The sequence below is a fragment of the Pristis pectinata genome, chromosome 4 (assembly GCF_009764475.1).
Source record: "Pristis pectinata isolate sPriPec2 chromosome 4, sPriPec2.1.pri, whole genome shotgun sequence".
Taxonomy (NCBI): Eukaryota; Metazoa; Chordata; class Chondrichthyes; order Rhinopristiformes; family Pristidae; genus Pristis; species Pristis pectinata.
This window is the reverse complement of record NC_067408.1, coordinates 45,645,048-45,707,004: the sequence shown is the minus strand read 5'-3', so window position 1 is coordinate 45,707,004 and position 61,957 is coordinate 45,645,048. Positions and strand designations below refer to the sequence as shown.

General features: G+C 44.4%; 1 protein-coding gene across 1 annotated transcript; it reads left to right on the top strand.

The window, feature by feature from the left end:
• Positions 1-21,605: 21,605 nt before the first annotated feature.
• LOC127569603 (hepatitis A virus cellular receptor 1 homolog) lies at positions 21,606-55,925 on the top strand. Its single transcript, XM_052014389.1, has 8 exons — positions 21,606-21,717; positions 22,565-22,912; positions 28,946-29,029; positions 42,521-42,611; positions 49,002-49,063; positions 51,719-51,812; positions 55,789-55,813; positions 55,903-55,925. The coding sequence occupies exons 1-8, from the start codon at positions 21,666-21,668 to the stop codon at positions 55,915-55,917; spliced, it is 771 nt and encodes a 256-aa protein (XP_051870349.1). The 5' UTR covers positions 21,606-21,665; the 3' UTR covers positions 55,918-55,925.
• Positions 55,926-61,957: the final 6,032 nt, after the last annotated feature.

The window sequence follows — 61,957 nt, the reverse complement described above, 5'->3', positions numbered from 1 at the left end:
GACCTCGTCTGGGGATACCATCAAATCCCGGTACACCCCGAAGACATCCCCAAGACAGCGCTCATCACCCCATTCGGCCTGTTCAAGTTCCTCCGAATGCCATTCGGTCTGAAAAATGCCACACAGATGTTCCAGCAGCAAATGGATTCGGTGGGACGCGACCTGGACTTCGCGTTCATCTATTTGGACGACATCCTCATAGCCAGCCATGATCATCAGGAACACCTGTCCCACCTACGCCAGCTCTACTCCCGCCTGAGTGATTTTGGCCTCACCATCAACCTGGCCAAATGCCAGTTCAGACTCAACGCCATTGACTTCCTGGGCCGCAGGATTATCAAAGATGGGGCAACACCCCTGCCCGCCAAGGTAGACGCGATCTGCCACTTCGCCTAGCCCAACGCCATCAAAGGCTTGCAGGAGTTTGTTGGTATGGTCAATTTCTATCGCCGTTTCCTCCCCTCAGCAGCCAGAATCATGCGCCCTTTGTTCACCCTGATGTCGAGTAAAGGCAAGGACATTACCTGGGACGAAGAGGCTGCGGCCGCTTTCGTTAAGGCCAAGGAAGACTTGGAGACGCTGCCATGCTGGTGCACCCCAGAACGGACGTTCCAACCGCCCTCACAGTGGAAGCGTCCAACACGGCAGTCGGTGGGGTGCTGGAACAACTCATCGAGGGGCGCTAGCAACCCCTGGCATTCTTCAGCAAGCACCTGCGGCAACCTGAACTCAAGTACAGTGTTTTCGACCGGGAGCTGTTGGCATTATACCTGGCAATCTGGCATTTCAGGTACTTTTTAGAGGGCAGGCCGTTCACCGCATTCATGGACCACAAACCATTGACCTTCGCATTCACGAAGGTGTCCAATCCCTGGTCGGCCTGTCAGCAGCGACATCTGTCCTATCTCTCTGACGGACACGATGAACATCCAGCTTGTCTCGGGGAAGAACAATGTCATGGCCAACGCACTCTCCAGACCAGCTATCCAGGCCCTGTCCCAAGGTGTGGACTACGCAGCTCTAGTGGAGGCGCAGCAGGCGGACGACGAGTTTCCCAGCTACAGGACCGCAGTCTTGGGCTTGCAGCTGCAAGACTTCCTGGTAGGCCCAGGTGGGAGGACCCTCCTATGCGACATAGCTACCGGCCAACCCCGCCCCATCATCCTGGCAGCCTGGCGGTGGCGAGTTTTTGACTCCATCCACGGTTTGGCGCACCCATCCATTAGCACAACCATCCGGATGATCTCCAGCAGGTTCGTGTGGCACGGACTTCGCAAACAGGTTAGCGAGTGGGCCAAAATGTGCGTGCCGTGTCAAACAGCCAAGGTACAGCGGCACACCAAGGCCCCACACAGCAGCTTGAACCCACCCACTGGAGGTTCAACCACATTCATGTGGATATCATGGGGCCCCTGCCCGTGTCAAGAGGAGTGCGGTACCTCCTCACTATGGTGGACCGGTTAGCGAGATGGCCAGAGACGGCCCCGCTCACTGACACCAACACAGATTCCTGAGCCCGAGTGCTGATCGCGACCTGGGTAGCACGTTTCAGGGTACCGGCCCACATTACCTCCGACAGAGGCACCCAGTTCACCTCCAGCCTGTGGTCGACTGTGGCCAGCCTGTTGGGAGCACGTTTACACTACACAACCGCCTACCATCCACAGTCGAATGGGCTGGTGGAACATTTCCACCGCCACTTAAAGTCGGCTCTCATGGCCTGCCTGAAAGGGCTTAACTGGGTGGATGAGCTCCCCTGGGTCCTGCCGGGAATCCGCACTGCACCCAAAGAGGACCTGCATGCCTCGTTGGCCGAGCTGGTGTACGGCACACCCCTGGTCATCCCAGGAGAGTTCATACTAGCCCTAAGGGGGCGAGAGGAAGAACCATCGACAGTCCTAGACAGACTACATGAGCGGCTCAGCAACCTGGCACCTGTTCAGACTTCACGTCACGGATGAACCCCGACCTGCGTACCCAAAGACCTGCAGGACTGTAAGTTTGTCTTTGTTCAAAGGGACGCATACCGGACACCGCTACAGCATCCGTACGAGGGGCCGTTCAAAGTGCTGAGGAACAACGGGTCCATGTACGTTCTGGACATTGGGGGGAAAGAGGAAATTTTCACGGTGGACCAGCTCAAACCGGCCCACGTGGACTTGTCGCAGACTGTTGAGGCTCAGACTCCACGGCGCAGGGGCAGACTGCCCAAACAGCGACTGCCCCAGACCGTAGACTTTAGGGAGTGTATTGCCGGTTGTGGTGGGGCAGTCATGTGGCAACCCACCTTCAAGACAAGCGAACCGGCTCCGAAATTGGAGCGCGCGTCGGCAGGAAGGCCAGCTGCAAAATGGTGCTGGGCCTTCTTCTCCAACAGTGAGGGGAGAAAGCCCGCGCGCGGGAAGAGTTCAGTGACGCACCGCGGGCGTCACTTCTGCCCAGAGAGGGCGGGACGTTAACGGGTTTAAAAAAGCTAGCACAGGAAGTTGAAATAAATTCAGTCCCCATTTCAACCCTCCGACTGTGTGCTTTTATTCTTCGCTCAGTGTATAGCACTTTGCTTCAATTGCATACAGGCAAATACAACTAATTACATTTTAATCCACTGAATTAAATCAAGAAGGAAATTAACTTGCACTCACCATTCTCTCTGTAGCTGCTTCACCTTCACTGAAATCAATGGCCCATTGCACTTGAACCAGGTATCCCAGCCCAAGCACTGAGAAGTCTGAGCAAGTCTGCACTCTCATTGTATTTCATAAAGAGCCCAAGAGCCCAGCACAGATAACTTGAAACAGGCTCAGGAGTGCCATTTTTCCAAGTTAGATGGGTAAAAGCCATTCATTCATGGGGAATGTAGAGAATTAACTAGGAGACCAGGGTTCATAGAACAGTACAGCATAATACAGGCCCTTCGGCCCACAATGTTGTGCCAACCTTTAAACCTCGCCTAAGACTATCTAACCCCTTCCTCCCACATATCCCTCTTATTTTAAATTCTTCCATATGCTTATCTAGTAATCTCTTGAATTTGACCAATATACCTGCCTCCACCACCGCCCCAGGCAGTGCATTCCATGCCCCAACCACTCTCTGGGTAAAAAACCTTCCTCTGATATCTCCCTTGAACTTCCTACCCATTAATTTAAAGCAATACCCTCTTGTATTGAGCATAGGTGCCCTGGGAAAGAAGCGCTGGCTGTCCACTCTATCTATTCCTCTTAATATTTTGTACACCCTATCATGTCTCCTCTCATCCTCCTTCTCTCCAACGAGTAAAGCCCTAGCTCCCTTAGTCTCTCCTCATAACGCATACTGTCTAAACCAGGCAGCATCCAGGTAAATCTCCTCTGCACCCTTTCCAGTGCTTCCACATCCTTCCTACAATGAGGCGACCAGAATTGGACACAGTACTCTAAGTGTGGTCTAACCAGAGTTTTATAGAGCTGCAGCATTACCTCGCAGCTCTTAAACTTGATCCCTTGACTTATGAAAGCTAACACCCCATAAGCTTTCTTAACTACCCTATCCACCTGTGAGGCAACTTTCATTTGAAGTACATCTTCCTCTCCTTTCAGGGTAGCTTGGTGGTTAGGTTACTGGGCTAGCAAACAGACTTCTGGACAATAGATACAGAGGCATGAGTTCAAATCCCTTTGTGGCAGCTGGGGAATTTAGGTTCAATCAATGGGATAAATCCGGGCTTTTAAGGAAAAGCTTATCTCAGGAACAGAAATCATGACACTGCTGGATTGTCATAAAACCTCATCTGATTCACTATTTCCCCATTTCCTTCACTCCAGGGAAGGAAAATTGCCATCGTTCCTCAATCTGGCTCCAGGTCCACCAATGATGTTTACTCCTAGCTGCCTGCATAGATTAGCAGCAATTAGTGAGTGAATTGTATTGGTTCCAGCCTCTACTGAGATCCATTCTCTTAAACTGAAAATTTACGCAGAAGGGCTAAGTGATGAGGGAAAACAGTTCAGGAAATGTAAGATGCAAAACGCAGCAGATGTTGGAAATCTGAAGTAAAATCAGACCATGTTGGCAACGTTCAGGTTGGACAGTATCTGTGGAAAGCGACACTTCATTAATTGGGCTGCTCTGATACCAACTGGAAAGGCTGAATATCTGAAATAGTTGAATTTAGTGTTAAATTCTGCAGCTGTGATGTGCCTCATTGGAAGATGAGATGTAGTGCCCTGATCTCATGTTGGACCAATAAAAGAGGACAAAGACAGAATGTGACAGGGATTTAAAGTGACAGGCAACTGGAAGCTCACAGTCACCTTTGTGGACTGATTCTACAAAGTGGTCACTGATTCCTGGGTTTGGTTTCCCCAGTGTAGAGGAGACCACATTGTGAATGTTGAATGGAAGGGACCGAACTAGAAGAGGCGCCAATGAATCTCTGCTTCTGCTGGATGAAGTGTCTCATTTCCTGGATGTTGAGAAGGGAAGAGGTGGATGGGCAGGTGTTGTATCTCCTCCAGTTGAAGGTGCCTTGAAAGTGCCTTTTCTTATTCCATCTCTCTTGGTCTCCAGCCTAGCACAGACATTCCTTTTGTCCTTTCCATTCCTCCCCATACTCAGTAACGTTGAACTTGCTTGATTTCTAATTTTTCAATTCCAATCCCGGTGGAAGATCATTAACCAAGAACATAACTCTTTTTCTCTCTCCACAGATGCTGCCTGATCTGCTGGATATTTCCAGCATTCTCTTTTATTTCAGGTTTATAGCAACAGTATTTTTTTTGATTTTTAAGAAAAGTTTTAAAACTGTTCACGCTCAAATTAAATCTGCAATTTGGGTCACCATGTGATCTGGTTGAGCAGAAGCTGTGTTAAGATGGTTGGTTTGATACCTGAAAGCACCTAGAAGTTATTCAGCACTTACTGGCTAGAACCAGACTGACCTAATGGTTCAACAAGGGGACTGGCCAAAAATAGCGAGAAACAAAGAAAATAATCGCTAGCCCTTCTCTCTGTCTCGGTCTGATATCTGTTTGTTGTTGCAAGTTGTATTTGTGTATTGTGTAATATATTGTCAGTCTGCTCTATAAAGTTACAGACAACATGCACCTACAGAGGTCTTCAGGTAATTAATTTTAACATCTATTAGTTTATGAAACAGAGTTTGCAACATTGACTTCTCATTGTGTGAGAAGTATTCCCAAACTTTAGTCCAGTGAAAGGTAAATTAGCATACAGTCTTTCTAATTTCACTCCTGGGCACAATGTCTCTCACACTCGTATATTACATTTGACAGAAACTTTAAGGAACAGCAGTTAGACCAGCATGAGAGCAAAATTTTGAAATTTAGAAGCACTCGGTTACTAAATCCAGTGCCTTGAAGCTTCCTCAAAGAAAAAGCTGGTGACTGACTTTCTTATCTCTGTTGTGGGTTATCATGAGAGGAAGTAGCAGAGAAGAGGAAACCAACATTTTTACTTTCTGCTCATGATTTTCAGAAATGAAACAGTAAGGAAATGGGTACAAATTTGGTAAGTTAGATCAACAAATTGGTGACAAAACATTCTCCACGCAACAGATTAGACACACTGCCTGTCCAATTAGTCCTGGCATTGTTGCATCCAGGGCCTTCATTTGAAACAGGTTTCAGGCCCTTCGTGAATGCAAATCAGAGGCCTAGTAGATGTTCAACACTCCTTTATTGATCTTTACAGCCCTGAATGGTAGTAATAGTTATTTTAGTTAAGTTTGTGAATTAGGAATTGAATTATTACATGATTAATAAAAGAAAGTCTTAGGTTGCAGTATCTGAGGTGGAGCCTGTATGTGACTGAGGGAACTGGGAGGGATACAGTTGAGTTCCCGAGTGATGCTTGGCCTGATTGTGAGGACGGATGCATTCCCTCAAGCTTAAAGGGTTGAGTGGTGATCTAACAGGGTGTTTAAAGCACAGAAGGGATTTGATGGGATTGATTTGAGAGAACAGTTCTTTAGGTGGAGGATTCCACACAAGGGAGCACAAGCACAAACAGGGGGAGGTCACTCACTGGTGAAATCAGGAACATTTTTACTTACAAAGTGCAGCCAGAATGTGGAATCCTTGCCCTTAAATACTGTGGTGCAGGGTTGCTTGAAGCTTTCACAACTGAGCTGGTGAGATTTTTGTCCATTAACAGTAACAGGCAATACCGAGCAAAACATGGGTGACTAGGGATGAAGTACTGATCAGTGATGATCTGACTGGATGGGGGAACAGGCTGAAAGGGCCAAAAGACCTCTTATAGAACCAGAGGCTGGCGAAATGGTCAGTGGTGAATTCCCCCCATGGCATTTGGGGATTTTAAATGCATTTAATTAAATATAATATGGAAGAAGATGCTATGACAGGATCAGATGATGGTAAAAGAAAAACTTGCTCTCACAAATGTTGCTTAGAGAACAATATCTGGCCTCCTTGTGAAGGAGGTCACGTGCGTAATCGTTAGGCCCTCTGATGACGCCTGCATTTTTAAAACTTTATTTATTCAGCATGGTAACAGACCCTTCCGGCCCAACGAGCCCGCGCCGCCCAATTACACCCATGTTAATCTACTAACCCGTACGTTTTTGGAACGTGGGAGGAAACCAGAGCACCCGGAGGAAAGCCATGCAGTCATGGGGAGGACGTATAAACTCCTTACAGACAGCGACGGGAATTGAACCCCAATCGCTGGCACTGTAATAGCGTTACACTAACCGCTCCGCTACCATACTGCCCTTAAAGGCACATCCCAAAAATCTGTTTTTTCAGATTGAGAGGCAACACTGACACCTGAATTTAGTTTATTATTAAGGAACTTGAGAATGAAGATTTCTTCACTTCAACTTCTGCCTTTGCAAATTTCTGAAGGAAGCAGAATGCTTTCTAACTACATCTGAATCTTAATGCTGAGAATGCTCCTCTGTGATATTATACCCAATAATTTGCTTTGATCATGTACTGATCCCTCAAGTGAAATCAAATCCTTTTTCATGAGGTTTGAACACACTTTTATTCCAGCACAGTTCGCAATCGCAGCTCCTGTCTTGTTGATGATATTAATCTGTTCAATCTCTTATGGGAGTTGATGGTGTGTATCTAGAATGTGCCAAGTTCCTGTGTGTGCTTCTTCTGGATCTGAAGATTTAAAATCAATGGCTATTACAGCACGATTAATCCTACAAACAAGGCCAACTCAGCTGCAATACAACGCAGAGACCAAACACAGGCTTCTGGTCTACGAAACCACATTTGATTTCTTTAACACTTGCCTGTCCATCTTCTGTGCTTGGAGAGGTGATAAATACACACTGAGGTCCTTTGGAGGCAAATTACTATTGTTTGGGGAAATTTTATCAGCAGTCCAGAGCCAACAGGGAAGTAATCTTCTCTTCTCCTTGGGAAGTGATTTGGTTTTGCGGGGCAGAAGAAAGCAGCAGGAAATGTCTTGTTCCTTTTTCCCTTTATTTTTCAAGTTGTGACATTTATTTTTAGATCTCCTACTGTACTAGTCCTAGCAGAGCAGTTATAAGGACGTAAGAAAATAAGAATTTAGTGCAAGAATAGGCCATTAGGCCCTATGAGCCTGCTCTGCCATCTATCAAGATGTCAGTTGATCTTCAATCTCAGCTCCGTTTCCTGCCCCATCCCATATCCTCTGATTCACTTCGTCCATGACTCTCCAGAACTCTTGTCAATCTCTGCTTTGAATGAACACAATAACGGAGAGTCTCTGCGGTCCTCCAGACAGCAAATTCCAAAGATTCAGCACCTTGTGAATGAAGAAATTTCACCTCAAAACAGATCTAAATGACGTACTGAAATAAAGACAGAAAATGATGGAAACCCTCAGCAGGTCAGGCAACTTTCAGATTGAAGATCCATCAGAAATTGCCTACATCTTTTTCTGCAAATGTGACTATTGTTTCTTGACTCTTATTCAAGAAAACATCTTCCTAGAATCCACCTCGTTGAGCTTTATGTGAACTTTGTAAGTTTTATTCTTCTAAACCCCAGATAATACAGTTTTGGTCTACTCAATCGTTCCTCGTATGGCAAAACCTGTCATCCTGAGAACCAATGCTGTGAATCGTTGTTGCACCATCCTTATGAAGAAAACCAAAACCATATATAATACTCCAGTTTAGTCTTACCAAGGTCCAATATAATTGCAGTTCTCTACCACCAGCCTCCTTGTCCATTATCCATTCCATTCCAGTGCAGCCACAATGCAGGAATACACCCAAACATGGTAGAAGGTACTTCCTGTTCGCAAAATCAAAGCAGTTCCTATCCAGCCAGATACTATAATAAAGTAGCCCTAATAGTCTATCCTGTGTCATCAGTATAGTGATGGACAATGGTATCAAGTTGCATATGCTCACCAGTGCTTAGTTGTGTTTCCATCAGGACTTGACTTCAGACTTTGTTGCAGTGTTGCTTCAAAAGAACTTGAACTCCAGGGGTAAGATAAACATGAGTCCTTGACTTCAAGTCAATATTTGACCAATTGTGGCATTAAGAAGCCGTAATAAAATTGTTGTCCCTGGGAATCATGGGAATATCTGAGATGGGTGAAGTTGGCAGCTGAGCATGATGTCTGGATAAGACTGCCTTTACCCTGAATACTTTCCTGTTCTGTTTCCTGCAGATTTCCAGCTTGTGAATGTCATTACCTCTCTGTCTACCTCACCCAGAGATTCCAGTTCATCTCCACGTTCACTTGTGAGTAAGTTCCTTTTCATCCAGATGAGAGATGTTATTATTTGTGTAATTTCACTGAGGTTTCCTCCTTCTACTGAGAACTTTCCAGGTGTTGGGTATCTGAAATGAAAGCAGAACTGTGTTTGGCTTGAGGTGCAGGGAGGGGAGAATGTAAGAAGTGTGGGCTAATGTCACCTGCAGATTGTGGGTCAGAGGGGAAGTGGGAAGAATGAAAGATAATTCAGAGTGTGGATACCCTCATCAATGATTCCTTCAGTCCTACCATGGTCCAGTAAATGCAGGTTACCTGATGATGCAGGCAGCTAATTGTCAGAAAAACAAGTGTGGCATCTGCACTGCATTGAAGGGCACTCACTCTGATCCCCATAGCTGTTTATAGGGAGCATCCTATTAAACTCAGTGAATCTTTAAATGCAGAATGTCATCCCATTGTGCTGGTTCTTGTGAAGGAGCGTGACTCAATAGTCTCACTTCCTTGTTCTTTCTCCTTTGGCCTTCAAATGGTTCCTATTTAATGCTACCATTGAATTACCATGATGAGCTGAAAGGTTCTAGAGCACTGAGGTGAGATATTTGATTGTCGAGTTTATTCTTTTCTGGAAACATTTTTCCCTGATACTGCAACTGATTAGGAAGACAAATGGAATGTTGGCCTTTATTGCAAGGGGCATTGAGCATAAATGTAGGAAAGTCTTGTTATAACTGTGCAGGGCTTTGATAAGACAACATCCGTGCTGTGTACAGTTTTGGTCTTACTTAATGAGGGATACAGCAGCTTTGGAGATAGTTCAGCAAAGGTTCACCAGCTTGATTTCTGAAGAGGAACTATGGACCAGATCGGGCCTACACTCACTGGAGTTTGGAAGAATGAACGGTGATCTGAGTTGGACAAAATAGATACTCTGATGATGTTTCCAACCCCCCCCCCCCACCCCCCACCCCCAGAAAAGTCTGGGTCAAGAAGAGGAGTAATTTCTTCTCTCCGAATATTGTGCATGTTTCTTCTGTCCTTCAGTCATAATTTACCAATTACAACAGCTGCAATTTGAGAACATCTCTATTTTGTTGAGAAATTATTTCTGGGAGTTTGGACATTCTGTAAAGTCAAGACTGGGTTGCAGGGAGTTAACAGGGTAGACACTGTGTTGTTTTTTTCCCCGGTGGGTGGGAATGCCTCAAACTAGAAATCACAGTCTCAAAATAAAGGGTCGACCATTCAGGATTGATATGAGAAGGAACATCTTCACCCAATGGTAGCAAATCTTTGGAGTTCTGTTTCCAGGATGTCTGTGCATTAGATTGGATGTGATGTATAAAGTGTTTAGAAGTGGAAGTTTATGTAGACATACCACTTGTAAGGCTCTTCATGGAAGTGTCCATGAACTGACGATTTCAATGTATTAATGGGATAGATAGAGATAAGTTATAGAGACACAACTGCAGATGCTGGAATCTGGAGCAAAAAACAAACTGCTGGAGGAACTCGGCAGGTCAGGCGGCATCTGTAGAGGGAAATGGACAGTCGATGTGTCACAACAACAACCTCGCACTCAGCATCAGCAGACCAAGGAATTGATTGTGAACATCAGGAAGGAGAAGTCGGGAGAACACACACCAGTCCTCATTGAGGGGTCAGCGGTGGAAAGGGTGAGCAGCTTTAACTTCCTGGGTGTCAACATCTCGGAGGATCTATCCTGGGCCCAACACATTGATGCAATCGTGAAAGAAGCACATCAGCGGCTGTACTTCATTAGGAGTTTGAGGAGATTTGTTATGTCACCAAAGACTCTTGCAAATTTCCATAGATGTATGGTGGAGAGCATTCTGACTGGTTGCATCACAGCCTGCTATTGAGGCTCCAATGCACAGGATTGCAAGTGGATTGTAGACTCAGCTAGCTCCAACTTGGGAATTACTTCTACAAGAAGAAGATGGTGGAAATTAGGACTCTTTGTGTAGAGTCGTAGAGCAATACAGCACAGATACAGGCCCTTCGGCCCAGTGAGTCCATGCCAACCATGGTGCCTACCCATTTAGTCCCAATTTCCTGTGTTCAGCCCATATACCTCTAAGCCCCGTCTTTAAGTGGTTCTTAAATGATACTATTGTACCTGCCTCAACCAATTCCTCTGGCAGCTCTTCCCATGTACTCACCACCCTCTGCATGTAAACTTTGCCCATCAAGTCCCTTTTAATTCTTTCCCCTCTCACCCTAAGTCTATGCCTCCTAGTTTTGGACTCCCCTACTCTGGGGAAAAGACTGCTACCATCTACCTTATCTCTGCCCCTCATGATTTTATAAACCTCTATAAGATCACTCCTCATTTTCCTACACTCTGAATAAAAAACTAGCCTGGCCAACCTCTCCCTATAACTCAGGCCCTCTAGTCCTGGTAAATCTTTTCTGTACTCTTTCCAGCTTAAGCACATCTTTCCTATAACAGGGTGACCAAAACTGTGCATAGTACTCCAAGTGCAGCCTCACCAATGACTTATACAACTGCAATGTAATGTCCCAACTCCTATACTCAGTGCCCTGACTGATGAAGACCAGTGTGCCAATTGCCTTTTTCACCATCTGTGATGCCGCTTTCAACAAACTATACACTTGTACTCCTAGGTGCCTCTGTTCCATTACACTCCCTCGTGCCCTACCATGTATAGTACAAGTCCTATGCTGGTTTGACTTTCCAAAATGCATCACCTCACACTTATCTGTATCGAAATCCATTTGCCACTCCTCAGCCCACTTGCCTAACTGATCAAGATCCCCCTGTAATCTATGATAACCTTCTTCACTATCAACAACACCTAATTTCGTGGCATCTGCAACTTACTGATCAAGCCTTGTGCATTCGCATCTAAATTATTTATATAAATAACAAATAACAAGGGTCCCAACACTGACCTCTGCAGCACACCACTAGTCACTGGCTTCCATTCCAAGAAACAATCATCAACCACCACCCTTTGCTTCCTACCTCCGAGCCAATTTTGAATCCACCTAACTAGCTCTCCTTGGATTCCTTGGGACCTAACCTTCCAGACCAGCCTACCATGCAGAACTCTGTTTAAGGCCTTGCTAAAGTCCAAATAGACAACATCCACTGCTCTATCCTCATTTGTTTTTTTGGTTACCTCTTCAAAAAAACTCTAACAGGTTCATCAAGTGTGACTTTCCACACACAAAGCCATGCTGACTCCTCCTAATCAGACTCTATCTATCCACATGTAGTAAATCCTGTCCCTCAGAATTTAGTCCTGTAACTTCCACACTACTGATGTCAGGCTGACAGGCCTGTAGTTCCCTCTTGTCCTTGCTACCTTTCTTAACCAATGGAACAACATAAGGAACCTTCCAGTCTTCAGGAACTTCACCAGTGGCTAACGATGAAGCAAAAATCTCCACAAGGGCCTCCACAATTTCTCCTCTAGCTTCCCACAAAGTCCTAGGATGCATTCAGTCAGGCCTGGATGCACTCAGTCAGGGTATTAATATTAAATGTACTATGAACAGCTTTTGTTAATGAAAGATCCAAATCAATACAGGGTAAAAGTATATACATGGGATTAGGTCAGAAATTCGGCCATCGGATAAGGAAACAACCTAAAGGGTGAAATGACCTCCTCTTTCCACTTTTCCTACATAAAGGACTGGTACTTAGTCCTCACTTTATAAGTGGTCAGTATGAGAAGCCATCCTACCTGAGGAGGAATGGAGATGGATGACATGTTTCGTCCCTACTCTTGTAGACAATTGGTTGGAAATAGAGAAATTGTATGTTATCCATGCTAAAGGAAATCAGACAGGATCACTCACTATGATGACAATAAGATAATTCCTGCAAAGTTGCTGTGGTTCTTACAAAGGGGACTTGAACATGGGGATTAGCCAATTGGCCACAACTGCACCATTCTCTAACGCTCAGATATTGAAGGATTTCTTTCTGAAAATAGGAGCACAATAAGTTCAGGAACTGCTGTGCCAGAAATTTAATCTTCTACTCAAGCAAATCTTGGAGAAGAGAGGCTGTCCACATGTCTTAATAAACCATGTAACAGTTGACCATAGGTTCTGTGTGTCCACAAGCACTTTCTGAATTAACTCAGCTGATAATTTTTAGGATGTGCAAATGAAGAAGGATTCTGTTTGCAGGCTTTGACACATGGAAACCATTTGCGTCAACTCTTCTGTCATGGAGATCTTAATGTCATGGAGATCACTCTGGCCGTCCTGACAGAGTTCTTAATGATGGATGCAGAACAGGAGCAAATGGAAGGGGAATGAGACAATTACAGAGGATTGAGGGGCACCAGAGAAACTCCTGGTCCAACAAATTCTGCAGATTACTGCACACCTTCATTGGTTCCTCATAAGAAGACTGCTTCAACAAAGGACTTCAATTTAGAACTTTCTCTTCCTGGCCCAGAATCTCACCAGCAGAGTTAATAAAAGACCAGTGGAAGCTGAGAGGCACAAAAACTGACACCAAGCCAACAAAATGGAAGAGGCAAGAAAATAGGAAATGTTGGCCAAATGTTGTGGGTGCAGAGTTTTGAAAAATGAAAGTATGTAATTCTATCTATAGCTCTTTGAAGAGTGAAGAGCTGAACCAATGCCTCTCTTCACTGAAAACTCATCACCCTCTACCTCCCAACCAGACCTGGACAGATTTAGCAATTTTAGGGAATCCGAAGCTACCTTCTTACCTGGTTCTCGTCCACCACCCCCCACCCCCCCTCAGGCAGTGAAAGACCCACCTCACATCTCCAGCATCCTTTCCTCTAATGATAACTGTAGCTATAGCTTTGGTGTTTCATTGCTTAGAACTAGCATTCTTTTCTGAAGGTTGCTGAGTGTTCAGCTGTACACATTTTTGATTTTCAATTTGAGTGGAAAGAATAGTTTTTCTGCTTTCTGTGATTGTCTTGAATTTGATGATAAAGTGAACCAGTCAGTGAGTGAATTGTACAACACCGATATTCCTGTTTCTGATTCACAGGTAAATATTGAAAAAGTGAACAACTTTCATTGTAGAAGTGTTTCCTTCATTCTGCAAGGATTCTGTCTTTTTTCATCATAAAACCATGGGTTGCAGCCTGTACAGTTCAACAGAACATCTAAGGTCCATTCACCAGTGTTCTGCATTCTTTCTATCATTCAGGCTCATCCTTCATCAGTCTAAACTAGAACAGAATTGAACCCGAGAGACTCTGTATATTGGCAGCTGTCTTTTTGACATCTGTAGTTCCACAAGAAGGCATGGCTCATAGTGAACTCGAAGTTGGTGAAATATATTGACTGAAATAACTATCTCAAGATGCTGTGGGAACTCAGTGTCAGCACTGAACTTTTCAAAAGATGACTGCTGCCTGGAAAAGAAATTGTGAAGTTATTTGTTCACATAAACACAAGCTTTTTTTCTGGTCTCCTACTCTGTGACAATGTCACCAAAGTAAGAAGTCATTGTGTAACTAGCAAGATGATTCCAGTGGGGCCAAGGCACTTCCAACTGTAAATATCAGGGGGAATGTTCATTAATTTGTAGCGGTTGCTACCGCGGAATGAACACAAGACACTAGTCATAGAGTTTCAGAACAGAACTGGTTTATTTTCCCGCCTTGCGCGGGCCTTTTAAGAGAGCCTGTTCCCGCCCACTCAAAATGGCAATGACGTATATGCTACGTCATCAAACCTTTCCCGCGCGCGGGTTCTCCCTGTCGCTTGGGGAAGACGAAGGCCCACCGCCATCTTGGGCCTCGCCGCTTCAACAACGCGCGACCCGACCGCCGAGCCGTTTCGCTTGCTCGGACGGTGAGTCACTACACAACCCCCTCCTCCCAGAACCGGCGATATGGTCCCCAAGGTCTGCGGGCTGTGTTAGCCGCTGCTTAGGAGGTCAGCCTCTGCATCGCAGTGCTGGAACCTCGACCGGTTGTTGTAGATCTAAATGGGCCGGTTTGAGGCGGTCCGTCGTGAAGATCTGCTCCTTGCCCCCAATGTCCAAAATAAAGGTGGACCCATTATTCCTGATGACTCGGAACGGCCCCTCATATGGTCGTTGCAACGGTGCCCGAGGTGTGCCCCTGCGAACGAAAACAAACCTACAGTCTCGTAGTTCTTTGGGCTTACAGGACGGGGCTTGACCGTGCCACGAAGTGGGAATCGGGGCCAAGTTGCCCAGCCCCTCGAGCAGTCTTTGCAGGACTGCCGTGGGTTGTTTGCCTTGGTCCCGAAGGGAGGGTATGAAATCCCCTGGGACGACCGGGGCAGTCTGTACACGAGTTCAGCTGACGAAGTGTGGAGGTCTTCTTTGGGGGCAGTGCGTATGCTGAGCAGGACCCAAGGCAGTTCGTTGACCCAGTTAGGACCCTGCAGGTGGGCCATCAGGGCTGATTTCACATGGCGGTAGAAACGTTTCACTAACCCGTTTGATTGAGGGTGGTAGGCCGTGGTGGTGTGCAGCTGCGTCCCCAACATGTTTGCTAATGCAGACCAGAGGCCGGAGGTAAATTGGGTGCCTCTGTCTGAAGTGATGTGGGCCGGAACACCAAAACGTGAGATCCAAGCTGTGAGCAGTGCCCGGGCACAGGAATCAGTTGTGATGTCAGATAGAGGGGTTGCCTCTGGCCACCTCGTGAACCAGTCAATGATGGTAAGCAGGTACCGGGACCCTCTTGAAACTGGCAGAGGGCCTATGAGGTCGACGTGGATGTGGTTGAACCTTCTATGGGTAGGCTCGAACTGATGTGGCGGGACCTTGGTGTGTCATTGGATTTTCGATGTCTGGCAGTGCTGACAAGTCCTGGCCCACTCCCTGACCTGTTTGCGCAGGCCATGCCAGATGAACTTGCTGGCGACTAGCCAGACAGTTGATCTGATGGACGTGTGTGCCAAACCATGTATCGAATCCAAAACGCGTTTCCGCCAGGCTGCAGGAACTATAGGGCAGGGTTGACCTGTTGCGATATCGCAAAGGAGGGTCTGCTGACCCGGACCAACTAAGAAATCCTGGAGCTGCAGGCCCGAGATTGCGGTTTTGTAGCTGGGCAGTTCGTCGTCTGCTTGCTGTGCGTCAGCCAGGGCCTTGTAGTCGATACCCAGGGACGGACTGTGGATGGTTGGTCTGGAAAGTGTGTCAGCAATGACATTGTCTTTCCCGGAGACATGTTGGATATCTGTTGTGAATTCGGAAGTGTAGGACAAATGTCTCTGCTGACAAGCTGACCAGGGATCAGAGGCTTTGGAGAAGGTGAAGGACAAAGGCTTATGGTCAGTGAAGGAGGTGAAAGGCCTGCCTTCCAAAAAGTACCGGAAATGCCGGACCGCCAGGTACAGCACTAGAAGTTCCCGATCAAAAGTGCTGTATTTCAGTTCAGGTGGTCTAAGGTGTCTGCTGAAGAATGCCAAGGGTTGCCAACTGCCTTCGATTTGTTGTTCCAGTACCCCACCCACCGTGGTGTTGGATGCGTCCACCGTGAGGGCAGTTGGGACGTCTGTCCTAGGGTGTACAAGCATCGTGGCATCTGCCAGGACATCCTTGGCCTTAACAAAGGCAGCCGCAGTCTTGTTGTTCCAGGCGATGTCCTTGCCCTTACCAGCCATCAGTGAGAACAAAGGGCGCAGGATACGGGCTGCTGCAGGGATGAACCGATGGTAAAACTTGACCATCCCCAGGAATTCCTGTAGGACTTTGACAGTGTTGGGGCAGGCAAAATGGCGGATAGCATCCACCTTGGCTGGTAGGGGTGTTGCTCCATCGCTGGTGATTCTGTGGCCGAGGAAATTGATAGAGTTGAGTCTGAATTGGCACTCGGCCGGATTGATCGTGAGGCCGAAATCACGGAGACGGGAATACAGTTGACGGAGGTGGGAAAGGTGTTCTTGGCGGTCATGGCTGGTGATTAGTATGTCATCTAAGTAAATGAACACGAAATCGAGGTCTCGGCCTACCACGTCCATCAGCCGCTGGAACGTCTGCGCGGCGTTCTTAAGGCCGAACGGTATTCGAAGGAACTCGAAGAGGCCGAATGGGGTGATAATCGCAGTTTTGGGGACGTCATCCGGATGGACCGGGATTTGGTGGTATCCCCGAATGAGGTCCACCTTGGAGAAGATGCGGGCCCCATGTAGGTTGGCTGCGAAGTCTTGGATGTGAGGGATGGGGTAGCGGTCTGGGGTGGTGGCGTCATTCAGTCTGCGATAGTCGCTGCAGGGCCTCCACCCACCAGTGGCTTTGGGGACCATGTGCAGGGGGGAAGCCCAGTGGCTGTCTGACCTGCGAACAATCCCCAGCTCCTCCATGCGACGGAACTCTTCCTTTGCCAGGCGGAGCTTGTCTGGAGGTAGTCGTCGTGCTCGGGCATGAAGTGGTGGCCCTGTGGTAATGATGTGGTGTTGCACCCCGTGTTTTGGGCATAGAATTCGTAAACTGAGGTGCCAAAACTGATGGGAATTCGGCTAGGAGCTTGGTGAACTCGTTGCCGGACAGGAAGATGGAGTCCAAGCGCGGGGCTGGTAGGCTGGTTTCTCCCAGGGGGTAGGTCTGGAAGGTTCTGGAGTGGACTAGCCGTTTCCCCCACAGGTCGACTAACAGGTTGTGGGCCCAAAGGAAATCGGCTCCTAGGAGTGGTCGGGCGACGGTGGCAAGGGTGAAGGTCCAGGTGAAACGGCTGCCGCCGAATTGTAACTGAAGTGTACGGGTACCGAAAGTCCGTATCGTTGTGCCGTTTGCAGTACTGAGTACCGGACCTTGTTGCCTGTTACGAGTGTCACAGCCGGTCGGGGGCAAAATACTGACCTCTGCTCCAGTATCGACGAGGAAACGCCACCCGGATTGCTTGTCCAGAACGAATAGGAGGCTTTGTCGGTGGCCAGCCGCCGTAGCTGTTAGCGGCGGCTGGCGCTGGCGCTTCCCTGACTTGCAGGGTGGGCGGCATCGACGGGCCTCCACGCCCCACCTCTGATGGCAGAAACACAGTTGGTTGCCATTGTCGTCGTCTGTGTTTCTGGGGTGTGGTCGCCCAGTTGCTGACCTGGTTTAGGCGGGCGTTGGGCTCGTGGCCTGGCGATTTGGCTGACGGACGAACCGCACTCGCGTTTGACCTTCCACAGGACGTCTGCCCGGGCAGCCACCTCACACGGGTTGCTGAAATCAGCGTTGGCCAACAGCAGGTGAATGTCATCGGGTAGTTGTTCGAGGAAGGCCTGTTTGAACATTAGGCAGGGCTTGTGTCCCTCGGCTGATGCCAGCATCTCATTCATTAGGGCGGATGGGGATCTGTCCCCCAGGCCATCGAGATGAAGCAGGCAGGTGGCGCGCTCACGACGGGAGAGGCCGAAGGTCTGAATCAGAAGGTCTTTGAAAGCCAGGTACTTATCCCCCTCCGGAGGAGACTGGATGAAGTCACTAACCTGGGCGGCTGTCTCCTGGTCCAGAGAGCTGACCACATGGTAGTACTTTGTGGAGTCGGAGGTGATCCGCCAAAGGTGGAATTGCACTTCGGCCTGGTGAAACCAGACACTGGGACGAAGCGTCCAAAAGGTGGGCAGCTTGAGTGCCACTGCGTTGGATGCTGCGTTGTCATCCATTGTGCAGGTCCGAAATCCATTTGGACCGTCGGGGTCACCAATGTAGCGGTTGCTACCGTGGAATGAACACAAGACACTAGTCGTAGAGTTTCAGAACAGAACTGGTTTATTTTGCCGCCTTGCGCGGGCCTTTTAAGAGAGCCTGTTCCCGCCCACTCAAAACAGAAATGATGTATACGCGACATCATCAAACCTTTCCCGTGCGCGGGTTCTCCCTGTCGCTTGGGGAAGACGAAGGCCCACCGCCATCTTGGGCCTCGCCGCTTCAATGACGCACAACCCAACCGCCGAGCTGGTTCGCTTGCTCGGACGGTGAGTCGCTACAAATTACTTTTAGACTGCTGATAAACTCAAACTTTTTGCTGACAATACAATTTTGTTGTGCATCTTTGTTGGAAAGATTTCTCTATGGGACAAAGAGGATGGTGATGGTACAATCAAAAGGGAAGATTGCATCTGATCAGAATGCCATGATGTTACTTTTAGGTTATGAGGGCTCTGAGAGAGAGAGTGCATTGCAAAGAGGAGTCAAGAAGTGATGATGCATCTCTATAGAACTCTGGTTAGGCCACATTTAGAGTATTGTGTGCAATTCTGGTCACCTCACTAAAGGAAGGATGTTGAGGCTTTAGGGAGGGTGCAGAGGAGGTTTACTAGGATAATGCCTGGATTAGAGGCTGGACAAACTTGGGCTCTTTTCTCTGGAGCAGCAGAGGCTGAGGGGTGATCTTTCTTTTCTTTTCCAATCTTTTTATTAATTTTCAAATTAATAGTAATTATACACAGGATACAAAGAGATTGGGATTACAATAATAAATTAACATATACAGACACAAAGAGTAAAATGTGTAATCTGAACCTCCCAATCTCTTGATAATTGATCATGAAAAAGATTTTAAAAGAAATTTGATTATATGAAAAAAAACCCAAGCCAAAAAAGAACAATAACAAACCAAATAGTAATAATAAACAAAAACTAACCAACAATAATAAACAAAAACTGTTGGAAGTGTATAAAATTATGAGGGGCAGAGATGAGGTGAACAAACAATATCTTTTTCCCATTATTGAGTGATCCAATACCAGAGGGCATGCATTTAAGATGAGAGGGGGTAAGTTCAGAAGAGACGTGAGGGGTAAGTTTTTTTACTCAGAGAATGGTGGATGCCTGGAATGCGTTGCCTGATATGGCGGTGGAGGCAAATTCATTGGGGGTTTTTAAGAGGGGCTTTGATGGGCACATGAATGAGAGAAAAATAGAGGGATATGAGCATTCTGTAGGTAGGAGGGAATAGTTATGTTGACACAACATTGTGGGCCGAAGGGCCTGTTCTGCGCTGTACTGTTCTATGTTCTACGCAAAAAAAGTAAAGATAGAACATTCTGAATGGTTTTCTTGATTCAAAGAATAAGTAATATTGAGCGTTATAGGGTCGCTTGCAAGGAAACTACTTACAGAATTGACCACCTGTAGGGGGATGACGATGCCAGGAGTTATAATTTATGGTTAAAGCTGTGCAAGGTTCAGAGTGTGTATGTCCTATTAGAGCTTGACAATTTGTAACAGTTTATATCATTCTTCTGCTAACTTTGTGTAATATCTTATGTCTTGTTATTTGTTGTGCTTGTACTGATATTACTCGTGGCATTTGGTTGGGTTTTAATAAAATTTAAGAGTTCTGTGTTGTGCTGCTCTGTGAGACTGAATAGATTTTCCCAGTTTCAGGCTGAACTCAGAGGATGGGTGTGGGAGAAACTACCATCAGGTCAATGGTGTCACATTGCTGCTGGTGTTATGCTGCTGTCACGTTATCACTGTGACACCACTGTTGCAAAATTGCCTGTGTAACCTTGTTGCTCTTTAATTGTTGGTGTGATGTTGCTGCAGGGACACTGGTCTTGTCTCATTGTCACCCTAGCACTGCCGGTGTTACATTGCTGCTCTCACTGTGTGAAGATTTAGCTGCTGCCGTTCCTCTTCACCCGCCCAATCACCTCCCTGTGCAGTGTGCAGATGAAAATTAAACATCATTCTGTTGTTGTCTTAGGAGTTTTTCTTTGGTGGTTGAAGTTGTGTGGAGAAAGTGCAGACACTGTGAATAAGATCTGCCACCCCTTCCGGAAACTCTTCCACATCTCCCTTTTGTTCTCTTTTTTGAAATCCCCTTGATCGTTCTGCAAGTCACCACCTAATACCTCCATTGCCTTCAACAGGAAGACGTAGTGTCTGCGAAGGTGTGATGTCCAGTTCTGTCAGCCTGATTTTTGTGCCTTAAAGGTGGGATAGAAATCATTATTAATCCCCACATCACATTTCCCAGCTTGACAAGTTGTTCTGCGTGAAAAGTAACTGAATGCTTCTCACAACAAATGGTCTGCTTTATCCTGTAGTCTCTTTTGACTCTTTCTGTTCATTGTCTTGGTCCATTTACTTTGTTTATCCTTTCTCACATCCCACACTTCCCCCATATCCCACTCCCTCCCTTACCTCCCTGACCACTTTTTCCTCACACCTATCAGCCAATCACCTCCCAGTCGTTCGCCTTTACTGGAGGGCTTATCTTTACCTGTGAGTTGCCTGGCATCAAATGTACCCAGCTCTGGTGTCAGAAGACTCGGCTCTGATCCCAGCACCAGGATCACTTCCAGTCTCATGTTTGTAAGAACATGCCTGGAGAAATCCAGGGATTGGGACCGACATTATTCCAGTTTGGAGACTCCTGTGTTGCCATTAAGCCTGTTTACAGTTGGGGAGAGACTGAATGTCCCTTCACTCTACACCAACAAGTTACCTTGACTCTAGTCTTGAACTGGGTTTGGTGACCAGATTTAGACTGCCAGGGCCATGCAGCCTGGAGTTAAAATAGAAACAGAAAATGCTGGAAACACTCAGTATCTCGCTCTCTGAGTCCCTCGATCACTCGCCCGCTCTCTACTTCACCTCCATTCCCTTCACGTATAAAACATTGAATCGTGACACAAAGTGACGCCACTAACCCAGACCAGTGACCCAGCAGTTCAACTCAGCCAGTCCGGCAGTTGGCAACTTGTCCACTCCTGTTACTGCTCACTTCAGACACAAGCTCCGGTCAATACAATATGACCCCAGGAACTGTTTCACCCTTAAACCGCGAACTGAAAGCCACGGTGAAGGAATTTTGTTCGCGTTGGGTATTGCTGGTAACGCCAGTGGAGGAGCTGAGTGTTTGATAACATTTGCCTCATTTCGTTGGGGTGTCGGTGAACAACACCCACGTTCCTGTGTCCACGTCAAGCAGGAAGCAACAGTTTAACTCGCAGCCACAGGATCTGGTGCAGAGACACGGAGAGCGGCCGTCACAGTGTCGGGCGCGATGGCTGTTACTGGCGGTGTGGCTCACTGGACCGTAATGTCTCTTCTGTTAGGTACGTTTCTGAATCGGGAACAGAAATAGTTTGTTAAATCACGTTGTTATAATTTCTTGGAATGCGGTAACTGAGGTGGAGCCTGTGTGTGAGTGAGGGACCCGGGAGGGATGCAGCCGAGTCCCCGAGTGATGCCGGGCCGGATTGTGAGAACGGATGCATTCCTTTGAGTTTAGAAGTTGAGGGGGAACTGACGGGGTCAATGGGGTTGGAGGACAGACTGGTGCTGATCTGACTGGACGGTGGAACAGGCTCAAGGGGCCGAATGTCCCCTGGTCATTGTGGTGAAGGTTTGGCAGCACAGTGGGTATGTGAGTGGACTAATGAACCAGAGGCTGGAGCAGTGGTCAGAGGTGTTCGCTTCCCACCCGGGCAGTTTGGGGATTTAAATGAAGTTAATTAAATAAAGTGAGAAACAAAATATCAAGAGAAGAAAACACTTGCTTCACAGGTGTCACTCAGGGAATACAATCTGATGTTTGTACCTGCCCTACATGTTCCTGTGTCTGAATCCTTCTCGCGATTTAACGACGAAGAACTGTGTCAGAAATAGCTTCACAAGGCGATCGGCTGTGTTAAAACTGCTACAGAAATGCAGGGATTGAAAAAGGCCGATTGCCAGCCCTTCCCGGGGACAGATGGGGCTGGAGGGGAACTGCCGGCTCTGCCGGGGATGTCCACGTCCCAACGAATAACCAGAAACTCTTTCCATAATATTCTGCAGACGCCCAGCCGGTACCACGGGTCACCGTCTCAGTGCTGGGACAGGTTTCCACACTGTGGTCACTCCCTCTCTCATCACTCCAGTCAGCGCCGGCTGTAACTTTCTCTCCCTGGATTGTTTCAGGTCGAGTCTCCCTTGTCGCTGGATCAGAAGTGCGAGGAGTCCCGGGACAGTCGATCACACTGCCGTGCAATTACTCTGTCGGAAAGTCTGGTGAAAGTGAGATGTGCTGGGGTCGGGGACATTGCACTGTTATGGGCTGTGGAGGTGAACTGATTAGAACAAACGGACACACAGTAACTTCTACAACATCCCCGAGGTATCATCTTGGTGGCAGAATTGAGGAAGGAGACGTATCGCTCACTATAAACCATCTAGAGAGAGAAGACAGCGGCTCGTATTGCTGCCGTGTGGAGATTGACGGTTGGTTTAATGATCAGAAGGTGATTATGAATCTCCAGGTTTTGGACGGTAAGCAGCTCAATGTTACACGTTCCTGTCTGATTCACGGCGGCACAATGGTGTCGCGGTTAGTATAGCTGCCCTACAGCTCCGGTGACCCAGGTTCGACCTGAGCTCGGGTGCTCCCTGTGTGGAGATCACACCTTCTCCCTCGGTTTCCCTTGGGCCCTCCTGTTTCCCGCCACATCTCCAGATGGGGTTGGTAGGGTAACTGGCCACATAAACTGCCCCTAGTGTAGGAGAATGGCAGGAGAATGGCGCTGAGTTGACAGATGAAGGTTGCAGGGATATAGCAGGTGGATGTATCTGATGGGAATGCTTGAACAGATTACATTGTCTCGATGGGCTGAACGGCCCTTTTCTGTCCTTTTCTGCCCCCCCCCCAACCACCCCAAGAATTTATGAAAGAACGGAATGAATACTAATTCTAGATTTATTGTTAACTCAGTGGAATATCCAGCACAATGAATAATGTGCAAAGGAAAATGTCAAGATGGCCGATCCCAAGTTTTAGATTCCTCAGTCAGGGAAAACATCTTCCCTACATCTAGTTTGCCAAGTCCTTGAAGGATTTTGTATGTTTTGTTAAAGCTGCCTCCCATTCCTGTAAACTCAAGAGAGTACAGTCCCAGTCTGCTCAATATCTCCTCATACAGGAACCCTGCCAACCCTAAATTTTCACTGCACTCTGCCTATCGCAAGTATGTCCTTTCTTTGTAAGAAATGAAAACTGTTCATCGTACTCCAGGTGCAGTGTCACCAAGACCCAATACAACTGCAATAAGACTTTGTTACTCCCATATTCAAATTCTGTTGTAATAAAGGGTAACCTATCACTTGCACCTATCTATTGGCCTGAAGCATCTTGTATACCATCATATTTTGGTCTCTAAACTTCAACACTACCCACTCACTCACCATTTAGTAAATACTCTACTTTTATGTTGTGTGCACCAGAATGGATGATCTCAAGTTTTTCCATGTTATATTCCATTTGCCATTTTCTTGCCCTCTCACTTAGCTTGTCTATATAACCTCACAGCCTCTTTACATCCTCCTTTGTGCTCACATTCCCACTTAGTTTAGCATTGTCAGCAAATCTGGAAAGGTGACATTTGGTCCCTCAGAAATTTCATTCCATCTCAGTTCTGAATGATGACCCCTTTTGCTGGGACCACAGCTCCCATTTCTTGACAGGCAAAGCATCTCCTTCACCTACCCTATCAAACCCTCTCAGAATTTTGTACATTTTAATGAGCTCACCTCTTATTCATCTAAACTCTAGTGTGTGTTCAGTATCTGTCTAAAGAACAATATCTACATGCCAGGAATTGTGAGCAATTTTGGGCCTCATATCTAAGGAAAGATGTGCTCGCCCTGGAGAGGGTCCAGAGAAGGTTCACAAGAATGATCCCTGGAATGAGAAGCTTAACATATGAGGAGTGTTTGATGTCTCTGGGCCTGTACTCAAGTGGAGTTCAGAAGGATGAAGGGGATCTTACTGAAACCTACCGGATACTGAAAGGCCTGGATATAGTGGACATGGAGAGGATGTTTCCACTAGTAAGAGAGTCTATGATCCTGGGGCACAGCTTCAGAATAAAGGGCCATCCCTTTAAAACTGAGATGAAGAGGAATTTCTTCAGCCAGGCAGTGGTGAATCTGTGGAATTTATTGCCATGGAGGGCTGTGGAAGCCAAGTCATTGGGTATAATAAAGGCAGAGATTGATAGATTCTTGATTGGTAAGGGGTTAAGAGTTATGGGGAGAAAGTGGGAGAATGAAGTTTAAAAAGTCAGCCATGATTCAATGGTCTAATTCTGCTCCTTTGTCTTATGGAATCAATGCATGAACCTTTGTTTCTTCTGATCAAGATTTTTTCCATCCTTGGGGAGGGGGAGACCAGTCATGTATACAATTTTCTATGTGAGGTCTCACCGGGTCCCTATATAATTTCAGTAAGACCTTTTGTACTCAAATCTTCTTGCAGTAAAGATAATCATACTGTTTGTCTTCCTGACACCATGCTTAGCTTTCAGTGACTGTGTACAAGGACACTGAGATCCTTTGAATATGTTACACTTTTCCATCTCTCACCATATAATGAAACTATGTTTTTCTAATATTTCTACCAAAGTGGATAACTTCACAGTCCTCCACATTATATTCCATTAGTCATGCCCTTGCCTATTTACCTAGCCCCTCTCTCTTCTATTAAATGCTCATTGCATTCTCCCTACATGCTGCACAGCTGGCTATCTGTCATCAACAAACTTGGATATATTGTACTTGGTTCTTTGAGCCAAATCATTGATATACTTTGTAAACAGCAGGGAATCCAGCATGATGAATGCATAGCCCAACCTCTTACAGCTTCCCAACCCAAAGACAACTTGTATATCTCTGTTTTATCTCTGTTAACCAGTGCACACTAGTGTATTAGCCCCAATCCAATGTGTTCTAATGGTGTCTAATTGTGGCAGCTTATTAAAAGGCCCTCTAATTGTCTTAAAAACACAATATCCACTAGTTGTCCCTTATCTTTTCTACTTATTGCATAAGCTTATTGTGAGCTGAATAACAGTAGGTGGCTGAGCATTCACCAACGTAAAAATAAATTAACATTTCTTCTGTTACACAGACCAGCTCACCATCTCCTTTAGCCACAAGTAAGTCCTTTACTACACGCCATGGAAATGATGTTGCTTATTTACATATCTGATGTTAATGTCTTTTCATTTGCTTAAACTGCACAATTTGACTATAGATGATGAAGTGAACAAGGGTGCCTTGAAATTGCTTTTAATTTAAATGTTTATGTTTAGAACCTTAAGATTAGGTGAAAATATTGCCAAAGGGTAGGTTGAAAATGTTTGCGATTAAAGTGAACATAAGACTTGCATTTTATAAAGTGCCTTTCGTACATCCAGGATAACTCAAAGCACTGAACAACCAATGGGGAACCTGCTTCCACAAATTGGGATCTGGTGATGACCAGATATAGATTGTGATGCAGATTTTTCAATTATTTTGAATAAGGATTAATTATCATCCAAGAACTGAGGTAATTTCTTGTTCTTGAGTGAACCAGGTAGCTGCAGAAAGGATGATCATCCAGACTGTTGAATGGGGAGCAGAGGAAAAAGTTGAGTCTAGTGGGCATCATGTTAATGGTGGCAAAAATGACCTAGCATGAATGAAGGATCTCGACCCAAAACGCCGACTGTTTATTTCCCTCCATAGATGCTGCCTGACCTGCTGAGTTCCTCCAGCATTTTGTGTGTGTTGCTCCAGAATCCAGCATCTGCAGAATCTCTTGTGTCTAGCAGGAATGTGGATACTTGTGGGGTCAAGGAGAACCCCGTCCTTGCCATTGGTAGAAGGGGAGGGATGGGAGCAGAAGTGTGGGGAGCAGAACAGCTGTGGTTGAGAAACCTATTAACTCTGGAGGAGGGGAAACAATGATTAATGAAAAGAGAAGAGATCTTGGAAAGGCAGGTGGGGGAAGTGTCACCATCATCAGAACAGATACTCAGGAACTGAAGAAGCGGCTGGAATGGAGTCCTTGCAGGATCATAGTGGGAGATAGTGTAGCAAAGATCACCGTGGGCATCTGTGGGTTTGTAATGGATAATGGTCACTCACCTATTTCCGAAATGGAAATGGAGAGCAAAGTCGGAAGGAAGCACCAGAGATGGATCCCATGAAAAAAGTGAGCAGAGTGGAAGTTAGCAGGACAAGTGATGAAATGTTTAACTTCTTTGTAAGGGCAAGAAAGAGGAACTATACAGTCATCCATGTACTGGAGAAAAAGATGAGGGATGAATCGTGAGTAGGACTGAAACAAGGACTGTTCCACATGTTCTACAAAGAGACAAGCCAAGCTTGGACCTCATTCTGTTCCTATAGCAACTTCTTTAATTTGGAGGAAGTGAGTGGACTTAAATGAGAAGTATTTCAATTTAAGAATGTATTCAGCCAGGCAAACAAGGGATGTGGTAATATGTCATAGTGAAATAGTGATTTCATATTTCTGCCATCTTCCAGTCAATACCTGTGGTATTCTCCTGTCTCTCTCTCATCAGTTCTACTCTGAATACAGTGTTGCTTATTAATAGATCCAATAACAAATGTTCCCATACTGGGATTTGTACAGGTTGGCTTGTATTAACTGTGGACTGCACATAGGCAAGTATATTAGAGATTTTGAAACAATCATTATATGAGTCTAATAGAGAGGTTTTTAACACAAACTGAATTGATGACATTTCTCTGCCAAAGTTTGTTAAATTTTCTGCCACATTTTAAATTTCAGATACTTGATTTGACATTGAAATGTTGAGTCCGGTAGTTTTTCCCATGACTTGAGAGGTGTAAATGCTTGTTGTCATTGATCCTGATATTAACTTTACTCAGAGTGACAGAATTCTACGTCGTGTAACAAAATTGGAAGAATGTTCTTTGTGATTGTCAGTGGCTTTTCAATTAATCCTCCTCATTATAATTCTACTGCCCCATTTGCTGTTTATAGAAGCAAGAAAAAATACACTGGCAATGAGAAAGAGAAATCCAGAGCAGAACATCCAAAGCATGTTGTAAAATGTCTAAGAGAAGTGCAGCAGGAAGTGAGTATCACAATCTTGGAAATGGGGACAGAGTGGCTTATTGATCTCACCAGGTCAGCAAAAGTGGGAATATTCAACAGAGAATGCACATTCGCTGACTGCTCATCAAGGACATTGAGCATTAGTGTGGAGGGAACAGAAAAAAATCCTGTCATTCCCAAGTGGGTCAATGTTGTGGACTAGTGAGACCATTTTTTCTTTATTGGATAGAGTGACCAACTCCATGGAATAGTAAATGTTTCAGTTAAAATCATCCATACATGCCTTGTCTACAGCCGTGCAGACTCTGGAGTCAATAAGCCAGCCATGTTGAATAGGATGAAAAACATCTTAGCCTTTAAATTCTATGGATATCTGTATTGAATGCATTCAGTGACTGAACCTTGACAGCTGTCTTGGGTAGAGAATTCCAAAGATTCATTATCCCCTGAGAGAAGAACTTTTGTCTCATTTCAGTCCTGACTGGAACCTCTGTTTCTGGACATCCCATCCAGGGAAAGTGTCTCCTGAACCCTCTCAGAATTTTGAATGTTTTAGTGACATCACCTCTCATTCTTCTAAACTCCAGATTGTGCTTAATCTCTACTCAAACATCAATATCCTCATCAATGTAGTGAACCTTTGTTGTTTCTGATCAAGTTTATTCTGCATTGGGTAGGGAGACCAGACCTGTATACAACTTCCCAGGTGTGGTCTCACCAAGGCCATTTATAATTTTAGTAAGACCTCTTGATCACAAGTCTCTTTACAGTGAAGATAGAAGTCCTGTTTGTCTTGTTGACATCTTGCTTAACTTTCAGTGACTCATGTGCAAGGACATCTGAATTAATCTCTCAAAATCAACACTTAACAATTTTGTGCTGTATAAAAATATACACTGTTCAAATTTTTTGTATGAACGTGGATACCGTTACAATTTTCCACATTATATTCTACTTGCCATATCCTCGCCTATTCACTTAGCGTTTCTCCCTCCCCTGAAACTTCATAGCACTTGCCTCACAACTTGCACACTGCCACTTGGCACATTCAGCAAATTTGGATATACAGTATAATGCATTCTCTCACCAAATCTTTGATATAGAATGCAAACAGCTGGGTCCCCAACACAATCACATCGGACCCATCAGTTACAGACTCCCAAGCCAAAAACTATCTGTTTACTCCTCTGTTTTATCTCTGTAACAAGAGCACACCTGTGTATCACTCCCAATCCAACGTGTTCTTTTGTTGTTTAATCATGATAACTTCAAACACCCTTTGAATGTGCAAATACACCACATTTACTGGTTCCTCCATATCTGTACTACAACTTGGTTAGTTCTGTGTGAGCTGAACTACACAATGTGTGACATCGAGTGAGAAAGACGAATGTGTTCACTAAAGTGAAAATAAATTAACATTTCTTTTATTACAGAGCCCAGCACAGCATCTCCTTCAACCACAGCTGAGTTCTTTTCGACAGGCTATGGAAATAACGTTGCCCCATTGACATCTCAGGGTCAGTCTAAAACTTCCAGACATTACAAGTTATCTTCTAATCAATGATGTCATTTTTTTATTTGCATAAACTGCACAATTTGACTGTCGATGATCAAAATGGATAGGAGTGCCTTGAAATTGCTTTTAATTTAAACATTTATGTGTAGAACATTAAAATTAATCGTGGTTTTAACTTAGATGAAAGTATTGCAAAAGGGTGGGTTAGGAATGTTTATGATTAAAGTGAAAACAATATTTGTCTTTTATGAAGTGCCTTTCACACTGTCAGGCTATCCCATAGCATTGAACAACCAATGGGGAACCTGCTTTCACAAACAGGGTTGTGGGCCTTACCACATATAGACTGTGATGTAGAGTTTTTATTGATTTTGATTAAGGACTAATTTTGGTCAGGAACTGAGGTAATTTCTTGTTCTTTGAAATAATGCCTTGAGATCCGTCACATCCACCTCAGAGAAGCCACGGGGCTGCAAGTTAACTTTTCAACTGAAAGATAGATTGAGTCATCAGTTGGTGTGATTTCAGTCTTACTCAATTGGGTCTCAGTTTATATCACCATACTGTCACATACCAGCAACATAAGAAACGTACCGAGTCATGTATAAGTGTTAAAACTATTTTATTAATAACTACTTATGATATTAAGAAAAATAAAAGTAAAAATGTTAGAAGTAAAAATGTTAGATCTTAAACATTAACCCCAAAGACTAAACTCGAAGTGTGTGTGTGGCAAATTCCCAAACTCCAAGTCCAGGAATGGTTCTCAAAGTTCAATTCAGCAAGCCGTAAGATGAAACGTGAGCAAAGGCTTCTGCAAAACCACCGTTGACTGAAGAGAAGATATAGAGAGAAAATAGAGAGTAATTATGAAATCCAAATGTTCCACGATGGAACTCATACGACACCTCAATCACTGATGATCTCCGTTCCTTTGTTCCGAAGTATCTGCCACCTCGAAAGGCATTTGAGACGTGACCGTCCACACAAATACCTGTTTCCTTCTACAAGTTAACGACAAAGTGGACTCCACTGGATTATTCCAAAAATCCATACGTGGATTGTAGTGACAGACACAATAATTGTTTTTCATCCATCGATACAAAGACCAGCAGGCTGTGTCTCTCTCTCCCTCTCTCTTTTTTTTCTGATCCTGACTGCTCTGAACAAACGTCAGCATTTTGTTATCTTATTGCTGTGGTGACGCCACACACACACACACACTACTGTACTATGTCTTAAAGGGACATTCACCAATAGTAACTTCATCCATAATAATACTTTCAACTTGCATGAGAACTCAACATTTAGGAGCCTCTACACTACTCAAACAGATCAAGCCACATGATAATCCCAGACGTACTGCTCCAGAAGAGGTTCCCCACCTGAATGTACAGCTGGTGTGTGAACATACAGGGTGCATGCTGATGCTCAGTGCCCCATGTCCAGGAGGCAGATATATGTTCATTCTGTGTCACTTTGCTGTGTCTTCCATTTTTGAGACACAATGACAAATGAGCAGTTTCTGGGCAATCAAAGTTCTCCTCTTAACACAGGGTGCTTGACGCAGAAGGTAATGAACACACAATGCCATGCCGCCTCCATGATTCTAGTGAGCACTCTCTTCTTTGAGAGTGGATACAGGGCAGCATGGTGACCCCAGAAGTTAGATGTATCGAAACAACCTTATCCTGCAAGAGGATTGGAAGAGTTCTGAGGTTGGTCTGAGTGGTGTGGCTGTCATGGATGTCAGAATTGGTATCATTGATAAGAATGTGAAGGTGCGGTGGAGCACAGTCATTGTTAGAGTCGGTTTTGGTGAGTAAAGGGTGAGTTCATTGTAATTTTAGTTTGAAGTATTAGTTAAACCTGGTCTAAAGCCAAATCCTCATATGTTTTTGTTGTAGTTTTCAATGAGTAGTAAACAATTAACCTCCTGACCCCCATTCTAATTGTCATTGGGATGCTCACACAAAGAAGGTCTGCACAATCAGTGCAAGGAGCGTACCACCTGACAAACTACCCACCCTCCACCCCATCAGGTTCCTCCTTCCCTACCTGTGGTAGAATCTGCAGGTCCCACATTAGACTCAGTCACCACAGAATCTACAAAAGCGGAGTGGAAATAACTTACTCTGAGCCCGAGGGACTGTCTAAGAAGAAGAGACACAGCGGTTTCCTTCTGTGAGTTGGCTCATGGAAGTTCTCAACTGAATCATGACTTTCTTGAGCGACTTTGCCACCCCATGAATTGGTGCCCCTGCCCTGGCTCCAGCAGATCCCACCTTTCTGCTATCATCGAAGTTAGTTAGTTTTGACATCTGAGCTGGTGATAGTGAATGCGGTAACAAGAGATGTGTGTCACTATTGCTGTCTTCTTCTTCTTCATTCACTGACTGTCGAGGTTACTGCACTCGGATAGCTGAAATGAAAAAAAGCACGGGTTTGCTGCCTGGTTGTGCAAAACCGAGGTGATCATTTATACCACCAGCAGCTTGTATATCAGAAGAGGAGGATTTGATTGAGCAAGAGGTGGATTGTGAGAGATTGGATCAGGCATGAAGTTATATAAAGATTAGAAACCAACCAGTAGCCATGGTCTCATTAGTGGGTGTACCAATGGTGTGTATGTGCAAACTCTGAGGTGTAGGTTTGAGACTTATGGTACTGTTAAGTACCCGAGGATGTGATGTAGAGATTGGCCATTGATTTGACACGTTGTTGTGTGTCATGCCATTGTATTGAATTCAACAATTATTGAGATTAGTGATGCGGTAAGTTACAGAGTTCATTATTCTTGACCACTTGTGTGTGATCATTAAACTACTTGTGGCTTTGCTTCCAGGTCCTTTGGACATTACCTGTGCCATTGAGCTTCAAGACTATCTGCTCCCACTGTGCCTTCACAGAATGTCTTGAGAGCCTCCTGACCCCTGCAGGTGCCCCTTACTATCTGTTCCATGAAGGGTACTTTCCAAAACATGGCCTGAAAACACCATCTTGATGTTCTGTTCTTCACAGTTTCCCAGATCAGCTGACTTTGCATAATGCCTGCCATCACTCACTCCAGTAACAATACAGCTTCTTTTAACTGGTGCTGGTCATGCATGATATCAGCCTTGTATTAAGCCAATGACCACTGTGGTTAGTGCTGGTTGGACAATACAATCATTATAATTTTTTTAAAATTCATTTTTGGGATCTGGGCATCTCTGGAAAGGTCAGCATTCATTGCCCATGTTGAACTGCCCTTGAGAATGTGGTGGTGAATTGTCTCTTGCTGCAGTCCTTCTGGTGAAGGTTCTCTCACAATACTGTTGGGGAAGGGTTTCCAGGATTTAGACCCAGTGACAACGCAGGACCCATGATTTATTTCCAACTCAGAATGCCGCGTGTCTTGGAGGAGGACCTGCATATGGTGTTGTTCCCATGCACCTGCTGCTTGTCCTTCTTGGTGATAGAGGTCGTGGGTTTGAAAGGTGCTCTAGAAGTAGCTTGGGTGGGTAACCTCAGTGCGTTTGTTGATGACACATACTGCAGCCACTGTGTGGTGATGGTGGAGGGAATGAGCATTTAAGGTTGTGGATGGGATACCAATCAAGTTGGCTGTTCTGAAAGGTGTCAAGCTTCTTGAGGGTTGATAGCACAGCACTCATCTGGGCAAGTGGAGAGTCATAGAGTTATACAGCATGGAAACAGGCCCTTCAGCCCAACTCATCCAAGCTGACCTAGTTGTCTGCCTGAGCTAGTCCCATTTGCCTGTGTTTGGCCCATATGAAGGCAAGTATGCTATACACCTTCTATACAACCTAATGAACTTATGTTGCCACTTTCAGGGAGCTATGGACTTGCACCTCAAGATCCGTCTGTACATCAATGCTCCGATTTACTGTCTTCTTTCCTCTTACATTTGACCTCCCAAAGGGCAACACCTCACACTTGTCCAGATTAAACTCCATCTGCCAATTCTCTGCCCATATTTCCAACTGATGTATGTCCTGTTGCATCCTTTGACAACCTTCCTCACTATCCACAACTCTGCCAATTTTTGTGTCGTCTACAAACTTACGACCTACTTTTATGACCAAACCGTTTATATATATCATGGATAACAGAGGTCCCAGCATTGATCCCTGTGGAACACCATTGGTAACAGACCTCCAGTCAGGATAACACACTTCCACCACTGCCCTCCATCTCCTATGGCCAAGCCAATTTTAAATCCAATCCACCAAATCACCATGGATCCCATGTTACTTAATCTACCATGAGGGACCTTGTTGAATGCTTTACTACATCCATTCTCCCAACCTCATCAACCAACTTCAACACCTCCTCAGAAAACTCAATCAAGTTTGAGCACATGACCTTCCCCTGCTATAGAAGGGGCTACACTTGATCTCCTCTTCACAAATAAAGTGGGCAAGTGGTTGATTTATCAGTGGGGGAGCACTTTGAGACAAGTGACCATAATTCTATTAATTTTATTAGAATTAATTAATTCTGTGAATTTTAAGATAGTATGGAAAATGATATGTCTCAAGGTAATGTCCTAAATTGGGGGAAGACTAATTTTAATGGCATCAGTCAGGAATTCTCAGAAGTTGATCCTAAGAGGTGATTTTCAGGTAAAGGGGCATCTGGCAAGTGGGAGGCATTTTAAAAGTGAGACAGGAAGAGTTCAGTGGCAGCATGTTCCTGTTAGAGTGAAGGGCAAGGCTGGTAAAATTAGGAAATCTTGGTTGATGAAGGACATTGAGAGTCTGGTCAGGAAAAAGAAGGAGGCATGTGTTGGGTATAGGCAGCTGGCTTCAGGCGAGTCCGTTGAAGAGTATAAGGGATGTAGGAGCACACTTAAGAACAAAATTGGAAGGGCAAAAGGGGCCATGAGATATCTCTGGCAGATAGGATAAAAGAGATGACAAAAGATTCCACAAGTATATTAAGAGCAAAAAGGTAGCTGGAAGAAGAATAGGTCCCCTTAAGGATCAGTGTGGTAACCTAAGTGCTGAGTCATTGCAAATGGTTGAATATTTCCTGTCTGTATTTACTGTGGAGACGGACATGGTAGTTAGTGAGTTCAGAAAAGGGAACAGTGATATCCTGGAGCATATCGACATTATGAAAGAAGAGGTGTTGGAGCTCTTGAAATGCATAAAGGTAGATAAATCTCCAGGACTGGACCAGGTATATCCTAAGACATTGTGGGAAGCAAGGGAGGAGATTGCTGGGACCCTGGCAGAGATTTTTGTACCTTCATTTGCCACAGGTGAGGTAGCGGAAGACTGAAGGATAGCTAAAGTTGTGCTTTTATTTAAGAAGGGCAGCAGGGATAAGCCAGGGAACTGCAGGCTGGTATGTCTTACAACACTGGTGGAAAAGTTACTGGAAGGGATTCTGACCAACAAGGTTTATTTGCATTTGGAAAGGCCAAGGACATATTAGGGATAATCAGCATGGCTTTGTGTGTGGGAAATCACCTCACAAGTATGATTGAGTTTTTTGAAGGGATGACCAAGAGGATTGATGAGGGCAGGGTGGCAGATGTTGTCTACATGGTCTTTAGCAAGGCCTTTGACAAGGTCCCGCATGGTAGGCTGGTCCAGAAGGTTAGAATACATGGGACCAGGGTGACCTAGACAATTGGATACAAAATTGGCTTGGTGGTAGGAGTCAGAGGGTGGTAGCAGAAGGTTGTTTTTCAGATTGGAGGCCTATGACCAGAGGTGTGTCGCAGAGATTGGTGTTGGGTCCTCCGTTGTTTATCATATATAAAAATGACTTGGATGACAATATAGGTGGCAGGATTAGTAGATTTGCAGATGACATCAAAATTGGTGGTGTAGTGGACAGTGAAGAGGGTTGTTTAAGGTTACAACAGGATGTAGGTCAACTGGGAAAGTGGGCAAGGGAATGGCAGATGAATTTAACTTGTCTAAGTGTGAAGTGATGCATTTTGGGTAGTTAAACCAGGACAGGACATACACAGTGAATGGCAGGGCCTTGGGGAGTGTTGCTGAACAGAGGGATGTTGGTGTACAAGTACATAGTTCCCTGAACGTGTCAACATAGGTAGACAGGGTGGTGAAGAAGGCATATGGTATACTTGCCTTCATTGGCTGAGGCATTGAGTACAAAAGTTGGGATGTCATGTTACAGTTGTACAAATCGTTGGTTTGGCTGCACTTGGAGTATTGTGTGCAGTTCTGGTCACAACAGTACAGGAAAGATGTGATTAAGCCAGAGATGCTACACAAAATGTTCACAAGGACGTTGCCTCAAGGGCTTGAGTTATCAGGAGAGATTGGATAGGCTAGGTCAGTTTTCCCTTGAGAAAAGGAGACTGTAAGGTGATATGATAGAGGCATATAAAATTATGAGAGGCATAGATAGGTAGAGAGCCAGAGATTGTTTTTTGTGGTAAGGCTGCCTAAAAGTAGAGGGCATAACGTTAAGGTGAGAGGGAGGAGGTTCAATGGCGATCTGAGGGGTAAATTTTTCACACACAGTTAGCATCTTGAATGAGCTGCCAGAGGAGGTGATGGAGGCAGGAACAGTAACATTTAAGAGGTATCTGAACATGCACTTGAATGAGCAGGGCATAGAGGGATATGGAGGTGGGACTAGTATAGATATATATGATGGGGGCATAGATACAGCGAACCAAAAGGCTTGTTTCTATGCTGTACAACTCCATGACTCTAGGATGGAGAGCTTTAAGAAAGAATCGAACTACAACATGATTTGACTGAGTTCATTGATTTTAGTATGGTACAAAATACCATGTCCATATTCCATATTTGCTTATGACATAGAAGGAGGCAGTTTTGGCCCATTGAGTCTGTGCCAGCTCACTAATCCCATTCCCCTGTAAACTGCTTTCCCGACATTCCCATCAACACCGCCCCCCCCCAACCCGCCAGATTCTACCACTCACTATACTCGAGGAGCAATTTACAGTGGCCAAATAACCTACCAAATCGCACACGTTTGAGATGTGAGAGGAAAACAGAGCTTTCAGAGGAAACCTATGTGGTTACAGGGAGAACATGCAGACTCCATACAGACAGGACCAGAGTACTGGATTAAACCCAGGTCTCTGGAGATGTGCAGTAGAGTCTCTAATAATTGCAATGACTATAGCTGTTGATAAATGTTAAGTTTAATGTTAACAATTGAAGTTTGGAATAAAGTAATATGAACCATTGAAAGTTACACACAGGGGGACCATTGTGTTAGTGTGATAATTGTAGTTCAGCACTTTAGCAAGGCCTTTGACAAGGTCCCTCATGGCAGGTTAGTCTGGACGTTTTGATTGCATGGGATCCGGGGGAGACAGCGGATTAGATTCATAATTGGCTCAGTGGTAGGAAGCAGAGGGTGATGGTCGAGGCTTTTTTTCGGACTGGAGGCCTGTGTCTAGTGGTGTGCCACAGGGGTCAGTGCTGGGACCTTCGTTGTGTGTAATTTATATAAACGATCTGGATGTGAATGTCCAAGGCATGGTTAGTAAGTTTGTGCATGATACTAAAATAGGTGGTTTTGTAAATAGTATAAAAAGTTACAAAAAATGACAGGGGGATCTTGATCAGGTAGGTATGTAGGCTGAGAACTGGCAAATGGCTTTCAATCCAGATAAATTTGAGGTACTGCTTTGGGAGATCAAATCAGAGTAGGACCTATACAGTGAATGTTAGGGCCCTGGGAAGTGTTATGGAACAGAGGGACCTAGGAGTGCAAGTGCATAGTTCATTGAAAGCGGCTTCACAGGTAGATAGGGTGGTGAAGAAGGCATTTGGCATGCTGGCCTTCATCAATCAGGAGTTGGGAAGTTATGTTGATTTATATAAGACGTTGGTGAGGCCACACTTGAAGTATTGTGTACAGTTTTGGTCACCCTGTTATAGGAAAGATGTTATTAAACTAGAAAGACTACAGAAAAGATTTACCAGGATGTTGCCTGGACTTGGGGGACCTAGCAACAAGGAGTGGTTGCATAGGCGAGGACTTTATTCCCTGGAACGTAAGAGATTGAAGGGTGACCTGATAGAGGTATGCAAGGTCATGAGGGCATAGACAGGCTGAAAGGACATGGTATTTTTCCCAGGGAGGGGGTGCTAAAAACAAGAGGGCCTAGGTTTAAGATCAGAGACGAGATTTAAAAGGGACATCAGGGGCAGCTTCTTCATGCAAAGGGTGGTGTGTATTTGGAACGAGCTGCCAGAAATAGTGGTTGAGATGGGCACATTAGCAATATTTAAAAGATATCTAGATAAGTACATGGATAGGAGGGGTTTAGAGGGCTATGGGCCAAACACAGGCAGATGGGACTAGTTCGCTGGGCAGCACGGTCAGTATGGACAAGTTGGGATGAAGGGCCTGTTTCCATGCTGTATGACTCTGACTCAATGTGAGATCAGTTATGTATGGAGCCTGTTTGGACAAGTGACCAATGGGAATTATCAGTCCCTGGAGTGGATTCTGTAGCGACGTAGGATTTAGCTCATGGTGTTTCATTTGTAGCTGAGAAGACTAAAAAATTTATAATTTATTTATCATGGGCTTGGAGCAGAGGCTTGAGCTAGTACTTGCCGCTCATAAAATTGCAACTTGTGCTAACGCACCAAGGCAATGAACTTTGCGGTCAGGGCTGGCTGGTGTGAAGATGATAATGAGTAGGCAGCATGGGTTTCATGCATGACCTTTATTGGGTTGACCTGGGCTGAGTAAATTTTGCGTCACTGTCCCAGATCTCATTTTCAAGTGCTATCCACAAAATAACGGTTTGCATTTTCTCTGAAGGTTTTCATATTCTTATGAGGAGAAGCTGAACACTAGTGGTTACCAAGGGGAGAAATATCTTTGAAATTATCAGCTACGTGGAACTTGCTTTATGTATGTCTTGTGAGATAACTTCAGAAACGTTGCTTTTTTTAGATGTTAGTTGAAAAGGCAGGCAGTTGCAGTCTCTGAGCATTCAAAGTTGCAGTTTGCAGTTGTGAAGGTCTGCAGTTGTTCAATTCAGTGAGACAGTGATCTTGTCTATTTTGTCCATGTCTATCAATAGCTGCTACTTTTACCTCAAGGTCTCTGTATAAGGAAGGGAAAATGCACCAGTGTTCACTGCTGATCACTGTTCAATGACTAAGATGTGTGGGATTGATCAACAGATTGATACAGTGAAAATAACTGCTTTTCTGTAATGTGGACTCTGTTTTGAGGTGTTTTATCCCTTTTGGTAATTAGATTTTGAACTAAATTCTTGTTTTTAATTAGTTTTGTTGGCTGCAAATGCTCAGTTTTGAAGTGCAATAAGTATCAGATCTCAAAGAGTCGTGCCAGAAATAAACTAAGATGTAAGAGCTGAGATGGACTAAAGACTGATATATCTGAACCTCTTCTGTGACCTTGGTAAACACATCAGGTCCAATGAGACTCTAAAACTTGTAAACCAGGATGTCAAATCACATGTCAAGCATATGCTTATGTCACTGGCTGAGAAATCCTGGATAAGTGATCTTGGGACATGAAAATAAAAAAAACTGCAGCTGCTAGAAAATATTAAATAAATAATTTTATTTCTGATCTTGGGACATGACTGAAAATGTTATCCCAGCACATTGTACAAATTAAAATCCCTTCACTAAACATATCTGGAATAAAAAATTAGCCTCAGGAATGAGGGGCATATATAAGTACTGGATTATTGTGAAATCCTAGCTGGGTCTGTAAAATCCTTTCGGAAAGGAAATCTGCTGCCCTTGGATAATTTGTTCTATATGTGACTGATAACCCACAAATGTGAGGTTGACTCTTAACTCCCTCTGAAATGACCAAGCAGCCCCCTTAGTTCAGTGCAGTTAGGGATGGACAATAAATGCCAGCCTTGGTAGCAATACCAACATCTGGTCAATAGAAAAAGAAATGATGGCCTTGTCCATACTTATTGATAAGTGCAGAGTTGGTTTACCTTTTGGTTTCTCTTGTGTGTACACAAAGATCTATCACATTTAAGACTCTCTAAATCATTTGATTTAGCAATCAAAACCCACCAGTACACCCACTACAGAGTGCACATCCCAGATCAGTGGCTGGAGAGCAGGACTGATTATCATTGAATATCTGTCAGGTTCATCAAGTAGGTAAAACCCCTCAATGATTATTTGTAGTAACATATTCCATGTAGCCAAGTCCAAAGAGTCTTGGCAAAGTTGGGGTTTAGGATCCTTGTATGCTTAGTTTTAATCTAGAAAAATGCTGGTTCCTAGATTTCCCATTATTAGCTGCTTAATTTGTGTCACCCTGTGACAGGTTTCAGCAAAGGTACACATTATCTGCGAGGTTCATTCTTCTGACAGGAACCCAGTGTTAGGTCAGTGTGATGGATTACTCTTTACTTGCTTGGATAGGTGAAACATTCAAAGCTCAACACCATCCAGGACAAAGCAGTCCACTGGATCCAACACCACCTTAAACAACTGCTCCCTTCATCAATGTACAAGATGCACTGCAGCAGCTCAGCAACTTGCCAGTGTTTCTCCAGCAGTACTTCCCAAATCTGTGGGTTTTACTAGCTGGAAATATGAGATGAGCAGTTGTGTGGGAATCTGATGAGCTCTGCTCGACTCAAGCACTGCCCTGACCTAGACACACATCAGAGCTGGGCAAGGAGCCTAGAGATTGTTGGGAGTACCTTCTTCAGACAGACTGCAGCGGTTCGAGAAGGTGACTCACCATCATCTCCTCAAGGGCAGTTTGGGATTGGCAATAAATGCTGGCCTTGCCAGTGACATCCACATCCCGAGATTGATTAAACAAAATATCACCAGGGCATTCTTTAAGGTCACTCATGGTTGGGTGAGTTTGGCCTGGAGTGTGGGTGTTTTTACTTCTACTTCCTGAAAATGTGTGGTTAACTGCTACCATTGCACCTGAGTTCGTGTTTGCCAGCAGTTATATGCTTTGAGCTTATCCTTTGATCTACTTGTGGCACTTTCCTCAGTAGTGAGCTGATAAAGTTATGGCGAAGCAGCTTAAAGAAGTCATAGATATGCCCTCTGGCCTAGGGTTTGAACTCAGCCAGTCCGTTACAATTCAGGACTCACCTCCTGATAGCCCAAGGCCTTTCTACTTCATCACAATGCACTTGTGATGGAATTCTCTCCACTTGCCACAATGATTATAGCACCAACATTTTTCAAGAAGTCCAACACCATCCAGAACAAGGCAGCCCTGTTGAATGGCACCCCATCAATCACCCTAAACATTCCTTCCATCCACTACCGGTGCACAGTGTAGGTGGAGTGTTCCATTTACAAAATACACTGCAGTTTCTCATCGAGGATACAGTTCCCAAAGCCATGACTTCTATCACCAATAAGAACAAGGACAGAGAGTATATGAGAATATCACCACCTCTCCAAATCACACACCATCTTGACTTGTCAGTCTTTCATTGTCACTGGGTTTAAGTACCGTAAACCCCTCCCCAACAGTACTGCGAGGCAACCTTCACCAGAAGGAGTGCAGTGATTTAAGAGGCAGCTCATCAGCACATTCTCAAGGGCAGTTCAGGATTGAGAATAAACACTGGCCTTGCCTGTGATGCCCAGATCCCAAAAATGAATTTAATGAAAAGACTGCATTGTCTAACCAGCACTAACTGTAGTGGTCATCGGCTTAATGGTCGAGTATGCAGCCAATATGATGCATGACCAGCACCAGTAAAAGGAAGGTGTATTGTTACTTGAGTGAGTGATATCAGGCATTTCGCAAAGTAAGCCAATTGAATATAATTAGGGGTTCAATGCTGGGGATGTGGGATTGGGAAAGGACATTAACACTGGGTCTATGCAGTGAAGTGCCTGGTGCATTGGAAAGGCCAACAAAACATTATACTTAATGCCAAAGAGCTGGGAAGAGCCCAGAACTAAACTGGCAGAGGCCTTTGCACTGAAGCCCCTTATTTCCAGTGTGTAGGTGGTGGTGAGCTCCATGCACAGATTTGGATGGGAGGAGGAGGAACATGGAGAAAGAGAGAAGGCAGCCTGGATACCCCTTTTCTTCCATGCACACATATATACATTGACCGCACCATGATGAAGTGTCTGATAGCCACTGTTGTTGCTTCAGCTGCAGCATGATTGGGTGTGGGCCCAGAATACCAGGAATGTCTCATCAGGAGGCAGAGGTGAAGCACCAGGTTTCGAGGACTGCCTAGGTGGTGGTGCCATCAACTCAGACTTGTCCCCTTTGAGGAAACTTGAACTAATTCTCCCACAGCTGGCACTCTGCCAGTGCCCTCACCAGTGTGGGTCAGTGGCCAGCCACGATGCTGCAGTCCATGTCGAGATGATATAATCAGAGCCTTTTGAGCCCAGAGCTGAACAAGGTCATCCTCCAAGGCCACCTGCAGTTTCTTCCACTGGAAGTCAGCAGCTTTCCACCAATGGCACAGCAGCACTGGGATGTAGGAACACTAGGACAGGTGTAGGCCCATGGAAAACTGGCATCCCTATGTGACCAGTGGACCTCTGTATGGATTATGGCAATACTTTGTTCCTAAATCTTGGTTTAAACTCTTATTTTGTGATGACTTTTAACTTTGCATTGCGGCCACGGAGACACAGTAAGTGTGTAACAGAGGGAAGTGACGATGTAGGATTGTTGCTGAATGGGGATTGGATTCAGTAAAGCAAGGTCTTTCCAGGTATCCTAGGCATAAAGAGGATGTCCGAGTGACCTCCTCCCCTCTATTGTAAAGCTGTAGTAGCAGAATAAAGATCGCTGGATGAAGAGCCGGAATTGTGGACTATTGTTTTGGAGGTATATTGGAGTCTTTTTCCCGGGGTGGAAATGTTATATACCAGAGGGCATAGCTTTAAGGGGAGAGGGGGAAAGTTTAAAGGCGATGTACAAGGAGAGTGGTAGGTGCCTGGAATGCACCGCTAGGGGAAGTGGCGGAAGCAGATACAATAGCAATACATAGATAAGCACATGAAGATGGCGGCGCACTTAGATGCAGCGGCGTATTTGTCCAACTCGCACAATTGTTTAAATGTTAGTGTTAGTGTCATTCCTGATATTTTCAACAATGATAAACTACAAGAGATCACTTGTAAAGTACGGAATTACTCATAGAACCGACAGATACTGTTGAACATCGGCAGCAAAACATTACTTCACTCTGCCTGGATACTGACGGCAGAGTTGAGTAACCTTGGCTTGTTGTGCAAACCTGAGCTTGACTCCACCAACGTGCTGCTCTCCTCGGCTGCTCCAGTGAGGAGACACCGCAGGCGATGTGGGAGGAAACAGAAGCGGGGTAAGTGAAGCAGAATCCATTCTAGGCTAAAGGCTTGCTCTGTCAAACCAGCGCTCCCGTCGATGATGCTTGCCAATGTTCACTCCCTGAGAAATAAGTTGGACTGCATTCGAGTACGAAGGGCAGTCCACCGGGTGATGAAAAACTGCTGCACTTTTATCTTTACAGAAACGTGGCTCAGTAACAACATTCCCGACACTGCTATTCAGCTGGATGGACTGACCTCCATTCCGAGCGAACAGGGTAGCATCAGTGTCCGGTAAGACATGCGGAGGTGGTTTGTGTCTTTATATAAACAACGAATGGTGCAATAACGCTGTGCTGGTCTCAAAGCACTGTTCGCCGCTAGTGGAGTTTGCCATAGTTAAATGCCGGCCATATTATCTGTCGAGGGAGTTCACAGCCATTGTTATTGTGGCTGTGTACATCCCCCCATGTGCTAATGCCAGGGAAGCACTGTGTGAACTTTATGGAGCGATAAGCGAACTTCAAACGGCTCACCCTGATGGATGTTTCATTGTCGCTGGGGATTTTAACCATGCTAACTTAAAATCGGTGCTTCCAAAATTTTTCCAACATGTTAACTTTGCAACCCGGGGAGAGAATACATTGGACCTGGTATTCACAAATATCAAGAATGCATACAGAGCTGTCCCTTGCCCCCACCTTGGCTACTCAGACCACGTCTCTGATATGCTGATCCCGACATACAAACCACTCCTCAGACGCTACAAATATCAGCAATATACCTGATAGTCAGGGGTCTCAGGGCATAGAACTGAGTTTGGACAAGATTACTAGAGAGAAGGTGCTAAGGAAGCTAAATGGACTAAAGGTAGATAAGTCTCCCGGACCGGATGAGGTGCACCCCCGGGTTCTGAAGGAGGTGGCTTTAGAGATTGTGGAGGCATTGGTGACAATTTTCCAGGAATTGATAGACTCCGGCATGGTTCTGGAGGACTGGAGGATCATGAATGTAGTTCCGCTGTATAAGAAAGGTGGGAGGCAGCATAAAGGAAATTACAGACCTATTAGTCTGACATCGGTGGTAGGAAAGTTATTGGAATCGATTCTCAAGGATGAGGTTATGGAATACCTCAAGGTGCAAGGCAAGATAGGTCCAAGCCAGCATGGTTTCATGAAGGGAAGATCCTGCCTGACCAACCTATTGGAGTTTTTTGAGGAAATCTCAGGTAGGGTGGATAAGGGAGAGGCTGTGGATGTTGTGTATTTAGACTTTCAGAAGGCCTTCGACAAGGTGCCGCACAAGAGGCTGATTAATTTGATGAGAGCTCATGGAATTACAGGTAGGATATTAGAATGGGTGGAACATTGGCTGGTAGGCAGAAAGCAAAGGGTGGGAATAAAAGGATCCTGTTCTGGTTGGCTACCAGTTACTAGTGGTGTTCCGCAGGGGTCGGTGTTGGGGCTGCTTCTCTTTACTTTGTACATCAATGATTTGGATGATGGAGTAAATGGTTTTGTGGCTAAGTTTGCAGACGACACCAAGATAGGTGGAGGAGTAGGGAGTATTGAAGAAACAGGAAGGTTGCAGAGAGACTTAGATAGTTTAGGAGAATGGGCAAAGAAATGGTAGATGAGATTCAATGTTGAGAAATGTGCCATTGTACACTTTGGAAAAAGAAATAAACAGGCAGATTATTATGTAGATGGGGAGAAAACTCAAAGTACATAAGTACAAAGGGACTTGGGGGTACTCGTGCAGGATATCCTAAAGGTTAACCACCAGGTCGGATCGGCGATAAAGAAAGTGAATGCTATGTTGGCATACATTTTGAGAGGTATAATGTGTAAAAGTAAGGAAGTGTTGATGAGGCTCTATGGGGCACTAGTGAGGCCTCATTTGGAATACTGTGTGCAGTTTTTGGCCCCTTATCTTAGGAAGGATGTACTGATGTTGGAGAGGGTTCAGAAGAGATTTACGAGGATGATTCCCGGAATGAAAGGGCTTACTTATGATGAGCATTTGTCGGCTCTTGGACTGTACTCGCTGGAGTACAGAAGAATGAGAGGGGACCTCAAAGAAACATTTAGAATATTGAAAGGACTGGACAGAGTAGATGTGGTTAAGCTGTTTTCCCTGGTGGGTGAGTCCAGGACTAGAGGGCACAATCTTAGAATTAGAGGGTGCCGGTTTAAAACAGAAATGAGGAGAAACTTCTTTAGCCAGAGGGTAGTGAAATTATGGAATTCTTTGCCACGTACAGCTGTGGAGGCCCAATCATTGGAGACGTTTAAGGAGGAGATTGATAGGTATCTAATTAGTCAAGGTATCAAGGGATATGGGGATAAGGCTGGAAATTGGGGCTAGATAGGAATAGTTTTAGTTTAGCTCATGGAGCAGACTTGATGGGCCGAATGGCCTACTTCTGCTCCTTTGTCTTGTGATCTTGTGTGAAACCGTTTCAGAAGCAGATAAGAATGTGGCCTGTGAATGCAATGTCAGCCTTACAGGACTGCTTTGAAAGCACGGACTGGAGTATATTTAGAGAAGCAGCCACCTATGACCATACCGTCAATTTGGAGGAGTATGCAGCTGTGGTGACTGGCTACATCAACAAGCGCATTGACGATGTCACTGTCATCAAAACCATCACTACACGCACCAACCAGAAGCCATGGCTGACAGCAGAGATACATGAACTGTTGAAAACCCGAGATGCTGCCTTCAGGTCAGGTGATGTGGCAGCCCTCAGGACAGCGAGGGCCAACCTGTCTGGCAGCATCAAGGAGGCAAAGAGGAGTTATGCCCTGAAGATCCAGGGCTACTTCTCTTATACCAAGGACACAAGACGTCTGTGGCAGGGCATCCAGGCCACCACGGACTACATGCCCCCACCTCGCACTTGCGACAATGACGCTCCCCTCCCAGATGCGCTGAACAACTTTTATGCTCGATTTGATGCACTTAACAATGAACCTGCAAGCAAGATGTCTCCACTGCTCAATGACCAGGTACTTTGTCTGTCCTCAGCTAGTGTCACGAAGATATTATCCAGGGTTGACCCTCAGAAATCAGCGGGACCTAATAACATACCTGATGTTTGCTCAGGGACTGCGCAGACCAGCTGGCAGATGTATTCACCGACATCTTTAACATATCTTTGAGACAAGCAGTTGTCCCTGTATGTTTCAAATCTACCACCATCATACCAGTGCCTAAAAAGACGCCTGTAACCGGTCTAAATGACTACTGCCCCGTGGCACTGACACCAATCATCACAAAGTGCTTCGAGAGGTTAGTCTTGCAACACATCAAATCTATTCTCCCTCCTTCAATAGACCCCCTTTCAGTTTGCATACTGCCGCAATCGGTCAACCGAAGATGCAGTGTCCTTTGCCTGGCCCTGTCTCACCTAGATCAAAAGGACACTTATGTTAGGATGCTGTTCATAGACTTCAGCTCTGCCTTTAACAATATCATCCCACAGAACCTCATAAGGAAGTTACACCTACTGGGCCTTAGCACCTCCACCTGCAACTGGATTCTGGACTTCCTCTCTGAAAGGCCACAGTCAATTTGCATCGGAAATACCATCTCAAATATCACCGGGCTGAGCACTGGAGCCCGCCAGGACTGTGTGCTCAGTCCACTGCTGTTCACACTGCTGACCCATGACTGCTCTGCCAACTCAAGCTCCAACTACGTCATCAAGTTTGTTGATGATACAACAGTGGTGGGCCTCATCAGCAGGAACAATGAAACAGCTTACAGAGAGGAGGTGGCGAGGCTGGTGGATTGGTGCTCAGTCAACAATCTCTCCCTGAACGTGGACAAAACAAAGGAGATGATTGTGGATTTTAGAAAGGCCCAGGCTGACTACTCACCCCTGTGCATCAATGGCACCATTGTATAGAGAGTCAGCTGTTATAAGTTCTTGGGAATACATATAGCGGACGACCTGTCCTAGTCAACCAACATCTCCTCTCTTGCCAAGAAGGCACAGCAGCGTCTCCACTTTTTACAGCGGCTGAAGAGAGCAAACCTGCCCTGCCCCACCCTCACCACATTCTATAGGGGTACCATTGAGAGTGACCTGACCAGCTGCATCTCTGCCTGGTACGGTAACTGTTACATCTCTGACTGTAAGTCTTTGCAGAGAATTGCGAGTACAGCTGGAAAGATCATTGGAGTACCTCTTCCATCCATCCTGGATACACACGATGCACACGCAAGGTCTGCAGAATCATAGGTGACCCTTCTCATCCCTCCCATGACCTATTTGTCCCACTGCCGTCTGGCAAGCGGTACCGGAGCATCCGGGCCAGAACTACTAGACTGTACAACAGTTTCTTCCCCCAGGCTGTCAGGCTCCTGAATACCCTGGAGACAGTTTCAGACAAATACCGCGTCAAAAGCCCTGGTTTGCACAACGGTGTATAGGAACTTTGGCTGCTGCTGAACGTGTTTATACAATTAGTGTAACCCACTGAGTTCTGTATTTTCTTCGTCTAACTCGGTTTGCACTAAATTGTATTCTGTATATACTGTTTTTGCACTATTTGTATTTGCACAATTTTTTTGTCTGTGTTTATTGTATGTCTTCTGTTTTATGTATGTCCTCTGTTGTGTGAGTCTGGGGGAAACAACATTTTGTTCCTCCATGTGTTTTTATAGCATATGGGTCAATGAGAATAAAGTAACTTGGTACTTTATATTTGATTGAACAGGCAGGGAATGGAGTGATACAGACCATGTGCAGGCAGGTGAGATTAGCTTGGATTGGCATTGTGGTTGGCATAGACATCGTGGGCCAAAGGGCCTATTCCTGTGTTGTAATGTTCTATGTGTGGATTCAAATCCCACCATGGTGGCTGGGAAACTTACATTTCAGCAATTAAATAAATATGGATTTTACTTTATAAAGCTTGTTTCAGTAATCATGAAACTACCGTATTGGTAGTTTCATAAAAAATCATATAGTTTCATAAAATATCGTAAAAACACATCTGGTTCATGAGTGTCCTTCAGTCTAGGTGTGTCTCCAGAGGCTGATTCTTCACCATCTCCTCAGATCAGGGCAATTAGAAATGGACATTAAATGTGAATGATTAAATAAAAACAAAATTCTCCTCCTCCTGCTCCTCAGAATGGTGAGGTGTCATCAACCATGGTGTTACTTGAGCCAGGGAGGGTGGCAAGAATAACAGTGGTGCCAACCACATTGTTACTGATCATTTGGTTGCTGGAATCTGGTTTGACATGATGGCTTAAATGTAGAAGAGACAGCATGAAGACGTTGTGACACCAGAACACAGAATTATGCTGGTTTGCTGTCCATGGTCACTGGATATTGAGGGAATTAAATTCGGTTTTGTTTTGGTTGTACGGGAGAGTTAGCATGCAAGGATTCAGGGCAATTTAAATGAAGGCAAAGACACCCAGACCCTGAGGAAGCATGCAATTCATGCAAAATTGCATGCTGTCTCTCCCTGGTGGATTCTGGCTAGAGGAATGAAATATCTCATTGACCATCCTCCTGCAACAGTGGTTGCCAAACTGTATCTCCAGCTCCAGCCTGGAGGAAGCTTTGGCCAATTTACAGCCACTGGCAGTCTTGTCCTTGCTGAGTTTGTTGTGTTGGCCTCCCAGCACTGCGAGATGTCCGTAGGGGAATGCTGCCGACTGGCACATTCCAGGCTGCAGGAGTACGTGCTGAGGGACGCACTGAAGTTGGGTGCAGACAATGCAAAGGCTCGGTGGGGAAGGACTACAGTTTAGGGTTCTTCTGCCACTGGAGAGGGAGGGGTGGGGTCAGGTGAGAAAGCCCCTAAATATTGTAAATACAGGACTGGGTAGCTCCCAGGGAGCCACACGTGTGGCATCAGTGCTGTTTTTTATATAAAAGAGTAACACTAATGAATGATCTGTACAAGAATGTAAAGGCTTGCACTGTTTTAAAATTGTATATAGTTTGTCTTCTATTATGAATAAAGTTTATTTTGGAATAAAAAAGAAGTTCGTTGCTGTGGTCTGGCAGATTTCAGCAAGGAAATCCTTACAGAAATGCCATTAGTTCCTGCATGGAGATAGATTCAAATCCCCTTCTCCCTCTTCCACTACCAATAGCATGTCCTGCTTTGAGTGACAACTGCTCATCCTCCCAGTCATGGTGTATTCTAGGGGTAAACAACCACACATCTGGGAGCAACTAGTTTGTGCAGAAAGGCAGAGGTAAATAAAATGTCCTTTAGCAGCTGTCACACTTCTTTGAGTAAAAATAATACCAGAAGCAATTCTGTGAAGGTGTAAGTGTAAATTCATAGCATCATAGCATAAGATGGTCCTAGAAGCTAACCTGTAAGTAGTTGATGTGCACTGGCACAGTGTTTGGCTGTATTAGTAAAATAAAGCACCATGATTGGCCTATGGCTCCCAGCACCACCTACTGGTTGGGGGTGGAGATGCTGGAATCAGAATGTAGGTGGCAAGATTTACTTCAAAGCATCATTAAAATAATGTCTTTTAGGCATTATTTTGAAAATTATTTTTATAATGAATCTTTGACAATAGTGGCGGTTAGGAGCTTTAACACGGAGCAGTCCTTCAATGCCGTAACTTGATCTTTTTGCGCTGTAGCTTCTTTATTACTTGTGATATCAGCTGGAATTTATTCTGTATCTTCAGGTACTCAAGAAATTCTGAGCTCTCCAGTCATTACCAATGGGATGACCACTTCTTCTGGAGCAGTAAGCATATATCAATGGTGCAAACAGCTTAACAGCTGAAACATAACTAGAATGTTGGACATTTTTTTTGCAGGTGTTTAATGGATGCAATAAATCAGTCTCTCAGCAATGACTAAGCATTGGTTCTCCATTGGGCTAATTATATATTGACCTACTGGCCTAGTGGCAAAATTCTGCAAAAGGGGAATGTCAAGCTTAGTACAAATTTTGGAAGGTTTGAAGAAATTAATTACAAATCTGCACAGACATGGTGGGCCGTAAGGCCTGTTCCTGCGCTGTACTGTTCTATGAGAAAATCAGTGCACCCACTTTCTGCATTGCCAGTTCCTTCAAAAACCCAGGATGCCCACAATTATAAATGGAAGCCTTTGTTATTCAATTCACCAAGGCATTGCTCAGCCTGATTCAAGTGAAATCAGTCCCAGTCAAACAATTTCTTCTTTCCCCAGTACTGGTGCCAGTGTCATGAATTAAAACCCATTCCTCCCACACCAATATTTGAGCCAACCACTTAATTCCCTGATTTTATTTACCCTGAGCCAATTTGCACATGACTTGGGTGGTAATCCAGAGATTACTCCTTTGTGAGTTTGATTTTCAATTTGAACCCTAGCTGCTCAAACTCCTCATCCTTCTTTGTCGTGCTGTATCATTGTTTCCCACATGGACCACGACAACAGGATCTTTTCCTTCCCACCAAGTTCCTCTCCAGCCCCAAGGAGATGCCCTTAACCCAGGCACAGAGCAGGTACGTAGATTCAGGACTCATGCTTGTAACCACAGAGAATGACATCTACTCTCCTATCTCTATTACCACTACTTTCCTTTTCAGTGCTCCAACTTGAATGGTTCCCATACCTCAGTGCTGTGGCTAGTTTGTTCATCCATCCTTCCTCCTGAAGCAAAGTATCTAGCTGGGATAAATCACACTACCTGAATCCAAGATGCCAGCTCATCAACTCAGAGCTGAAATTACACACACTTGCTATATATGCCATGGATCCCAGTGGTTTCCATCTGTCCTGCTGCATCTGTCTTAAAAATTATTTAACTTAATCAATTTATTTAATTTCATCACTACCCTAAACTCATCAAAGACCACAGAGACTGCACTTGCAGGGGAGCTGTGCTAAAATCACACTGTGGTTTTAGGTAGGGCCACGATTTGTACTCCCAGGAGTAATGTGACTTCAATTAACCAGTTCTACCTGGTTACTGAATTCTCTGGTAGACTAAAGGCTATTTTATATTGCTCCAACTTAAAACTACAAGTTAAATGAATTTAACTGTAAAACCAAAATAAACAAATTGACACTTGGATAAAATGCTTAATTTCAGGAAGAGATACACTTTCTGCTACATTAACCAAATTAGATGGTTGTTATTATTCTTAAGTATATTAAGGAATATTTAAGTAATTTCTTTAACACTACATTCTAAATTACTGTTGATTGCTGTCTTTCTAGATTTGGGCTTCAGTGATGTTGAAATAAGTACAAGCAGAGACTTGAGGGAAAAAAAGACTTTGCAAAGCTAATGCAATATTGAGCCCAATTTGCACCCAGACAACAGTCAAAGCAGAAATCCTACCTGCATATTTAAGGAATTAATATGGGGAGCCTGAAAAACAGGGGTGGGGGTTGGGTGGGGAAGGGAACTTCACCATCTAAATGTCTCAAACGTTGCCTTCTTCGTTGTGGAAAGTTTCAAAATCTACCTGGTGCTAACCACATTCTAGCTATACGAGACATGAATGATTTGTTCCCTTCTACTTGCTTTGTTCTGTTTGAAGTGTCACAGAGTATGTATATTTAAAAGGAGGGGAAATGGTTTCAGTCTACTTGGGATGCCTGGTATTGATGTCAGGATATGGAATCCCCTTTAAAATTCCAGTAATTTACAATTGGGAGGACATAAATTTCTGTCCATCACTAATGAATGATAAGTGTTATCAATAGGACCTCCAGCTCTAAACAGTAACTACTGAGAATGAGAATTCATTGGGATTGTGATCAATCACAGAGAGAAACAGGCACTTCTTTGTCTAGAGGAGGAATGTCATTCTCTTTCTCTGATAAAATACACTCAGGGGCCTTGTCAGATATGCTGGATTTTGGTGACTTAAATGAACAAGCACAATGATAAAGAAAGATGTAAAAGTTGGGGTGGATTTCATTCAAACAGGGCATTAAATGGAGACTTGGTTGAAGGGATTGCATGAAGGAGATAGAAACTGTTTTTCAATGATTAATGGATCCAGCACAAGAGATCATTAGATTGAACATTAGATGCCAAAATTAGCACGCAAAGGGTTTGTGAAACTGACAAGGATGTTAATCTAAGGAACCTATTTAGATAAAGACAAAACATTCATAAATAAACGTGGAAAATCTTTTAAGTTCACATTTATATTTGCAAATATTGTGGCTCTGGACATCTGAAATATATTATATAAAATGCTGGAATTACTTACCAGGTTAGACATCATCTGTGAAGAGAGAAATAGTGTTAATGTTTCAGGTCAATGATATTTCATTTAATTGACCTGGAATGTTAATTCTGTTTCCTTTTCCAAAGATGCTGCCTGACCTGTTGAAAATTTCCAAAATTTTTCTGTTTTAGTTTTCTGAAGTGAAGTTTATCTTTTCATTTTAGCAAGAAAACACGGAACTTCCGCTTTATCTTGGCATTGGCTTACTGTTTCTTATCTCTGTGACTGGAATAATTACAATCATCTTCTTGAAGAAATGTGAGTGGAGCTTAGTAATTTAGATATGTGGGAGGGCAAGGGGGCACCAGGGTTATGATGAAACATCCTCATTTGGGACACTAATAATGATTGGTATTAAAAAGATTGCAGTCACGGCTAAGGAATCGGCAAGGATTCCCCACCCCCCACTGATGACCCCTTCTCCCACCTGAAGCCCTCTTCCTCCTCTTGGACACCTTGTGCTGGCTTTCTGCCCTCTCTGGATCTCTTCATCTCTAACTGCCGACGGGACGTTAACCATCTCAACTTCACCACTCCTGTTACCTCTTCCAAGCTCACCCCCTCCGAACGCACAGCCCTCCACTCTCTCCGTACTAATCCTAATCTCACTTTCAAACCCGCAGACCAGAGTGGTGCTGTTGTAGTCTAGCAGACTGACCTTTACATTGCTGAGGCCAGATGTCAACTCTCGGACACCTCCTCTTACTTATCCCTCAACCTGGACCCCACTAAGGAGCATCAGGCCATTGTTTCCCACACTATCACTGACCTCATCACCTCTGGAGATCTCCCCTCTACACCCTCCAATCTCAGAGTTCCCCTACCTCACAATGCCTGTTTCTACCTCCTACCCAAGATCCACAAACCCAACTACCCTGGTAGGCCCATTGTTTCTGTCTGCTCCTGCCCCACTGAACTCGTGTCCTCATATCTTGACTCCATTTTGTCCTTCTTGGTCCAGTGCCTTCCTAACTACATCTGTCACACTTTGCATGGCCTCCATCACTTCAACAACTTTCAGTTCCCTGGCCCTGACCGCCTCATTTTTACTGTGGACATCGAGTCCCTGTACACTTCTATCCCCATCAGGAAGGCCTTAAGGCTCTCCGCTTCTTTCTCGACAACAGACCCAACCAGTTCCCCTCCACCTACCCTCCTCTGCCACCCTCCTCCGTCTGGCAGAAATGGTACTCACCCTCAACAACTTCTCTTTCGGCTCCTCCCACTTTCTCCAAACCAAAGGCAGAGCCATGGGCACTCACATGGGCCCCAGCTATGCTTGCCTGTTCATTGGCTACGTGGAATAGTCCATGTTCCAAGCCTACACCGGTAACTCTTCCCAACTTTCTCTGCTACATTGACGACTGCATTGGGGCTGCTTCCTGCACCTATGCGGAGCTCATCAATTTCATAACATTGCCTCCAACTTCCACCCTGCCCTCAAATTTACTTGGACCATCTCCGACACCTCTCTCCCCTTTCTGGATCTCTCTGTCTCCATCTCCGGAGACAGATTAACCACAGACATCTTTTACAAACCCACTGACTCCCACAGTTACCTTTTCTGAGATGTCCTCCTTTTTCAGTAAATGGTTTTTCCCTTCCACCACCATCAATGCAGCCCTCACCCACATCTCCATTTCCTGCATGTCTGCCCTCACCCCATCTCTGCCCTCCATAACAGGGACAGGCTTCCCCTTGTCCTCACCTACCACCCCATGAGCCTCTGCATCCAACACATCATTCTCTGCAGCTTCCGCCACCTCCAATGGGACCCCACCACCAGGCACATCTTCCCCTCCACCCCCTCTCCCCCCTTTCCAGAGGGATCACTCTCTCTACGACTCCCTTGTCCACTCGTCCCCCCCCACTAATGACCCTGCCAGCACTTATCCCTGTAAATGCACTAAGTACTACACCTGTCCCTACACATCCTCCCTCACCACCATTCAGGGCCCTAGACAGTCCTTCCAGGTGAGGCAGCACTTCGTCTGTGAATTCGAGGGTGTCATTAATTGCATCCTGTGCTCTTGGTGCAGTCTCCCCTACATCGGTGAGACCCGACGTAGATTGGGTGACCGCTTTGTCGAGCACCTTCGCTCCATCCGCTGCAAAAGCAAGGATCTCCCGGTGGCCACCCACTTCAATTCTACATCCCACTCCTATACTGACATGTTTATCCATGGCCTCCTCTACTGCCACGTTGAGGCCAGATGCAGGTTGGAGGAACAACACCTCATATTCTGCCTTGGGAGTCTCCAACCTGACAGTCTCAACGTCCATTTCTCTAACTTCTGGTAACTTCTCCTCTCTTCTCCCCCCACACCTTTATTTTCCTCCCTCCTCCCCCCCCTCCCCTTTGTCTTCCCTCAGTCCTGTGGCCCCCTCACCCCTTCTCTTTCCCCTTCCCCCACCCTCATGACCTGCCCATCTATTCCCCACCTCCTCCTTCTGTTTATTCCATGGTCCACTGGCCTCTTCTACCGGATTCCTCCTCCTTCAGCCCTTTGCCTCTTCTACCCATCACCTCTCAGCTTCTTACATCTCCCCCCTCCCCCACCCACCTACCTTCCCCCTCTCACCTGGACTCACCCATCACCTGCCAGCCTGTGCTCCTCCCATTCCCCCAACCTTCTTATTCTGGCTTCTGCCCCCTTCCTTTCCAGTCCTGATGAAGGGTCTCAGCCCAAAACATTGACTGTTCATTTCCCTCCACGGATGCTGCCTGACCTGCTGAGTTCCTCCAGCACTGTGTGTGTTGCATTCATGGCTAAAATTATTACGTAATACCTTGTATACAAAATTATGAGAAGTATTCATGTTGTAGATAATAAGAAATTTTTTTCCATGGGAGAGATGTCTAAGACCAAGGGGCATAAGTTTAAGGTGAGTAGAAGGCTTACAGGGGTTTGGAGGAAGAATATTTTCACCTGAGGGTGGCTGCAGTCTGGGATGCGCTGCCTGAACAGATTGTGGAGGTGGGTAACTCTCACAACATTTAAGAAGCACCTGGATGAGCACTTGAATCGCCAAGGCACAGTAGGCGATTCAAGTGCTCATCCAGATGCTTCTATAGGCAATACTAATCCTATTTACCAAGTGCTGGTAAATAGGATTAGTATTGATAGATACTAGAGGAACGGCATAGACATAGTGGACCAAAGGGCCTGTATGATTCAAGAAAGAATGTGTGCAGTTCAGTGCTGCATGTGGCATCAGTTTTTGTTGAATTATGACTATGTTGGTCCAATGCTTAATATTCTTGGATCTCTATATCTGATCATGGTGAAGACTAGGATCTTATGTGGCTGGTTTCATTTCCCACTTCCTACATATCCTTCTGCGCATCCTACCCTCTCAAGAGTTCACCAACTTTCCCATGCCTGTTCTGGTAGCACAGTAGAGATTAACAAATGAAAGCTTCTCTTGGATGATTTAGGAAGATGGTGATATTAAAGGAGTATTCAAAATTTGATCAAAGTTCATGGCAGAGAGAATTAGGGAAGGAAAATAAGAGGAGGCAGAAAACTTAGGTGAGATAACAAGCAAGTAACTCTGAAAACAACTGATGCAAGTTAATGTGTTAAAAAAAGACCAACTGGTTCCCGAAGATAGGCATTCCAGAAATCTTAGAGAGTAAAAGACAAATACTGAAGCAGATCTGCAGTCCTTAAACATCCCTGGAAATGGAATTTGCTCCCATGGATGGAGAATTGCCAATGTAAAGGTCCATTGAAGAGGAGAAAATAAATTATTTATGAACCTAGCTTCCGAAAATTAGTAGTGAGCATGCTGTGGGAAACAAAACACTCACATAGGTAGGTGATCAGCATGTGGACTGCCAAATTTAACAGAAAAATAGTGAAGTTACAAAATTAATAGTTTCACTTTTAATATTTTGGTAAAGATTTGTATTTAAAAAGTGCCTTCGTGGTGAGTGGTGTGAGTGAGTTTCGGGATGTGGATTTGAAATTGGTCAAGCAATTGTCTCCAGGCTTATTCTTCTTAACAATTTCATTGATGTCCCCCATTAAACCTGTGCTACTGCTTTCAGTCAGCAATACCTGGGAAACTTTATTTTGTTTCCTCATTGATGCTTAATTCAAAAAGTAAAATAATGTGTGACTTAAAATAGTTTCCAAAAATGTCAGTGTAAATTTATATGAATGCATTATTGTGACATATGCTGCTCTTTTGACATTTCTCTCTCAATACGTATTTTTGTCTCTTTTAGTGAAGAATTCTACAAAAAAGTACAAGTAAGAATTTATATTTTACAGCACTGTTTTTAATATAAATGCTAATATTTTTACATTCTTATATATTAATTACTCATTTGTGTCCACAGTTCAAACAATGCTAATGGACTGCACATGCACCAATCGGTAGAAGAAAATATATATCAAGTTCCTGAATGAACTACACTGGATGATAGTATTGATTGATCAATTAATTAATTAATGGATGGCTTCAAAATGTTGCATCACCTAGTTATTGATTGAACAGCAATAGGAAAATCGATTAAGTGAAGTTATTTGTAAATGCCTGAATTATATTGTTGTATTAAATGTGTATTGCCTTCTTAATGTTTAATTTTACAGTGTAAAAGTCTTTAAAGCATCAGGGGACTATGTTGTGGGCAGGGGTTATGTGTACATTAAAAGTATGGCTCAGGGACGATTACAGTAAGGATTGAGATTAGAGATTGAGGCCTGTATTAGGGGAATTGCTGGGTGAAAGGGGCAAGGAAATCAGGGCCTGGGCCTCAGGATTCTGGGCATGAGGCAAGAGTGATCAGTCAGGTTTGATGGTGCTGATATGATGGAAATAAGACTGGCAGAAAAGCATATATGTGTCAGGCACCTGTGCCATAACGTTGTTCTGGTGGTATGCAACTGCCTAGATTTGACAAAGGATATTCTTCTCCCTTTCCCTCCAGTGTGCTACTGAGACTCCTTTATCCTGCAGCAAAACAGCTGCAAGGCAAATAGCATTTGATCTTAATGGGCTTGTACATAATATTGTACATAAACTAAGAGTGGAAAACCAGAAGTTCTCTGACTAGGAACATAGGAATAGGCCATTCATCCCCTCCTATATGCTGTCTTCAATTAGTTAATGGTTGATCTGCATCCCCATTCTCCTTGTCTTTCTTCCATATCTCTTGTTCCATTTATCAAACGCCTCTAATAAAAGTGCTGTGTGTTACTCTTTGGGGAGATGGAACAAAATCCCTATTTACCCTGTGTATGAAAGATACTACCAGCTCTCAATATTAAATGGCTGGCTATAATTTTAGGACTATGCCCTCTTGTTTGTGATTCTCCCACTCGAGAATATAATTTCATGTAGTTTTTTTCTGTAATTTATCAAATGCTATCATCAAATCTTCTCCTCCCCACCCAACCTAAATCTCTTATGCTCAAGGGAATACAAAGGAAGTTTATGCAACTTTGTTAATCTGACCTTTAAAGTCCCTTTAAAAACAAATTAAAATTCTGTTGGACAAACACTTATATCTTACAATGACAATAGTTTTAATACATGAAGATACAATATTTCAGACCAGATGTTTTAAATTCCCTCAGTTTGATCATCAATTTTTCTCTCCTGTTTCTACATTAACATCTAGTTTGATCTCAGCTAATCCAGTCTGATAGTCTGCATGCTCAATTCTTGGGTGAATTAGGTTTCAAGACTTCTTCCACTTTACTGCCATTATCAACTAGTTTAACTTGTTCACCCCTTTGTTGCCCTATCACTATCCTGATTTTCCTTTTGACATTTAATATCCTAGTATCGTAGGGCGTTGTGGGAAGCAAGGGAAGAAAGTGATGGGGCTCTGTCAGAGATTTTTGTATCTTCCTTAGACATGGGTGAGGTACTTGAAGACTGGAGGATGGCTAACATTGAGCCTTTATTTAAGAAGGGCTGCTAGGACAAACCGGGGAATTACAGACCAGTGAGCATAACATCAGTGGTGGATAAGGTGGTGATTCTGAGAGACAGAATCTATCTGCATTTGGAAAGGCCAAGGACTGATTAGGGATAGTCAGCGTGGCTTTGTGCATGGGAAATCGTGTCTCATGAATTTAATTGAATTCTTTGAAGAGGTGACTAAGAGGATTGATGAGGACAGAATGTCACTTGGTAGGCTGATCCAGAAGGTTAGAACACACGGGATCCAGGGTGAGCTAGCCAATTGGATGCAAAATTGGTGAAAGGAGGCAAAGGGTGGTAGTGGAGGGTTGTTTTGTCAGATTGGAGGGCTATGATCAATGGTATGGTGCTGGATCTCCTGTTGTTTCTAATATGAACGGTTTGGATGGAATGTAGGTAGCATGGTTAGTAGGTTTGCGGATGACAGCAAAATTAGTGGTATAGTGGACACTGAAGAAAGTTGTCTAAGGTTACAACAGGATCCAGATCAGTTGGAGAAATGGGCAAAAGAATGGCTGATGAAATTTAGCTCAGACAAGCGTGAAGTTAAACCAGGACAGTACCTGCACAGTAGATGACAGGGCTCTTAGCAATCTTGTACCCCCTGGTCTCTCTGTTCTACAAGTACATAGTTCTCTGAAAGTGGTGACAGTTAGACAGGGTGGTGAAGAAAGTGTATGGCATGCTTACTTTCATCGGATGGGACATTGACTACAAGAGTTGGGATGTCATATTACAGCCATTTAGGATTTTGGTGAAACCGTGTTTGGAATATCGTGTTCATTTCTGGTTGCCATACTCTAGGAGGTGTTTAAGCTAGAGAGGGTGCTGAAAAGATTCACAAGGATGTTGCTGGAACTGGAGAGCTTGAGTTATAAGGAGAGATTTGATAGGCTGGGCCTGCTTTCTCTGGAGTGAATGAGGCTGAGAGGTGACCTTATAGAGGTTTATAAAAACATGAGGGGCAGAGATAAGGCAGATGGTCAAGTCTTTTCCTATGGTAGTGGAGTCTAAAATTGGAGGGCATAAATTTGAGGTGAGAGAGGAAAGATTTAAAGGGAATTTGAGGGCAGGTTTTTCACACAGAGGGTGGTGAGTATCTGGAATGAGCTGCCAGAGGAACTGGTAGAGGAGGGTACAATCATGTTTAAAGGGCATTTGGACAGGTTCATGGATAGGAAAGGGTGAGAGGGATATGGACCGAGCACCGGCAAATGTTCGGGTAGGAGCATTGGTTGGCATGGATGAGTTGGATCAAAGTGCCTGTTTCTGTGCTCTATAACTCTATGATTCTAATATGGCTGTGGAATACTTTTTATACTTTTATATCATTAGTAAATTTATTTTAAGTATTCTCTTTGTCTTCTTAATTGCTTTTATTGACTTCTTTTCCAAGCTTGTGGTATTCACTTTTATTATCTGCTTATTTATTGTCCATGTACTTAGTAGTCTATAAATTCTTCCTTACCATCCAGGGCACATTAATTCACCATTGTCTGGCATTCCAATGATTGTTTTGTTCTTGGGCCTGCCCTTAAAAAATCCTTAGTACCCAAGCTCAAAGCTTTGTGTTCTACTGAATGGTTTTTGGATACACTTCTGTTTGTGCACAATACCACTGTAGAGCCTGTAAACGAGAATACCAGGTAGGTCTTGATATGACCTTATTAAGTTCTTATTGAAACAGCATTGATAGCAGTGATGGGGTGAAACACCATCCAGTCCATAGGGGTTCATGAATATTCAGTTTTAAGTCTCTAGATCTGTTTCCAGTTTACCTTGCATAATGCCATCCTTGGTGTGAAGACAGGATTTGTCTCCCCAGGGATTGTGTGTAGGTCACTGCTACCAATGCTATTAAGATCAGATACATCTGTCACAGGTAGACTGGGGAGGGCGAGGTCAAGTTGGTGTTGGTGCATTTACTACTTGGTGTGAACCCAATGTGGCAGTTATGTAATTTCAGGACTTGGCCTGTTTAGTCAGCAGTGTGCTATTTTCCTTGATCTACAGGCTTTTGATATGTCTACCAGACCCCCCTTGGTTCCAGTCTGATTTAGGTACAGCACTGCCATTGGTAAAACTTCTTCCTTTTCCCAAATGAGTCACTATCCTATGAACACATTCCTTCACACTTGTCTTTGACCAACCAGGAGCTTCTCTTTACTTCCAAATTTCCAAAATCCATGCCACATGGTTTTTTACATATTCAGCCATGGTTTCTGTATTGAAATGGGTATTACATCACTCAGATGCAGTGATGCTCGTGACCTATTGAGTGAGGCTCTTTACTTGTACGTGCAACTTCATTGACAATTTTACCATTAATTACCATCGCTTCTGAAGGGAAAATAAAGAAATTAGGTCCTTAGAACCTCCAAATAAAACTTCACATTCAAAGATATCAGTATCACGATTCAGTCTCCCTTACAGTTCTGGTGTGCCTGCACAGAGTGCTCAGTGTGTCAGTTGTGCCAGTGGGGGTAGTTGAAATTGTATTCGCCTTGCTCAAGTTATGGGAGGCTGTTGCAGAGGGAAAGGGAGTACCATTCTTTCAATTAGTTTTCCTAATCCAGAGCCTTGAACACGTATTCCAAATCAGCACTTCAGTGCAGCAGTGAGGGAGTTTGTACAGCTGGAGTGGAGTCTTTCTTCTAAGTTAACAAATCAAAGCTCAGTCTGCTCCCTCAGGTGAAAGATCCCACAGCCTTAACTGAAGAGTTCTCTGCAGTTACGGCCAACATTTATCTCTTACACAGCGCCTACAACAGATCACTTGACCATTATCTTATAGCAATTTGTGGGTCCTTCCTGGATGCAAATGAGCTGCTATCTTTCCTGAATCAGTGACTACACTTTCAAAGTAGTTCATTGGTTGTAAACCACCTTTGGAGAGCCAGAGATCACAAAAGGGTATTGTAAGTGCAAATCTTTGTTACACTGTGATAAGGTTAAAACCCTCTGCCAATCTGTTTCCCACAGGAATATTATTGGGTTTTTGTGACTTCCAGTATTGTTTTTTTCTATAATGATCTTTAATAAAGTATATATATATTTTTATTATAAACAAAGTGCAGTTTGAAATTCATGTCATAAGTATTTCAGCTACTGAACTATGTAGGTATACTGTTCAAATTTAACCTCAGTATTCACCGAGTGAAATTAACTTGCTCCAGGAGACAGATGACATGAATGGTCAAAGCATTATTGAGAATATTTTTAGGATCTGTTCCTAAATAGCAGTTAAGATCAATGCACAAGTAGTAGTTCAACAATGACATGCAACATTTGGTGGGAGTTTAAACACCGCAAATGTAGATTCCTGATACAAGTACAGTGGCAAGAATCACCAGCACTGTGCAATGCACAAGCAGACAGTTTTAACTGCACCATTAAGGCAGCAGTATTTAGTTTCCAATGCAAACACAAACAGAATACTACAATCAAATTGCCCTTCCACACTTTCTCTTTCTAGGGGCCCCATAGTCTATCTGAATAATTAGGCTGCTGATTAATTGATTTAAGTATCTCATGAAAAGTAAATTGTTCATAAGAGTTTCATATCTCTCCTTCAAGAGTTCAGTTTAAAAATCAAATTAAATATTAATACCCATAATATAATTATCTACATAATTGAACTTCATGGTCTACAGCACAGGGTGAATAGTTTTTGCCGGAGATATTCTCATAAACATGTTCATTCCTCACGTTGAGACTAGTAGGTCCCTGGGAGTATTAGGTTCAAATTTCCCACATTGCATACCATCCTGATGTAGCTGTTGCTGGGGAAAATCATTGTACTGTGGGAGTACGTTCACCACATGGACAACATCTCTAAGGCTGCAGCCCACCACCATCTTCTCAACATGAACCAGGAATGAGAAATGTCAGATATGCCTATATTTGGAGAATGAATATTTTTAAAAAATGCATGCTACAGTGAAATAAACAGCATTTTGCTTGCAGGGTAATAGCTACACTGGCCTACAAAAATATGCTCTTTCATTCATAAAACTAAAATTTCAAGAATGTATGTGCAAGTGATCAAGGAACTACAGTGAATTCATTCCATGAGTTAATTCATAAAGTTTTAGCACGAATGATACTTCATCAAATAATGACTTTAAAATAATATGCTATGGCTGCCATATCCTTCAAGTAAAAAGTCTTCCTCTCCTCCCTTCTAATCTGCCTACCAATTACTTTAAATCTATGCTCCCTGGTTTTTGACGCCTTATCATTCCTAGTTACACTGTCTCAGTGTCTCAATTCTGAACACCTAAATTTAGCCTTCCCTCAGCCTCTTCTGTTCCATATTAAACAACACCATCTTATCCAATCATTTAGAAACAATTATCCAGTCTGGACAACATCCTTGCAAATCTTGTCTGTGACCTTTTTAGCACAATTGTAACTTTCTAGTCATGTAGTGACTGGAACTATGCTGTGGCTAACAAGTGTCA

Coding starts and splice junctions, on each gene's coding strand:
- LOC127569603 (XM_052014389.1), top strand. CDS start 21,666: ATGGCTGTTACTGGCGGTGTGGCTCACTGGACCGTAATGTCTCTTCTG. Junction 42,612..49,001: donor CAGGGTAGCATCAGTGTCCG/GTAAGACATGCG, acceptor CTGTATCTTCAG/GTACTCAAGAAATTCTGAGC. Junction 51,813..55,788: donor AATCATCTTCTTGAAGAAAT/GTGAGTGGAGCT, acceptor TGTCTCTTTTAG/TGAAGAATTCTACAAAAAAG.